General features: G+C 33.1%; 6 protein-coding genes and 1 non-coding gene across 7 annotated transcripts; all 7 read right to left on the bottom strand.

Annotated features, from left to right (window-relative positions):
* Positions 1–11,344: 11,344 nt before the first annotated feature.
* LOC122582792 (APETALA2-like protein 1) lies at positions 11,345–14,276 on the bottom strand. Its single transcript, XM_043755229.1, has 10 exons — positions 13,834–14,276; positions 13,496–13,521; positions 13,319–13,349; positions 13,134–13,221; positions 12,797–12,942; positions 12,673–12,717; positions 12,478–12,569; positions 12,257–12,399; positions 11,789–11,863; positions 11,345–11,703 (listed from the first exon to the last, which is right to left on the bottom strand). Exons 1-10 carry the CDS (start codon positions 14,274–14,276, stop codon positions 11,590–11,592), a joined length of 1,203 nt encoding a protein of 400 aa, XP_043611164.1. The 3' UTR covers positions 11,345–11,589.
* Positions 14,277–22,775: 8,499 nt separating this feature from the next.
* Positions 22,776–22,848, bottom strand: TRNAK-UUU. The gene has a single exon. It is a non-coding gene; the product is annotated as a tRNA-Lys (tRNA).
* Positions 22,849–25,031: 2,183 nt separating this feature from the next.
* Positions 25,032–27,905, bottom strand: LOC122582266 (benzyl alcohol O-benzoyltransferase-like). The gene is made up of 2 exons (XM_043754637.1): positions 27,282–27,905; positions 25,032–26,053 (listed from the first exon to the last, which is right to left on the bottom strand). The coding sequence occupies exons 1-2, from the start codon at positions 27,825–27,827 to the stop codon at positions 25,142–25,144; spliced, it is 1,458 nt and encodes a 485-aa protein (XP_043610572.1). The 5' UTR covers positions 27,828–27,905; the 3' UTR covers positions 25,032–25,141.
* A 1,626-nt stretch (positions 27,906–29,531) lies between these two features.
* On the bottom strand, positions 29,532–34,336 carry LOC122582986 (benzyl alcohol O-benzoyltransferase-like). Its single transcript, XM_043755419.1, has 2 exons — positions 33,839–34,336; positions 29,532–30,624 (listed from the first exon to the last, which is right to left on the bottom strand). The coding sequence occupies exons 1-2, from the start codon at positions 34,286–34,288 to the stop codon at positions 29,671–29,673; spliced, it is 1,404 nt and encodes a 467-aa protein (XP_043611354.1). The 5' UTR covers positions 34,289–34,336; the 3' UTR covers positions 29,532–29,670.
* Positions 34,337–38,327: 3,991 nt separating this feature from the next.
* On the bottom strand, positions 38,328–43,365 carry LOC122581576 (30S ribosomal protein S9, mitochondrial). The gene is made up of 4 exons (XM_043753810.1): positions 42,767–43,365; positions 40,097–40,537; positions 39,835–39,918; positions 38,328–38,748 (listed from the first exon to the last, which is right to left on the bottom strand). The coding sequence occupies exons 1-4, from the start codon at positions 43,296–43,298 to the stop codon at positions 38,657–38,659; spliced, it is 1,149 nt and encodes a 382-aa protein (XP_043609745.1). The 5' UTR covers positions 43,299–43,365; the 3' UTR covers positions 38,328–38,656.
* Positions 43,366–44,317: 952 nt separating this feature from the next.
* Positions 44,318–51,207, bottom strand: LOC122583625 (rab GTPase-activating protein 1-like). The gene is made up of 17 exons (XM_043756010.1): positions 51,163–51,207; positions 50,530–51,102; positions 50,015–50,161; positions 49,819–49,932; positions 49,604–49,662; positions 49,376–49,442; positions 49,162–49,213; positions 48,998–49,090; positions 48,791–48,874; positions 47,862–48,283; positions 47,098–47,159; positions 46,333–46,402; positions 46,128–46,208; positions 45,904–46,005; positions 45,539–45,693; positions 44,731–44,818; positions 44,318–44,622 (listed from the first exon to the last, which is right to left on the bottom strand). The coding sequence occupies exons 1-17, from the start codon at positions 51,205–51,207 to the stop codon at positions 44,563–44,565; spliced, it is 2,274 nt and encodes a 757-aa protein (XP_043611945.1). The 3' UTR covers positions 44,318–44,562.
* A 1,824-nt stretch (positions 51,208–53,031) lies between these two features.
* Positions 53,032–56,452, bottom strand: LOC122582513 (transmembrane protein 18). The gene is made up of 5 exons (XM_043754918.1): positions 56,331–56,452; positions 55,158–55,337; positions 54,707–54,812; positions 53,859–54,007; positions 53,032–53,319 (listed from the first exon to the last, which is right to left on the bottom strand). The coding sequence occupies exons 2-5, from the start codon at positions 55,296–55,298 to the stop codon at positions 53,224–53,226; spliced, it is 492 nt and encodes a 163-aa protein (XP_043610853.1). The 5' UTR covers positions 55,299–55,337; positions 56,331–56,452; the 3' UTR covers positions 53,032–53,223.
* Positions 56,453–61,035: the final 4,583 nt, after the last annotated feature.

Here is a 61,035-nt window from a genome sequence, read left to right as displayed (position 1 = left end):
AAAAACATATGCATCAACAAATATCAAAAGTTTTTGTTTTCAGACGAATATTATATTTGAGAATTTATATCCATTTTTATTTTAATTTATTTATATTAATTATGTATGATAAAGTGTAGATATTTTAAGGTTTTTTTTTTATAGAATTATAAATAACTTGAGTTTATATTAAGTTTAATGTATTGTAGAAAACTTAAGCTAAATACATTAAATTGTATAGCCAATAATGGTTAAAGCAACTGGTCAGAGATAATTTCGGTTTTATTCAAAGTCTTGAGTTTGATTTTCAAGGATGGCAAGTATTGAGGTTATTCCTTTTAAATATTTGTAACGGTACATGATCAACATCTTAATGTCTATGATACATGCAAAACTTAATCATTATACAATAAGGTATTATGTGTGAGTATGTGACTCTCCAAATCCAACTTTAAACAATGTATAGGCAAATGTTAATTTGGCCGCTTTTTCGAAAGAAAAAAAAAAATTCCAAATTTCATGTATAATACAACTAATCAATTTGTTTAGCGACTAGAATTAATGTAAACGGTAAGAGTAGTGCACCTTCTAGATAGTGAGATACCATGAACGCATCAACATGTGGTACATTGTGCTGCATTATATGTAACGTACATCTGGCAAAGTGGACAACTTTACTTAAAGCTAATGTTTTATCAGTCGTAATTTGCTCTTTATTAAAGAGTCAGATACAACTTTGGTGTTCACCTTTACATAAAGATACAACATATTTCTTTTAATAAATTTACATAAAGATACAACATATTTCTTTTAATAAATTTGTAATATTTTTCTATTTAAAAGTTGATTATCAGATTTTCTATGTAACCAATCAAAACCCATTTGTAAAAAAATGTACCATAAAACGAGACATAAAATGTTAAACGAGTGATGAGTAATTGCTAAACAACTAATTTCCAACTACGTATATAAAATTGTGGGTTTTGTGTGTCAGAATGCAACAAATTATGCCCAAAAGGTTATAGTGTGTACAAACTAACTTTTTTTTATTGTATGCATAAACTTAATAAAAAAGTTTATATCATGCAACTTTTTGTGACCGACCAATAAAACCCTTACACGTGCCCTATTCAAAAAAAAAAAAGTTACACGTGGCAGCTCGTATGAGCTGACACGTATACACATTGCATGATTTGAACATTTTTACTAAGTTTATGTATACAATATAAAAAAAATCGTTAGTTCATACACACTATAACCTTTTGGGCATAGTTTGTTGCATTCCGGCGCACTATATCAAAATACAAACAATTTTTCTCCAGGCTCATCTAAGACGTATATATCTTCAAGATCCTCACTGGTATAAGTATGTGTGTTTGTATATGATAGATACAACATGATATTATGTATAGGAAGAGTATGAACTTAAATACCTAATCTACTATTTTTTAAAGAAGAAATATTAGGTAAAACATGCAGTACCTATTTTAGGTAAAGCATGAGGGATTATGTAAAATTCAGGGGTTATGTAAAATTCAGGGGGCTATGTATATTTATCAAATTTAAAAGTTTAATTTATAACTTTTTTTTAAAGTTACATTACATAAGCTTAGGTAAAGTCGGCGGTACGAATCATTTTCCCTTTTTTTAATCTATGAATAAGCTTAAAGGTAAAAGTATTGTTCACTTTTTAGATCGGTCAAATAAGGAAACAGAAAAAGCCACTGTAACGTAAGTTTGTACGATAACTACTCATACCAAATACATACAATTTATGCTGAAATTTTTGTATATCTTTGGAGAGTTAATTTAAGATTGTTAACAGTTTATTTTTGATTATTTTAACTATAATGATTGGGTTATTCACGAGTTTTTTTACTTGTCAGGGCATCTCCAATAAATTCTTTTGTAAAGCTTTTATAAACCTTTTTATTATTTTATAAAGTTTTTGCACAAGTTATCGTTATTAGAGTGAAAAGCTTTTTAGCAATAGCTTGAGAAATTTCAAGATTTTGCAAAAATTTGAATTCTCTCTTTTTATTTCATAATTAGAAAATAGTTAGAAGACTTCCTTTAAGATTTAACCATTTGAGTCATAACTTGATGAAAAAGTTTATAAAAAAATCTTTAATTAATAACTTGACTATTGCAAGTGCTCTTATATAGTCTACTCGGGTTTTTAGTTTAGCTTGTTGTATAGTCTAATCGAGTATTTTTTGGACTTTTAAATCATTTTCTTGACCACTATCAACATGTTATTTATATACATAAAATCTCTGTATATACAAATATAGCATTGTATCTGCGCATTGCGGCGGTGATTCGATGGTTTTGGCGATTGTTGGTGGTAACGGAGGTCGTGGTGGGTGTAACTGTGTAGGTAATTGATGTAAAGGGAGTAGTGAAGATAATTTAGAAGATAAGATATTGTTGATGTAAATTAATTTATTAAGGGTAAAATGGTAATTTTGCATCTAACACTTTTATGAGAGAAAGTTTGATAATAATTATTATAAAATAGTATAGGTATCATCTTAAAGATATTTACAAGCTAAAAGTACGTTCTATCTTTTGACAGTTTTACTTTGAGACATATTAAAATACAACAACAAGACTCAATCTCTGAACAGGATATGGATTGAGACATCTCATAATAATAATAATGGATAGTTTGACTCATTGTCGGCTTCTTATTAATCGGTACCACAACTAACATAGAAAAAAATATATACTCCGTATAATATAACATTATGATTAAAGAAAACATAATTTGAGATTTAAATAACTTTTGTCATTATGTTACACGAGCATGGTACCTGAGCATCGCGATGGATATTATGAACAAGTTTTCTTATGTCACGATCACCTTGTTTTTGACTCTTGATTTTTGGAAAAGTTAGAGAGAGAAAGAGGAGGGTGTTTGTCATAGCTATAGAATATGGAAGGGCAAGGTAAAAAATAATGAGTGTATAGGGGCAAAATAAGTAAAATCATATGTCTTAAAAATTCTAAACATTCAACACAACCCAATAATTTTTATAAGGAATTATAGATAATACTCATCACTAAGTTACCGTAGGGACTTAATATCTCCTATCCTAATAGAAATATATTCATACAAGTAAGAAAGAATCAAACTTTATGATATGGATGGTTAAAAACGTTGTATGGAAAAATACGAAAAATGTACAAAAACTATCCAAACTTCAACAAAGTAGCATTTTATTCAGAAAACGAAATTAAAAGTAGGGTTAGAAATAGTTAACCAAATTATAAATAAAGAGACTTTAGTGATAAGTTTTAACAATGTCAAAAGTGTACACGATACTAAAAAGGTACGAGCATAAACGGGCGAAAAGAGACGTTCATGTACAAAGTGCATCGTCTGTTTGGATTGTAGTTACGGAGAACCATGGTTTCTTTCTTATTAAGAAAACAATAATGCAAATAAATAATTAAATACATGGGCGCATTATCATTATCACTATCTATACGAATAGTAACTCATTCAAGCTATAACCTGTTTTTATTATTATTTTTTTTATCTTAAAATACTTGTCGGCTTGATTTACTCGTAAACTTTTAGAAAAATGATATATCTTTTGCGAATCAATCGATGTGATCATAACATTTAATATGATTAAAGGATGAACTAAGGAATTAATAAGACTTGTGAATAAAATAAGTAGGCTGATATTTTCAAATATATCAACTTATAAAACTTGTACAGCAGTAAATTGCACCAGAATGTATAAACTTGTTCAACTAAACCTTCCAAAATACTTTGTCTTGTCTGTGAATATATATTACAAAGTTATCGCAATAGCTAATGGGGTGCACTTCATCTAGATATAAACTAATATAAATAACCTATGATAATGAGAAAAAAACATGTAGCTAGACTAAATTTCAGTAATTTGAAATATTCAATTGTCTCCATTTTCATCTTGTCTGTGTGATAACTTTCGAAACATAGGTTTCCTTTTTTAGACTATACTTGTGAGTTATGACTAGCTAAGCTATGTAAAAGCCCAGATATAGCTGGTGGATCAGGCCACATCATTTCAGTCCAATAGAAAAAAATAATTGGGTTAATTAATAATTATTTTTCTTTTGGTTTTAGTGCGACGGAATGCAACTAACTATGCCCAAAAAGTTATAGTGTGCACCAACTAACGTTTTTATTTATTGTATGCATAAACTTAGTAAAAATGTTTATATCATGTAACTTTTTGTGACCGACCAATCAAAACCTTACACGTGACTTGTTAAAAAAAATAAAATTACACGTGGCAGGTCATATGGGTTGTCACGTATACACATTACATGATTTAAACTTTTTTACTAAGTTTATGCATACAATAAACAAAAATGTTAGTTCATGCACACTATAACTTTTTAGGCATAGTTTGTTTCATTCCGACGCACTAAACCCTTTTCTTTTTGATATGTAGTTTCTGGCCCAGCAACGTCATTCACTCATCTGATTGATCTCAAGTTCTCAACTCCTAAGCTTTGGCCAACAATCCAACATACAAATGCATATATTTGATTTGATGTGTTAAAGAAATATTTTGATTCACAATTTCACATGCAAGAAATAAATAATAAACCAATATCAATGTGGCTAAGTAGTCAAACGTTCTGATATCTTTGTAAGTGACCCGTATAATGTTCAAAAAAATAAAATTAAGTGACCCGTATTGCATTATCAATTCACGATCCAAAAGCCAACAAATCATATCATATATATCAAAAGAATCCAATAGATTATTCATCAACGAGTAAATCTTTCAGCATATATAGTACAAAGAAATAGAAAACTAGCAAGAAGATCACAACTACATGAAAAGAAACATCGGATCATTGTTTTAAAAACCGTTATGTTAGTTGAACCGGTGTGGCTTAACCGGGTGAGTACCGGTTAAGTCAGTTAATCATACCAATTCAAATGGCTTTTGTGATGTTGCATCAAACCATATACCACACGTTCACACCTCAAACCACATACCACCATGTGTTGGCTACTCGGGATACTTCAGTAAACAGGTATATTTTTTCTCATGCTTCTTTCGACCGACAGGTATGTAACATAATCTCTTTACACCTTTTTCGACTTTTACCTCTTTATGGCCGGACTGCCGGAGGTCCTTATGGAAGCGGTTTCTCTATCTTTGTGTAGAGGTAAGACTGTCTACAACTCACCTCCCCCGTACCCCGCTTGGGGATTGGGTCCTGTTGTTGTTGTTGTTGTATGTGACGACATGACACCACCACTAGCATAAACTACTACAAAACGAACTACGATACAAGGCTAGTGAGAAAACAACGCAACTAAACCCCGATACCAACCTCTCTATAAGAAAGTAAGAAACATTACTTCATGGAGTCAATCGACAGAGGCATAATATTGAATCATCTCTTTGTAAATGTTGGAGGGGACCAAATTTTCACATTTTTGAAACCTTGCATTGTATACTAATTTCAATAATCGGAATAATTTCATGGTCTCCATTTCATTTTGTTCGTGTGATACAATACAAGTAATAACTTTCGAACCATACCTTTCTTTTTCTAGACTACTTATGAGTTATGAGTTTTATGAATGTATTAGCTGTGCAAAGGCCCGGAATGTAGTAGTTGACCAAGTGCATCAATTCAGCCCATTAAAACCTTATACTTCTTAATGATATATAGTTTTTAGCCCAGTAACGTCATTTGATCTCAAGTCCTTCATTCTCACGCCAGCATATACAAATGTATTATATAATTTGGTATGTTAGTTAAAGAAATAAATAATAAATCAACATCACGGTGGCTAGGTAGGTCACACGTTTTGATATCCTCGTAGAGAAAAAAGTGCAGAAACAAATCAACAATCACATGGATATCAGTTACGTACATTTGAGTTAAAAATCCGTAGTCATGATAAATTGAAAAGTAAAAATCTTTAATGTTTATATGAAAATAATATAAAGGGATAAAGACATGGGAATGTACCCAACTATGACAAAAATGCTATGTAATATACCCTACTACACGACTTGCTATTCAGTGTAACCAACTACGTTTTATGGGTTATTCAACGCAAGCAACCTGCTACACAATAAGTAGCCGGTTACCACTTGCATTTTTTATTTCCTTTTTATTAAAAAACTGTGCTCCTTATTCCCAACGTCAATGTTCTCCTTGCCAGATCCATTATGTTGATTGAAAGATCGATTTTCTCAAAAGAATTATGGTGGAGACAATTTGAATAAACCCTATCTTGCTCATTACTTTTAATTAGAAGTTTAGAACACAAGATTAACACCAAAATACTCTAAATCAAATTCTGAACAAATCCTTGCCAGGAAAACTTTCAAACACCTTCGCCGGAAAAAATGGTAATCTCGCCGGAAAACGAAAACGATTTGAATAAACCCTATCTTGCTCATTACTTTGAATTAGAACACAAGATTCACACCAAAATACTCTAAATCAAATTCCGAACAAATCCTTTCCAGGAAAACTTTCAAACACCTTCGCCGGAAAAAATGGTAATCTCGTCGGAAAACTTTAAAAATGCGATTATTTTGTTGTTCCTTTGAGTTACGACTTGAAACCAACACCAAAACACTCAGAAGATAACTCCGCAAAAACCCTAGCCAACAAACTTTCGAGTACGAGATTGCCGGAAAATTCAAAGTGTCACCGGAAAACGTAACCGTCACCAAACTCAACTAATCGGAAAACTGAAAGAACGAAGATGATCAGAATTTGATCGCGATTAAAACCTTATGATTTTCCAGGTCGAATCGATGATGAACAAGATTGATTAGAAGAGAGAAGTGATACAAAATTTGTTGTTTCTTTTTCTTCCTTTTCTACGTGTTTTTCCTTTTTTCTATATAAATAAAATAAATAAAAGGATGAATTACCTTGTATAGCATGTTGCTTGTGTGGAATAACCTAAAAACGGTAGTTGGTTACACTGAATAGCAAGTCGTGTAGTAGGGTACATTACGTAGCCTTTTTGCCATAGTTGGGTATATTCCCATGCCTTTATCCCTAATATAAATATAGATGAATAATATTAACCCTTGATTGGAAATCAATGGACAAGATTAAAAGACGATCTTTGAATCTTGGCCTTTGATTTTTAATCAAAGGTCAAGATTCATGTTAGGATAACTTGAAGGAATTTTTTTTTATGTGGAAAAGTATATATGGCCATATGGGCCTTATTTGCCACGCGGCCACGCCCAAGCCCAACCATTACATTTTTGTTGTTTCCTCATGGCTCATTCTAAGTTACAGAATTTTACAATGTAAATAGTACTCGTATACATTGGCTTTATAAGGTTGTCGACAAAATGAGGGATCTCACACCAAAAATGCTAACTATGAAGCATGTGTTTTTTGATGGTAATGAGTTGGTCAGAGAGATATTTGAATGCAAAAAGGGATAAAGTTTAACTAATCTTACATTCATATACATAATTAACTCTCTGGAATTCGGCATTGATTATTCATAATATAGATAACTACCTTGATTATGTTATAAAATTTCGGTTTAAGTGTCATCGGTGGAGAAAAAACAACCCATGAGTCCTAGATCAAACGATTGTTTATGGAGAAATGAAAATAATGGTTCCCGTATTGGTTAGGATGAACCACCACCAATGTGTCATATTAGTTGGTGTCACCATAAGCGTTCTTATATTCGAACGTTACCAAGTAAACATTTTGACGGTAAAAAAAAGTTTCAAAAACAGTCACAAATATATATATCAACAAGAGGTCCTAGATTTCCTTTGGTCAAAAGCTCAAGTTCTCTGAATAACATGGATATAAAATATCTCATTCGGGTGACCTTTTACCAATATTATCTAGCATGGATGGTCACAATACAACCACCTAAAAGACTTTTGTCAAAAATTTATAATAAAGAGATGCTAAACTATTTTGACATTTTATTTTTCTCGTTGAAGGGCCCTAATCATTTTTTGCCTTTTGGGTATCAAAGTAAATTTGCGATATGGTTTCTTGTTAGTTAGATATTCAACATACTAATATTCAGACTATACAAAAGTTTTAAATATATATGTTGTTTATTTGCTATTCAGAAGTCGCTTAAAAACTACTCTAAAAAGGAAACATTCAGAAAACGCAAACTTCTTTTAAGCTGTAAAAACGAGCTTCTATATATAGACCTATACAACGACAACAGTATCCAATACCTGCAAGTTATTTAGCGTATAGACATATACGCGGATAACAAAAAACGTGGCTTTATAAAATCAAGAGTAGTTTAAAACCATAACTTCTACTACAACTTTATAATTGAAACACCCTCATTCCCGTTGCAAGTTATTTAGTGTTTTGTCAAGAATTAGAGTATAAAGATACGAGTGAAAAACGAATAGGAGATTGATTGAATCATTTATCATGAATTGAATTGACAGTGGCACAGTTAAAAAGAGGAAAGGGGAAAAGAACATGAAAGAAACCAAAGAGAATCTGACGATAATCTGTCACTAAAACAGGCCAACCAAAAGTTGTACTTGTGAATTAACAAAGACAGACATACAGACACACCTTTTTAACTGATTAGATTGAGGAAGCCCTTCCTAAAAACCTAGTACCATTTCCCAGTTCCCCCCCTATATATGATTATTGTTACTATTACATGACCCAACTTTTACTGGCCTGCCTGTTCACTTTCATTTCCTTTGGATATATATATCTTGGAGTATCATTTATATAGCCCCTCTTCTCCTAGGTTTCGTATTTATATATGTTTTGTTGTTTTTTTTTTGTACTGTCACTTTCTTTTAATAAAAACAAACAAAATAATTGTACTCGGTAATTGAAGCTTTTAATGGGATTCACTATTTAAACGTGTTCTTTGGTATGTAGCTACATAGACAGATATACATATATAATTATGATTTTTGAGTATGGAAATTAGGATTAAATAGTGAAATCAAATGTGAATAAGCATGTCTAGTACACTAGTTTACCATGACTAGATCCGGAGTGGAGCCAGTTTTGGACGACCGTTTAAAGCATTACAAATACTAGACTACCAATGAGACACTACTGAACTCACAATTATTTATAAACTGATGTGAGAATTCATCTATGGTTTTATTCATATGTCTTTGGATTCGACTCTCCAGAATGAAAAAATTGTGATGTTTTTTCCCCATAATTTCCTCCGATCACATGCTACTCGAGTTGCTTGGGGTCTAATTAATGTGAAAAATTATATAATACTAATTTAAGTGATTCAATACTTTGAATTGTAAATGATAACTAGTCCAACTGGTTAGAGGCATCCCAGGTTTTACCCAGCAAGGTCTTGAGTTCGATCCTTAAGGATAACAAGTCTTGGGATTTTTCATCTGAATACTTGTAACGACCCATAGTTAACATCTCGTTGTATAGGATATGTGCAAAGCTTTACCATTATAGGGTGAGGTTACTCTAATGTCGTATCCCGACTGAATGTTCGAAAAAAATTACTTTGAATTAATTGCAGCCTAATTAGTTACATGCATGTTTTTTATAACATCTTGGACTATATACATCATTGTTCGACTACTGTTCGAGTATATTTTTAAGCCGCAAACCATTGGACAAGCATACTACACCCATCGATCACCCCTATGATATTGGGCTAAAAATAACCCAAGCAACCCATTAAATTTTTAACAGTTACGTACCCTTAATTACTTACACTCCTGGAATTTTGGGTAGAAAGTGCCTCTAAAAAACCATAAAAGAAAGAAGTGGATTTGTTTTACCATCTTTGATGTCACATTTTTTTATATGTACACTAGATTATACCGTAAGTTGTACGAGGTTAAGTGAAAACGTAAATAAAAACTAATTGATAATTAAAGTAATGTTTATAAGAACGAAATGCATTTTTGGTCTCTGTGTTATCACACCAATTGCAATCTTGGTCCAAACATTTGCTAAGTGGCGATTTTGGTGCCACAATTGGAAAAGTTTCATACTTTTGGTCCATTTTTAACTTTCTGTTTATTTTGCTCCATTAGGCACTCCATGTGCTAGGCACGTGATGGGTAATATTATTTTACATGTGAATAAAAAAATTATTTTGAAGGTTTTTAAAAAGATTTCTTCTAAAAAATATTTTTTTTACATTATTTTACATGTGAATAAAAAAAACATGTGATCCAATATATAATTTGAAAGTTCTCATGATTTTTTTAAAAAATGTTTATCAAAATAAGAAAAGTCATCTAGTATGTATATATATATATATTATCAATGATGAGTTTGTGGAGTGGTTTGGAGCTCCCCTGTTGACTTATAGGTCCTAGGTTCGAATCTTCATTCCACCAACTTTGAGATATAGGTAGTCATTCTATGAGGGCTTGGCTTGGGTATACCCAGTTTCAAATCTGAGGGGGTAGGGTTTACGCCTATTAATCGTCGTGTCTTCGGACGAATTTGCAGGAGTTTTTCCCCCAATTGCCTATTTGAAATAGGCATTTCTACTTCAAGAGAGCTCTCTAGCGCGAACCCGGTTAAGACAACATATGTTAGAGCTCTCGCTGTCGAATCGCGATATGAAGTTTCAATCGAAATTCATTGTTCAAAAAAAAATAATAAAAAAAAAATACGAGTATATACTAATATATTGAAAGTAAGCATTTTGTTTAAAAAAAGAAATGGCGAGTGATTTACGCTTTCTTAGTTTTTAGGTCTATTTGGTAAGGGGATTTTAGGGGCTAAGTCCCTAGCTTTTAAAACTAAGCTCCGAAAATTATAACCCTGTTTGGTAATACATAAGAAATCAAAAGCCCCAGCCCCAAAAAACTCCTAAAAGCCCCAAAAGGTCTTTAAAATAAAAGCTCGTAGGAAAAGAGTTGAAAAAAAAGCCCAACCTCAAGCTCCACCTCAGCTACAAACTTTTGTACCAAACATACCCTTATGTAAAAATTAATGAAGTAAAATACTAAAGTGGGGGGCATTGGGAAAGTAAAAGGCCGGCCGGGATGCCGGATGGCATTGGGTAATTTTAGTTTTATTTGTGATTTGACAAATCATGGGTTTTGTGAAAATATGAAGAGTGGTATAGAAATCTGAGGGGACTTATTACTGTGACCACTATCAAATCTTATTGTCCACTCTACCAACGGTTACTATCCGTCTATTAGTTCTATCCAGTAGAATTTTGAGTGATACTCCCAATGCATTTGTTGAAATTTGAAATTTTACTGTAGTAAAATCATGTTTGCTCTGTAGTATTCAAGTAAATCTACAATCATGGATTGGTAATAATTTAAGGTTTGGGTTCACATGCAAATATAAGTAAAGAAATGTCTTCCAGGCTAAAGAAAAGAGATACTAGTAACATATCAGAATTATATTAACTTCCATAACACAAAGTAAACAAAGAAACAACAACATACATTTTCATTGGACCACATACATCCTTGAAAACTAAAAGGGGTGTATAAGTTTTAGCCCATGTTCATAAATCATAATCTGATCAAAAACTATTGAAATCACAGTTTCGTTAAGGCGGTATGCATGTGACATTGTATTGATTGCGAGGAAAATGAGCAGCACGCAACTGCTGATGATGAACTACAGAATCCTGTATGCTGCAGCGGATAAAAATGACGCTGCTGGTGTAGCTATTCCCCATGCTGCTTCATACGGAGAATACCTATCACCCATATTCTTGTCTATTGATGTGCCCTGAGAATCGATAAAATGAACATTAACTTCATACATTTGGCCCGTTAGGTGCACGAGCAAAGATTCAATGTTGATAGAAAGTTACCTCATAGAAGGGGAGAAAACTGGAAGGCATGGTACCATAGTGGGGACCTAATGTCATCATAGGCTGGTGCTCATTCTGAATTAATTGAACAAAAATGAAAGCTTAAAATGTATGTCATGATAAATCCTTCCTGTGAAATGTGAATACTACTCCATTTCTCTTTTAAGTAGCTATAATGGTTTTGGATCCAATTTTCACTACCAAATATTTTGAGGAGATGAAAATCATTCTCCTAAAGCAATTAGTAGTTGGTGTTGTGCATATTGATCATCCATGATGATGATCAGTGACGGATCATAAGAATAAAAATCACGTGTGTCTAATTTAGTTGGAGCATATACATTTTATTTTAAAAACATCATTGATGATTGATGGCCATCTACTTTTTAAATATATATCTATAAATTGACTAATAGCTATGCATTTCTTCTAAACAATATGACTAAAAAAGTTCATAAAGCTAATTACCCAAGTCCTTGGAGCATGAGAGGACATGTCACCTAAGACATAGTTGATCTCATGCAAGTTCCCTAAGCTGTCATTGTCTCTAATACTTCCTGTTAATGAAGGGGGAGCAATGCCCAAGTTCAAATCCATAGATAGGCTGTTTTCTGTAGAAACATACAAACCATGATTAGCAAAACAAATGAAACTTAACAAATAATTTTCAAAAAATGGGACATTTTTACCTTCACTGCTTAGCTCTCCTTCATACAAACTCGCCTCAAAGTTGGTTATTGCTTCTCTACCATTGCATTTTATAGCAGCCTTGTCATAAGCCCTGATGATTTTTAGAGAAGTTGTACACAATTGTTATGTTGGAAAATTGAAATTGGGGATTCGGAAAGTCGGAAAGTGTTCAGCAAATTTTCGGAAATATGGACCTTGCAGCGTCGATTTCACTATCAAACAATCCAAGATAAATGTACCTGTAGAGTTTATGATATTAATTGGAAGTACCAATTTTTTTCCAATATATGATTACAGTTTCAATTCATGGAAACTCACTTCTTCCCTAGAAATTGCCCCATTCGAGCTTCCCAACGACCACATTTGTGCAAAGTAACGCCTCTATACTTGGAGCTTCCTCTCGAGAATCCAGTGCTTTGACGACGAAGAATATGCACACACTCTTCCTTTGTCAAGTTATTCATCTACATATTTACATATTGGTATTTCAATGTTTTATACAACTTGCAATTAGTCTCTTTACTTTTGGATAGAGACAAGATTGTCTACATTTTACCTCTTCATACCCCACTTTGTCAGGGATTGTGTATTGTTGTTATACGACTTGTAATTGTGGGCTATATGTTTTATGTTGATTTTCACATTATTAACAAACCTGTTTAAAGTCGTCTTCATAATCGCTTAAATTGAAGTTAATATCAGCACCAACACCACGAAATTTTATAGCAGCGCGATCATATGCCCTGTAGAAAAGATCAAATGCTTATATAACTTTAGAAATTATTCAAAGGATAAAACTAATGTCACAAAAAAATGAAACAAGAATCAGACAATATTTACCTAGCAGCAGCATGTGCAGTATCAAATCCACCTGCAAAATCAAGTAGTACATATAGTATTCAAACAAATATAACCATGTCAAGTACAGTAAGTATAAAAGATTCCTATTTCATTCCTAAACTTAATTAAAAAAATAAAATAATCCAACACGTTAATTAATTACTTATAATTTCTCACCTAAGTAGACTTGTTTCCCAGAATCCCTACAAAAATCATAAAGAAAAAACATAACATAAGTAACAAAAATATAAATAAGGACATGTTATAAAGTACTTTTAAGTGGTCCATTATACATATAACCAATATAGGTTTTTTGTCCCCTTTATTCTAACCAAATGTTTTGCAATGGGCTATTATTGTAGATTTGTGATAAAAGAAATAGGCACAATATGTTTTGATGCATCAATCAATTTATTTAATTTAATTGGTATCTTTCCAAAGACTTTATTGATCACTTTGTAAAGTACATTGTTATCATATGTCATATATATAATATGAAGTATGCATCAACTTACCAAATATGTGACTCCCATCTTCCGGTTCTCCGGTAAAACGTAACGCCACGATACTGAGAACTACGAGACCTAGGTCCTCTCCTACTCTTAAGCTTCACTTGTTGCATAAGTTGATGCTGTTGTTGTCTTTGTTGTTCTGGTTGTAGTTGTTGTCTCCATAAGAAAACTCTATCATCCACCCCATCATCTTCACCAGCACTCAGAAAAGGCCGCTTTGTTGCGATCGTACTACGTCTATCGTCTCGAGAACCTTCTAGATTATTATTATTATTATCATTCCCTTGGAGTATATCAAAGTTATAAGCCAGATTATTAGAGGAATACAAGTGTTCCTTAACACTAGCATTTTTACTTATTGTCTCCATATCGAAAATAGAAGAATTTGAAGTCATGGATTCCGAAATAAACTCATTGTCATCAATACTTAGATTAAGGTCTAACATCATGTCAATTAATTTTAAACCTGTGACACAAAAAAAAGTTAAACAAACTAGATTAATTACATAAGAATAATATAGTTAGCAAAAAAACTTAATTATATATATGTATAAAATAAAATAAAATACATTAATTATCCATAGAATTGGATCATACTAGGCCAAAAGAAAAATATGTAGATAACAAGAAAGATATAAAAGGGAATCAATGTCGGTAGTTGTGGTTGTCTCCTTCCATTTTTAGAGAGAAAAGGCAAGGTGTTAGCTATATAGGCAGATTTATTAAGGATCATTGTATAGTCGTGGCTTGATGGAAATGACCATTGGGCAAAACCTTATAAATATGGTGGCATTTTTTGATTGATTGAGTTTTGATATGATAGATTATTTTATTTATTCATGGCCTGTCTCATTATTAAAACAATAAAAAATTATCAGTTTTTTTTCCCCACAAAATAGAATCGAACTTTAGTTCAATTCTAAAACTAAAAATTTAACTATGACACTAAAATCAACTTTCGATATAGGTTTCCTAAGTTTTTTTGCACAATGTGTTTTTCTCTTGAAGGTTTCAGGTTCGAATCCTGTCATATATAAATGTAGAATGTAAATATAATGAGGGGTCTTAACAATATTATATTCATCTAACACATGGGCAATAAATCCTTTAAGGTGTTAAGTTAAACCGGTGTTGGCGCATCCACATGAAGGTATTAGCCATATATCCACTACTTTTAAAAAAAATTAAATCATTTACACAAAATTCATTTCAAATTCGACACCCAATGATCATCCTTTTCACCAAAATGAAAACTATGCAACATGTCGACGAGCTCCACCCTTTTACTTAGATCTCCCCAGCGCCTCCTCTAACCTCTCTACGCCAATCAGTGATATAGATTTTTCACGTTCCTTCCTGCATGAACAATTAATATATTATTACACACATGAAACTGCAAATTTTTTTTTCCACATATATAAGTGCGAAAAAATTATAATTTTTAATAATTTTTACATTTTAAATGTGAACTTCTTTCACACAATTTTAAGGTGGAAAATTTAGTAACTTTTTTCTTACCTTTTAAATATATATATGAAAAAAATGATATTTTTATTGTGTCGATAATTCTATTATTTAAAAAAGAAAATGAACTCTTAACATGTCAATTCATATTATATACTTGTTGGTTGTTTTTTCTATTTGCATAATATGATATGAACTCCACTTTTAACTCCCGAATAAATTTTTTCAAATTATGAACTTCTTCAATACTAATCAATTTCCTTAATTTTTTTTTGAATATAATATCCTTAATCACATCCAATAAAAAAGAATTGTTAGGCTCGCCAACCTAACTAGTTTTAAATGAGAACTAGACTAAATCAAACATTTGAACCACAACATGTTCCCAAATAGGCGGTTAATTTCTATTGGTTTCAACCCAATGAATACCTACATGGAGTTGAATACTATTAAAAATAAGTACTAAAATAACCATGCTTTAGAGTTTGTCAAATTTGATTTGATTGATGGAAAATTTTTGTGTTTAGTTTATTTTGGGAGTTCATCAATTATGTTGGTTTTTTGGTGTGACCCATAAAGGAGCAACAAAAGCATACTTTGGGTAGGATCTAATGGACGGAAGTAGCAATTAATTAGAAAAACAATGGGTATTGTACGTCTTTTTTGATTTACATTTATATCCACAAGAACAAGGGCGTTTTTGGTAATACACTAGAATGTCGCGTGTCAACTTCACTTTTCATTTAGAAACTGCAATTTATGTACTTCTTTTTCTTCAATAACCATTACATATTCTAATAATGTTCAAAAAATTAAAAAAATAAATAAATACATATTCTAATAAGTGTACGTCCTTTTCAAAGATAATGTTTTGACATGTGTTTGGGTTGCGACTTGCGAAGAAAGTACTCAAACAGGAGACAAATAAAGAGAAATAAAATTTGTATAAAATTTCTGGATAGCCCATTGTATATAGAATTAACATTTGGCTTGGCCCAATTCTACATAATGTATAAGAAATATAGTATGCTTTAATTAACACTAAGAGTGAACAAAAATGTACAAAAAAGTAGTGACTGGGGGCTCGCCCTTTGTATTATTGATGGGTTTTTTGTGTAATAAGTGGATTTCCAAAAGTTTATGTGCTAGGTGTGTGACTATCACCATACCATGAAAATTATTAGATTTGAATGAGAGAAATGTGATGATGTTGTGATGTATGTTAGACAACCAACATGTTAGTAATATGGGGTTAGTTCATTCGGTAGAAGTTTTTGTCTCAACAAAGTCTACGTAATTTAAGATTATTTGTGGTAGTTTAGGACCCGAATAAAATTGCCGCTCATAAATAATATGATAATTGACGTTCAAATTTGCTTAATGATCATCACAATCTATTCTTCTTAGTTCTTTCTTATCCTTGTTGCAATACCCTTTTCATCCAAATATACTGTAATTATCTATTTGATAAAAATACATGATTTATGCCGTTGAAAAATAAAAATACATGATTTATGAAAAGTTTAATCTTTATAGGACGGATACTTAGCAGCAAACACTTAAGTGAGACACAAGAAATTTAATAAGACAAACACTACTAGAACAAAGGGAGTATTTTTTGAAACAGTTTTTTTTCCAACAATGTCGTTATGGGTTTTGCTAGAGGTGCATCAAATAGTTGTACACTTACCATATAATTCAGGGGTGCATCAAATAATTGTACAATTACCACAAAATTTAAAAATGTACAATTTTTTTATGCACGTATCTCTAGGGTTTATTTATCATTTTTCCTATTGTTGTTAAATTCAAATGAATTTGCAATTGTATGCAAATCTGCAAATGGGTGAGAAATTGGGCCCTAGCTCGTGGGCCGTAACAGAAAGCGGACTGATTAAAATCCGAATTTCAAAGTTGGATTTCGTGTTTGCACGTAAATCACTAGCAATAGTATCAGTATGTCAAAAACTGAATTAATTATCCGAAATGGTGATGTATCATTATTTTTCGGCAACAGGATATCTTTCAAAGCACAAGACTTTATTAACATATTTTTTTTTATGCTTTTTATCTGATAATCATAATTTCAAGTTGGTGTTTGTTTGTTTGATCTATAAATGTAAGCTTGTATTTAAATAGTTTTTTCTTGAACTCGTCTTTTCTGTTGATTTGAAGATTTGGAAAAAAGCATTTGTCTACTACCTTATATAGTTAATTATTATTATTATTAATGTAACTTTAGTTGAAAAATGCTTTAGTTAAAATGTATTAGAAAGTGACTAATATTGACTCTCTTTATAGATAGAACAAATATATTTTATTAGCTTTCTAATTAAAGTTTTTTCTAATCTAATATAATATTTATATGTTTTGGATTATTATTTTTATACGTCATCATTAATTTGAAGAAATTTATAAACACTTTATACAATTAAAATTATTTAGAAAAAAAACGTCTGCTTAAATAAATTGGTGTATTTTTTAAACTTATATTGCCAATCCGGGTGTCATAATGTACATTCATATGGTAAGTTCCAAATTTGTTCCTCAAGGACCATAACTATTTGAATGTCGAATTCTGATTCTGAAAAGTAAGTAAGTTTGACTCGGTCAATTTAGAGGTGACTTTTTTCCGTCTATTCGATTCTCTTGTACAAAATGTATGAATGGTTCTTTTCAAACTATTTATGTATCCATTTTTGGTCTCGCGTACCGTGTTTCCCGGAATATACCAAATAGGCAAATATTAGCTTATTTGTAGATTGTCGAGCGGTCCCAATTAAATCGCTTTCTAAAGGAACAACATTGTTGGGTGGTAGACCATTTAAAGTCTCTTTCAAAGGGAAATCATATATATCTTTGCCATTCTTTGGCATTCTTCTTATAATTTCGCGTTAGAAAATGCCATTTGGGTTAGCTAGATCTGGGCCTCGATCTGGGCCCATTTGGATATCAAAGTGACTAAATAATAATTTGTTCACTTCTTTTTGTAGACAATTTCAAGTGACTTGACTTTGGCTTTGTTTGTTGTCTTCGTGTTTTTAATCATCAAAATCTGTGTGTCGTTAGATACATAGAATTTGTTATCACATGCGACCATCAAATCTTTCACTTTTTGCATACAATTTCGAGTGACTTGACTTGACTTAGACTTCGGCTTTGTTTTATTGTCTTCGTGTTTTTAGTCATCACGTGTGGATGATTGACGTCCTAATAAAGTACACATTAAGTACTACGAGTATTCTTTTGGATTTATATTTTGGTTCTATTAGTGAAAGGATACATAATCTAGTAGTTGATTTAGCTGAGTAAATTTAAGCTTAATAGCTTAATAATAAACTTTTTTTGAAGTAGAGTTATCATACGGATAGCACATCCAATTAACATGGAAGTTATAAAAATGAAATGAAAAATCGTCAAGTGTTTTCACCCTTATTGAGAAAATATAGGTTGTTTGAATATTTGATAGAAAAAGATAACATATATATATAGTATGAAAAGATAATTTACTATTATAAGTTAACTACGTACGAGTACATTTAAATTTAAATCAAAATATATAAACATAGAATATTTGTTTAATAGTTACTTTCCACATAAATCTTTGTTAAAACTTGAGATCACATATATAAACATCGAATATTTGTTTAATAGTTTTTTTTGTATCAAACTCGAAGTTCAGCCACTACGAGTTCATCTACGTTTGATTCATTAAGAAACAATGAATATCAACCAGAATGATTCATTAAGAAACAATGAATATCAACCAGAAGTCAACGAGATTTTCTAACGAGTTTTGGGAAATAATAAGAATACATTTTCAATGTAATATTTTATGTTAGTTGTTGCGATAAATGTAATTCATTAAATATGGAAAAATGTAAAAGGTAAGAAATAAAAACAAACAGTTTTATTGAATGAAAATATATATTGTTAAACTTTTAAGGTTCAAAATGAGTTTTCGTAAATTTTAAAAATTTTACAATTTTTTGAATCCAGAGTCAAGAACATCAATATCACACGGGAGGAATTTGGAAAATTTAACTTTGATTGTTATTGAGATATCATTGGTTAGATACTTAGATGAGTCTTTGTATTAAAAGGTTTATGGATAGAAATGTCTTTTAATAGATTTAATATAGTCAACAGGCTACATGATAATGTAGCTAATATATTGTCATTTTCATAATAATCCACGAAAAGTTGGTGTAAAACACACCCCTCAAGTAAGCAATTAAAAAATACTTTCTTTTTTCTTGTGTTCATACTATACACTTAATTAAACCGTATCTTGTAAGTTGTACTTGTAAAGCAAAAGCTTAATTGGGGTCAAAATCAAATAAACACTTGTTTGTTAGCACATGTGCTTTTTATATAAAACTATAAAAGCAACACCATGCACTCTCTTCTCTTCAACTCACAAAAAACATACTATTTTGTTTCGATCCACTTCAAACACAAGATAAATATAACTTTCTATCAATGGCACCCAAAAGGGGTCAGATAAAGATCAAGATTTTTAAAGTAATTGCTAAAACACTAAAAGATTTAGCATTTGGGCTTGCCCGATGGCCCGGTGGTGAAAAGAAACCTTCTGAAAAAGAACTAGGCATGCCAGGAGGGATCATATCAACTAAGATGTCGAAAATGGGAACGAGACACGAGCTAGTGGCGGTGGCCGTATTTCGAAGGCCAGGAAATGATCAAAAAAAGTTGTAAAAATGCTTTGTTTCGGGCGAGATGTTGAAAAAGCAGAGGTGTTCCGGTGGCATTACTTATGGGCTAGTATAAAGTTTTTGTTCTTAATTGTAATGTAATGATATATATTGGATAATATTATTGGAGTATTAGTAGTATAAGAAATTTGGGAAAGGTAATTAATTATTAGCCGACATAATATTTTGGTCAGGTGGATGTGGCCAAAAACATCATGGATTTGTAAGAGTAGCAACTTATTATGTCTATGAGGATTTGTATTTAAAATAAAATAATTTCATCTATATATGTGAATTTGATCGACTATGGATAAATCTTGCTTTTAAAAATGTGTGTTGAACTCCACATGCACTATCATCTAAAAGTTATCGTATACTGTGTTTGATTATATATTGATATATGTACATGCTTCCATGATTGTTTTCAACTATATAATGAGAGTATACTATGTTTGAGAGAAGAGGACTTGCCAACAATGTGAGTCAATTTATATTGATTTCGGTTCGATTGTATATATAGTTCTACTTGTGTTACAAATACAATGAGGGTAGATACAGAATTGATCATATCATTAATATTCATCCTTGACAACCTTTAAACAACTTATGTTTTGAAATCTAAAGTCCTATTGGATTCTACTTGTTGGATATATTAATGGATTGGATTAAAGTATTAAACCAATTATTGCTCAGCTCTTAGAAGAACTTTCAATAATACTATAATAAAAAAACTAGAAAATACATGAAAAGGTATGCAACAAATGTGGAAAGCTATTTTCACTTATCGTCTCTTACACTAAAAAAAAATAGTTTGCTGATCACATCTTTAATTAGAACTATGGTTAACTCGTCACAAATTATTGAGCGTAATGGTTGAAAGTTATTCTTGGCAGGTGAAAACTTTTATATATATTGCATGGGGTTTTAATTATTTAAAAATTAATTTTTTTGTAAAAACTAGAATATTGTCTAAAACACACTTTGATATAAATTTAACACAATGTGTTTTTAATGTGTTTTAGAAAACACATTGTGTTAAGTTCATATCACAGTGTGTTTGAACAATTTTTTGATTTTTTACGCGCTATCAAAAACATACTGTGATTTAAAACTTAACACACTGTGTTTATAGATTACACAAGAAAAACACAATGTGTTTTTATAAAACATGTACAATGTGCTAAATTCAAATCACAACGTGTTCTGACCAGTTTTTTAATTTTCACAAAAATTTTAGTTTTAACATTTACATGTTAAACATATAACTAAATTAGTTAGCAAAACCTATAAAAGTAAATTTGGAAAATGGTAAACGACTAAACGGAATGAACAAAAGTTCAAAACCCAGATGTTGGGCCGGGCCCATTAACATTCATGTCCTTATGGATTTATTATCAAGGATTCAAGATTCAAATGTGTATATTTTTTTCTTTGAAAAGCAAATGTATTAGTTTTATCTATTTTGAATAGCAACCTTTATAAAAAATTAAAATAAATAAATTCTTGAATAGAAAACTATATATTGTATTATATTTGTATTAATTACCCCAAAACTCAAAAGATGTCAGTCCAACTGATTATGAATTCATGTTTTTATTCATAGGTTATGAATTCATGTTGTATTTCGCTATTGGCCGGTGAAAATGATACCAATTAATAAGTGATGAACAGTTGTGCTGGATATGACAAGTTACGAAGGCACATCCACTTTAAACGACAAAAGCATATGCATGATGATTGGCCTAAAATGCCACATTCATTCATGAAGATAATCTCAACGTACATAATGATTTGCATTTGTTAGGCAAAAGTGAGTTCAAAGTTACTATTCATATTTTTTCAATTTAAACATCATCATATTTTCTTCATAGTGAATACTGAATAATGAATAATATCAAGCTCATTGTAACATATATACTATATACCTTTGTAATGAAAATATGTTAGTAATCAACTAATCATTACAAGACATCATGATTTGTCTATAAACAAAAACATACAAGTCAAAAAAGAAAACAAGTTAGTGGTTTAATATGAACTGGACTAGTGGAGTAATATATATATATATATATATATATATATATAACGATGAGATAATGATGTATTAATGGTGTATAATTAATTGTATAACCTACTACAATCAAAGATACTTGCGTTATGAGTTAAAAATGGGATAAGATCATGAGAGTTGCTAACTAGTGCCCCTAGTGTAGTAGTTAAGATGCATTTAATGAAGTATTTGTTGAAGTCTAACTTTCCTAAAATATAAAAATATGTATTAATTATTAATTTAAAAATAGAAATTGTTAGGTTGAATTAATACACATTAAATATAATCTTTGTTTAATAAGAAAATGACAAGTTTATTAAATGTTTCTTAACTATTACACTAGAGGCACTAGTTAACAAATCTCTAAGATCATACAAAAGTTCATTGGAAAAAATTGACTAATTAATATTAGTATATTACGTACGACTTCCAATAATAAAATCAGTTTAATTATAGATGTATATACTAAATTAAAACCTCCCATATAATTGGTATACATGATCAGTAACACCAAACTAGTATACAAGGAAACCAATTACTAGTGCGACAGTATGAAAACTCATATATATGATCATTCTTTTTCTAACAATGTAGGTAATGTATCTTGGATTGTCCAACTTATTGAATGAAACTAAAGTTTATTCTTATTTTATGAGACAAAACTATGAATCAGAAGATTGTAAAAAGTTGTGTTATAAAATTGAACATCATGTAAACGCCATCCGTGGGACTCGAACCCACGACCACGTGGTTAAAAGCCACGCGCTCTACCAACTGAGCTAGAACGGCTCATGTTCAAGTGCCGTATTAAATTTTTATATACTTCAAAAAGCGTAATATCGTTTACAAAGAAATAAAGGATGTCACACCAATAAATATTCATATTGTATGTGATGATTTTCTTTTTGTAACAAAAACGTAAGCTTTTAAACTGCTAGAGTCGTTAGCATATATACATTGTCCGGAGTGCAAGTTTTTCTAAACATTTTGCTAAATATAATTTTAAGGATTATTTTCAATGTATAAATGTAAACACCCATTTATTTTCATTTGTGTCTGGACTTACGAAACATCAGAATATAAAACACTTCAATTATAAATTATAATGCATGACAATTTCCTATAGATCCTCAAGAGTCAAGACTTTATTTTTATTTTTTTTGAACTTCGCTCAAGAGTCAAGATTAGTAAGTAACTAAGAAATCCTAGAATTCTAGAAAGGAAAATTAAGCTAGTCGTATTTAGTTCAACGACTTTAATCTGACCCGACAAATAACACAAAGCCCACAACATATATGCTTCCATGAGAGCAGGAGTACAAGACGATAAAATAAAAGTTTTACACACATAGTCACATATATATAACTTACATGAAGGACATATATGTTGGTACAATATGGTGAGTTAATTTAGAGACATCTTAACTTAAATATATGTAAGTTGTAAATTACACATGTGTAAGTTGTGGTGGTGGTCGCTGTCGCCGGAGGATCATGGTGGTGGCCGGGGATGATGGTGATGGTGGTGGTGGTGGTGGTGGTATAACTTACACATATGTGTAAGTCATGGTGGCAGTGATCGAAAATGATGGTGGTGGTAGTGGTCAGAGATGGTAAAAAATGAATGATTGAGAAGTGTCGCTGATGTCCCTAAATTAAAAAGATCCTTAAATTAACTTTTCTCGGGTACAATATATATTTTGAACTTACTAGGATTATTAATTGGCCCGTCTCCCTGCACAAATATGGCTAGCTAATTACGCAGCTTGTTTTTTTGCTCATGATGTGCGATCAAGTTTAATTATTTCATGAACTAACTTTCATGCAAAGTATCTTTGTAAAATCATAATCCGTAGCTACAGTGGATAGAATAGAAATTATCTAAAGCAGATTTTCTCTAGATTTTCAACATTGAATTTGAAATTTTCAATATTGATTTTAAGTACTTTCTCAAAATGTCCCTCCTATCTATTCTATATTTATCTAAAATAACTATAATACCCTTTCTCTCTCCTTAAATCTCAACCAAACATCTTTTTAATCTCTCCTCTATAAATCATTTATTCCTCCAATTCATTCAAAATCTTTTATCTCAATAACCATACATCGATAAATTATAAAAATTGTATGAGTGTTCTTAAAAATTCATGCTCTTTCATTAAAGATGTCATTCGATATACTTTCGACAAATTTTTAAACCCGAGAGCGGAGCCCGTACGGCTAAGACATTTGACTATCATACTCTATGACATATCAACTCCTATAACCTATCATACTCTATGACCTAGGTATCACCCACTATCTCACCGTCGCAACACGCGGGTACTTGCTCTCGTACTTTTAAACATAAGGTCGTTCCTTATAGACTTCCAATCCTTGCATCTAACTGCATCCGACGCGAGCAAACCCGAAGAAGCTAGTAGCAGGGATTGCGTCCAAGCCGGCGTCCAGAGGTTTGTGCCAACATTAGACGTGCATTTTGTGAAGGAAAGTGGGGCCCGAAAAGATGATGTCAGTGGAAAAATAGGAGAATAAGAGGAAGGGGTGTTCTTTGAGTGTTATAAGAGAGTAAAAACATGATGAATATTAGAAAAATATGAGAAAACGCGACTTCTTATAAGTAGAGGGCTAATGAAATACACGAGTATAATTTAATTTCAATATGTAGATTTCACATTGTATTCCACTTTACTTTCAAATCAGAGAAATGTTTTTTTAAATTCTCAACGGTGATCGGTTTATTACGAAGTTTTAAAAAATTTAATCAGACCGGTCATATAGTATAAACAAAATCATAGAGTTGTATAAAACGACTTATTTGTAAACATAAAGCATCGATCATTACATATATTATAAAAATGAATGATAATCTGTACACCACCTATTTTTTAACGTACACCACTAAATGTGCTTTAGAGTATTGTATTGTACAATACCGAGGATCACGTTTGATGGTGTATGACTAAAAGTTGGTGGTATATAAATCACTACCCAGTATTATATATAAAGGCCCTCTCTAAAACAAGTCGTATATTCTTTGTAGTTTTGAAAGTGAGAGCAGCTCGTGTTCTTAAAGAACTCGATCATTGCTTGTTGTCACAAGACAACATGTTATTTAGCTCTTTGACAAATTTCTCCATGGCAACGGTTGGCAAACATATGGGTACTAAGATTCCGGATTCACCCATAGAATTTACGGAAGATATATAGAAACTAGCCACGTACGGAAGATCACCTATTCCTCCTGTGGAAGGCCCTGCAAAGGTCGGCTTCCCCCACCCGAAATCAACTTCACTAAATCCAGCATGGGTTACATCTGATACGATATAGCTTTGAGCAATATTTGTGAAATGTGGGCGGCCTTTGAGTACCATGAGGTCAGCAACAGATCTCATGTACTCCTCAGTGACCTCGGCTTTGGCCTTCATCACAAGCTCCAACGCGTAACTTAATGGTTTGTTACATAGATCTCGCGCTGTGGAAATTGCAGCGGGGTAGCTAAAAGCATTCCCATAGTATCCTAAAGGGAGCGCGGGGTTGAACTTCTTACGTGCATTGACTATGCACATCATACGCATCTTGTCTTCAGGACCAGGCTCAAGAGCAATGGTACGACAACGCCAAATGGAAGCTGTTAGCACCTCAAATTTAGAACACCCTTTGAGGTGTAGAGGAAGAAGCCTACGTAAGGCTGATACCTCGGCTGAACCAAAGAAAAACGACCTTTGTGTCATGTGATTGTTTTCTTGTAGGGTGATTGTTAATTTGGTGTCCGCCTCGGCCTCTTGTTCATATTCGTGATGAGTACATGTCACATGTGGTGGTTGTCTTGCCAAAAGCAACTCCCGTTGCCATACGGGCATCGTTGTTGGTGTTGGTTTACCGTGTGCCATTTCACCCAATGCCGTTAAAAATTGTACGAGTCCTTGTGCATCACTCATAGTATGATTGAGTCGTAGTGCAAAGATGAAACCCCCACATAAAAGTCGTGTCACCTGTCAACGACATTAATGGCTTGAAAGTTAGTGGTCAAAGATCTAAGTATTTAACCATATATATATAACGTTGTTAGAGGGGTGGGAGTGGTTGCGGGGAAGTGTGCGGGGAACCCCGGCACCGCGCGGGCACACCGCCGCCGGTAGCTCGGGGTGGGGTGAAAGGGATGAATTTTGGGGTAGTCTCACCGAGGAAAGAGAAACGCGAGTGTGGGCCTGCAACGGTGATTTCCTTCTCTTTTTACTATTCTTTTAAAATTTTTATTAATATATATAGACTAGTTTGCAGTTTCATACATATATATACATGATATATGTATATGTATATACATATGTAGGAGACAGTGGGCAAGGGATAGGGGCACACCACTTCCAATATTTTTAAATTTTTTATAATTATTTATTTATATATTTAGCCCTTATAGTTTTGACCTTATAGTTTTGACATATGAAAACTTATTACATGTATTTATTATTGTTTACGGTTTAGTCCTTCCCTCCTTTTTTTAGTTTTTCTTTCAACAATATATATGTATGTTTTTATTTATTAATATATTTTTTAATTTTATATAGTTTGTGATTTTATTGTGGAGTAAAAATAAATGAAAATAAAAAAGATGATGTGGAAATTAGGGTTGGGGTGAGTGGCGCCACCATTTTGGGGTGAATTGGTAAAGTTTGAGGTGGAAATTTTTTATTGGAAGATGATGATGTGGAAATTTGGGGAAGATTGGGTTTAGGGGGTAACCACTCCCACCCCCCTTAGATCCTAAAAAAGGTCAAAAAAGAACAACAGAAAATTCTTTCCCTAATCCCAATTAGAGGTGGAGCTATGTAGTGGTCAAAGGTGTCTATGGTAACCCCACAATTTCTATACAACCCTATTTTTCAGGTACTATTTTCATGTATTTTTTTAGTTTAAAGACAATTGACAATCCCAGTCTGTTATAATTCAATTTTGTAGTTTAATTTTACATTTGTTAGTATCATGAAAACTGTTTGGCGACCCCAGGTTGAAGATCCTGCTCCGTCACTGATCCCAATTGATGTTTGATCTATAACAAGCAAGTACATCTTAAAGATATACATATACATTTCGTAGGGCTTAATTGATTCTAAAGGATTGTTTAATTTCTTCATGACCAAAAAGAAATGAAAGACTCTTTCTTCATGTGAGTTCCACGTACAACCACTTATATATATACATACAATCCAATATATATGTTACCTGAATGAGTAACAATGGTGAGCCAAGAACATTGCTAGAACCAGGAACATCATAAAGGAGATCTTCCATAAAAGGAAATGGAGGCTGAAGTGCACCTCCAAATTGCTTTAATGTAACATCGGCCTCCGCTTCAATAAACAACACTCCCTGGCTGGTGCAATCCACCATCAGCTTCCTCGCTGGGCCTTCTTTAAGACGTCCAGCAAACGGATAGTAAAACACCAACACCTTAGCCAAGGCCTCTCTAATCACACTTGCTGGATTCTTTGTACGCATTTTTGGATGCCCACGATAAAAATGTATAATCGGAACTTGAAACTTAAGGCTTTCTTGATCGTCAATATCAGATAGAGGTTTTAGTTCTCGAGGCGTGGGTTTAGCTGGAATGATCAGCTCTGGTGTAAGTCTCTGAACAGTGAAAGTCAAGGGAGTGTTGAGTTGTGCTGTACTTGGTTTACGAGGAGTGATTTTGGTACCATCACATTTGATATACTTACCACTTATATGTCTTACTGACTTGTACAATATATTATAAAAGTTATTCATTGTGATAAACTAACCAAACATACTCTAGCTTTATGACTTCTCTTAGTTTTTAAGGTTTGTGTTGATGCATGGATTTGATACAAGGCGCGGCCAGGAGGTGAAATTTATAGGGTACAATATTTATACTACCAATTAATAATGAACGTTTGAATGAATGTGAGCTTCTTTACGTTTTCTTTTCTGGTTATTATACATGTGAAAAAGGTGTCCTTCAACATTTATAGCCACATAAAAAGGCAAAATTTCCTTTTCAGTCATATAACCAATGTGCAAAAAATGTACAACTCACAAGTCTATCCAAAATTAGGATGTGAAACACGAAATGAAAACGTCATAATAAAATTTAGAAAACGTAAAAGTTAGAGGTAAAATTAAAAGTAGGTGTTGAAAAGTAATTCTTTCTAATCCTAAATGAGATCACAAATCAACGACAACATTGAGAGAAAAAAACCCAAAGAAAATGGACTTGAATATTGGGCTAATATCTACACATGGGTTGAAGCAATTATTGAACATTTCAACATAAAGTATCATTATCATTCAGGGAAAGGATTAATCCTCCTAACTAAATAACATACTAATCCTTTTAATAATTATGAGATGATAACATGTGGAAAAATCAGAGGGCAAGATTATGAAAGAGAATTATTGGATACCACATGTCATCTTCTGAATGTTGTAGGAAGATTATTAGGTTGTTTAGTTAGAAGGATTTATCATTTTCCATTCATTATGGTTATGTTTGGCACAAGCTTTTCGAAAGCTTTTCATGAGTTTTAGCTTTTTATTTTAAACTAAAAGCTCCTAAAATAATAAAAGCTTTGTTTGGATGTAACTAGCTTTATCTTTTATTTGAAAGAAAAAACTCCAAAATGAAATGCCACTTGAGGTAGTGTTTCATAAGCTTTAGCTTTTCGAATGAGATTTTAATCTTTAAAACTACAACAAATACCTCTTGAAATTGCAGCTACAGCTATCATACCAAATATTTTTAGAAAATAAAAGCTACAACTTACCGCTCTAATATCAAATGTGGCTGATGGAAAATTCAAAGTCAATAGTTGATGAGTCTCATCATGAACAAAGGTAGAAATGTAGAATAGAAGAAAAACCATTCTATTGGAAAAAGGAAGTAGTACGTGGGTAGTGGGTTCAAACTCTCATCCTATAATAAAAGAAGTGTAACAGGCCAATAACACCAACTGATCTACCATTACTATTGTTCATATGGTCCCCCATATTTATATATAAACGTTATATTAAAAGTGACACCTAATAATACTACAATGCTATGGATACTTTAAGGAATTGTATTTTACTTTTAACATCAAATTACTTTAAATAGGTTATAATATATGAATTACAGTCCCAATTAGAAGATGATATCTTAGTATTTCTCGTTATAGCTCAGTGGTTGAGCACCAACTTTTCATGCTGGAGGTATCGAGTTCGAGAGATGAGAAAAACATTTGAATGAATTTTACAATAAAGTCCTCAAGTGAAGCAGGTTTGAGTCTTGCAGAGGAGGCGGGGTTTTATCTCAATTACACGTCGTGCCTTCGGGCGGTTTAGTTGAGAGTTTCTCCTCTTACTAGGTATTGAGGGTGAGGATGCACTCTAGCGCGAACCCGGTTAAAACAACGTAAGCTGGATCCTCTGTTGCGAGCAAAGGATACACGCCCTTTCAAAAAAGAAGATGATATCTTACATATATAAAGCCACTCCATAAATTTAACATAAAAGTAGCGTACAACCTTTTATTTTATATATGCTAAAGACAGACTATCAATAGCAAAACCGTTAAAATATTATGTAAAGGGCACTCTTTAAAACAAATCATGCATTATAGTTTTGAAAGAGAGATCAGCTTGTATTCTTGAAGAACTTGATCAGTAGTGATGTCTCGCGTAAACATGTTATTTAGCTCTTTGGAAAATTTCTCCATGGCAACGCTCGGCAAACATATAGGAACCACCACTCCAGAATCACCCATCGAGTTTACGAAAGATACGTAGAAACTAACCACGTGCGGCAGATCACCCATTCCTCCCTTGGTAGGCCCTGCAAAGGTCGGCTTCCCCCACCCGAAATCAACTTCACTAAATCCAGCTTTGGTTACATCTGACACGATATAGCTTTGAGCAATATTTGTGAAATGTGGGCGGCCTTTGAGTACCATGAGGTCAGCAACAGATCTCATGTACTCCTCAGTGACCTCGGCTTTGGCCTTCATCACAAGCTCCAACGCGTAACTTAATGGTTTGTTACATAGATCTCGCGCTGTGGAAATTGCAGCGGGGTAGCTAAAAGCATTCCCATAGTATCCTAAAGGGAGCGCGGGGTTGAACTTCTTACGTGCATTGACTATGCACATCATACGCATCTTGTCTTCAGGACCAGGCTCAAGAGCAATGGTACGACAACGCCAAATGGAAGCTGTTAGCACCTCAAATTTAGAACACCCTTTGAGGTGTAGAGGAAGAAGCCTACGTAAGGCTGATACCTCGGCTGAACCAAAGAAAAAGGACCTTTGTGTCATTTGATCATTCTCTTGTGGGGTGATTGTGAATTTAGTATCCGCGTCCTCTTGTTCATATTCGTGATGGGTACATGTCACACGTGGTGGTTCTCTTGCGAAAAGCAACTCCCGTTGCCATACGGGCATCGTTGTTGGTGTTGGTTTACCGTGTGCCATTTCACCCAATGCCGTTAAGAATTGTACGAGTCCTTGTGCATCACTCATAGTATGATTGAGTCGTATTGCAAAGATGAAACCCCCACATAAAAGTCGTGTCACCTGTCAACGACATTAATGGCTTGAAAGTTAGTGGTCAAAATAATCCGTCTGAACTATATATATATAGCGTTAGACCCTTAAATAGAGGTCCAAAAGGAACAACACAAAATTCATTGCCAAATAATTATTGATGTTTAATTGATCTACCAATATATATATATATAACAAGATATATATAACAAGGTTTTAAATTCATTTATAAACAAACAAAAATCTTTGGATGGATTCCATCTTTGATTTAGAACCATTAGATCAAATTTAATTATTTCATCTTTATTAAATGACAATATTAATACTTATACTTTTTATAACTATACAAAAAAATCCCTCTTTATATTTAATTTACACTTTTTGATTTTTCATCACAAATTTACACTGTTTACCCAATAATTTTAATATAAAATATTCAATAGATTAATAGCTAATATATATCCTAATAATAGAATAATACTATCTATCTTAGATTTTATCCAATATAATAATAGTTAATATCATATGAAAAAAATAAAACATATTTTAATTTGAAATATTTAATATATGTTTCATATAAAACATATAAATCAATTCTTTATTAATAAAAATAATAAGCTATATTTTACACAATAATAAAATAAAATTGAATATTAATAATGTCGTAACAATCTATATCTACAATATATATATATAATGTCGGGTTTAGAAATTATCAACGACAGTGTTGAGAAGGCCGAGTTTAGCTTAGGTGAGTGACAACTTTGGGAATGTCAACCTTTAACATTGATCTGCAATTTTTGGAGCATGTGGTGACGGAAAAGTTGCGCTCTATTAAACAAGATAAAATAAATTATCGAAATTAATGATATATAATTTAGCTTCTAAATATGCATGACTATTGTGATTACTATTATAAAAGAATTTGAAAAAAATATAACGTTTTTACATACAATTATATTATCAATGTAGTGTACATTTACCCAAACAAACAAGAAAAAAAACCTTTTCCAACCTTTTTTTTTCTATTTTATTAAAAATAAAAACAACTTAAAATTTTTACTCTACCAATAGAGGGATTTATCTCAAACATAATGTTTCCAACAAAGTGATGTACTTTCAAATAAGAGGCCTATGACAACAAAGTCAATGATTGTATGTATTCTTTATTTATTAATACTTTGTAGGAACAAATTATAAAAATACCCTTAAAAAAGTTTACATTGTACCAAAATTGGAGTGGGGACTCCATCCATGGTTATACTTCATAAATTTTGCAAAGTTATTATATAATAAAATCTAAACTCAATACCAATGCGTTGTTTATGATGAATTCTAACTCGGCAATTCAAAGTATTTAGGATATATTATTTTTCTCTATTTCGATTGATAAAGATCACAACTTCAATTTTTTTTTTTTTGTAGAAGGGGTAAGGGAGGAGGGGGGTCGAACTCGGAAAATGAAATGTAATAGATCTATTGGAAGGCGATTGTCAGGTAAAAAAGTGGGTGGTTTAGGTTTTGGTGGTTTAGATACTCTTAATTTAGCATTAATATGTACAAATGGATATGACATGTGGTTCAAAACCTGAATTACGTTAGGTTTAAAATCATCAATGTGATTCATGGTTCTGAGTTTGCGTTCTCGTGTAAAACAAATAGTAATAATATGTAGGCAGATATATGTTCCTCATTCTCGGAGACACACTCGATTGCTAGCCCCCTTAAGATATTAAAGAACAGTTGGGAGTGAAAATAAGACAATATCCATGGTTATATTTCATAAATTTTGCAAAGTTATTACAGAATAAAATCTAAACTCAATACTAATGCGTTGTCTATGATAGATTCTAACTTGGTAATTCAAAGTATTTAGGATATGTTATTTTTCCTCTAGTTCGAATGATAAAGATCACAACTTCATTTTTTTGTGGAAGGGGTAAGGGAAGAGGAGGGGGGGTCGAACTCGGAAAATGAAATGTAATGGATCTATTAGAAGGCAATTGTCAAGTAAAAAAATGGGTGGTTTAGGTTTTCGTGGTCTAGATACTCTTAATTTAGCATGGATATTGTACAAATGGATATGACATGTGGTTCAAAATCTGAATTATGTTAGGTTTAAAATCATCGATGTGATTCATGGTTCTGAGTCTGTGTTTTTGTGTAAACAAATGTTAATAATATATGGAACCTCATTTTCTGAGGCACACTCAATTGCTAGCCCCCTTAAGATGTTATTAAAGAACAGTTGGGAGTGAAAATAAGATAAGATTCACCAAATTGGAGTGGGGACTTCATCCATGGTTATATTTAATAAATTTTGTAAAGTTATTTTAGAATAAAATCTAATCTCAATACTAATGCATTGTTTATGATGGATTCTAACTCCGCAATTCAAAGTATTTAGGATATATTATTTTTCTCTATTTCGATCGATTGATAAAGATCACAACTTCATTTTTTTGGTGGAAGGGGGTAAGGGAGGAGAAGGGGAGGGGGGTCGAACTCGGAAAATGAAATGTAGTGGATCTACTAGAAGACAATTGATATGTACAAATGAAAATGACATGTGGTTCAAAATCTGAATTACATTAGGTTTAAAATCATCAATGTGATTCGTGGTTCTGAGTCTGTGTTCCTGTGTAAAACAAATGGTAATAATATATAGGCAAATATATGTTTCTCATTCTTTGAGACACACTCAATTGCTAGCCTCATTAAGATATTATTAAAGAACAGTTGGGAGTGAAATAAGACAAGATTTTGGAATAAACATTGGCTTGATGGTGGCAAGCTCGCAACTCGGTTTAGAAGGTTGTATGCCTTGGCACCATCTAAAGAATGTGTCATGATTGATATTTTTATGATATGACATGAAAATCTGAATGACAACGAGATATTCATGATGACATGGATAAACAATAACTTTTAGCATTGAAAATTTTATTTAATCAGTAAGACTTAATGAGCAACACAACAAATGTTGTGAAATTATCAAGGTCAAAAAAACAAATGTTAATAAAATGGAATTGAATATTTTAATTTGTTAAGTATTAATTAAGAAAATAGTATTTTAGATATATATATATATATATAAGTATAAAAATATATTTACCCGCGTAATACGCGGGACAATAATCTAGTTGTTATATATTAATGAATGAAATAACAAAAAATCATATAGTTGTTCTTAATTGTATCATTTACTACACCATAGAACTATACATACATATATTTTACGTACCTGAATGAGTAACAATGGTGAGGCAAGAACGTCGCTAGAACCAGGAACATCGTAAAGGAGCTCTTCCATAAAAGGAAACGGAGGCTGAAGAGCATCTCCAAATTGCTTAAGCGTAACATCCGCCTCGGCCTCAATAAACAACACTCCCTGGCCATTGCAATCCACCATCAGCTTCCTTGCTGGGCCTTCCTTTAGACGTCCAGCAAACGGATAGTAAAACACCAACACCTTAGCCAAAGCCTCCCTAATCACGCTTGCTGGATTCTTATTTTCCATTTTTGGGTCCCCACGATAAAAATGTATAATAGGAATTTGAAACCTAAGGCTTTCTTGATCGTCAATGTCCGAGAGAGGTTTTAGCTCACGAGGCGTGGGTTTAGCAGGAACGATGAGCTCGGGTGCATGTCTCCGAACTGTGAAGGTCAAGGAATCTGAGCTGAGTTGTGCCATATTTGGTTTAATTAAGTCCTTTTTTTTGTGTTAGTTATTGGTGGCTTAATTGGTGATATTTATAATAGGATGGTCGATCGAGCACAATTTTTTTACTGCCAATCAATGAATGAATGAATGATTGAATGTGAACGTGTTTTCGTTGTCTTTTTTGGTAATTGTTAACAGGGAAATAATATATATAGCCCTTAACGTGTATAAAACAACTTGTATTTTTCATATTAAAAGTACACCCCTTGATTTTTATGGTAAATGTATAAATAATTTATGCACGTTAAATACAACCCTTAAGACTGTATTTAGCAAACCTTTATTAATATTGGCACATGTCTATCAAAAACATTAAAACGCAACATTTGTAGTTAATTACTCGTATTTTTTCTTTTTTAAAAAAAACTTGTACTTCAACATTTGTAGCCAAAAAAGAAAAGGCAACATGTGATTTGTTTGTTGTAACAAACTGACAATATACACCTGACAAGTGGACGTGAAATTATAGGATGTGAAACACGTACGGGATGACAATTACATCTCATAAATACTCAAATTATAGAAAACGAGGAAATTGAGGTAAACACTAAACACTAACCTAAAACTAGGCGTATGAAAAAATTGACTGAATTTTTTTTTCTTCTTCACAATTTAAGATTGTACACTAGTGGATTTTATTATTTATGAAATTTTTTTTATATTTTATTGTTATTATTATTGTGCGGGTCTAGGTGGTGGACAAAGTGGACGACGGACCGGAGGGCCGGATTTTTAAGGGACCTGATTTATTTTATATTTTTTATATATATAGAAAATATATATGTAATTAATTAACTAAGCTTATTACAAATCATAACAATTAACCAAACAGTACTAAACCATATAATTTAACTTATATAAAAAAAGTTCACTTACACATCTCTTTACGGGTGATAAAAGTTATATATAGATATATATTTCAACCTTGGAATGTAGTCACAAGTTATACTAATGTTAACTATAATTTGTAGATCTATACTAATGTCTTTATAGATCTAGACTACTCTTCAATAAAATAACAATATAAAATACTATTATATCTTTTAATTTAATGTATACAGTGTATAAGTGTATCCAAGTTATATGTATCAATGTATTCAATTGTAATAATTTTTTGTTCCGTTAACTATAATTTGTAAAATGATATTTATTTTTAAAGATTATCTTAATAATCCTCATAAAACTACATAGTGATGATATATGGATTCTACTAAATCTTTTTTTTTTTTTTAATTTTATTTCTTAATTTTTTCACATGTCATTGAAAATAACTTTTGTTATGTTAATTAATATATTTTTTTTCGTCATTTTATAAAAATAGTTTATGTACAATAAAACTTCTATAAATTTATACTTGATAACTTAATAACTTCAATAAAATTAGTAATGTGAATCGTTGCGTCTAATTTAGGGGTCTTTTTTCTGGCTCGGCCGAGGTCTATACTCAGAGACGACTGTTATAGATTTAGAAAAAATTGGGATTTTTTTTTTACATCATGATTCGAAAAAAGTTTACGTCGAAATGGGTTTAATTATTTTATTTTAATGATTCGAAATATCCTTTTACACCTAAACTCCTTTTACACCTAAACACGGTCAACAATTTTATTTTTTTTAGGGGTGCCTGGTTAGAGGTTTTTAAGGGTAAGAAATGACAAAGGTAATGACATGCTTGGTTCTACAAAGGAAAGGTAATCAATGTTTAAAAATGAGTAATGAAGCATTACCCAATAAATTGTGGGGTAAGATATTTATTCCTCACCTATCACCTTCTTCTCCTTTCTCTGACAACCAACAACCACCACCATCTGAGATCACCACCGGCAACCATCTCGACATCACCTCCAACAACCACCATCTGACATTACCACCGACACAACATCACCCATCCTCATTGTATACTGCTGGTCAAAGACGATGTTGATATATGCTATATGATATTATATATATATATATATATATGTAAATTATGATATATATATATAATACGATATCAAAGAACAAAAGTGGATCGGAGTATACTGTTGGTCAAAGATTTGGAATATAATATTGATATATGATTAAAGAAGAAACAAAGGAAAACAAAAGTGGAGTAGATTTCGGTGGACAGTGATATTAGAGAGAGATAGAGAATTGATTGTAGGTTGAGAACTAAGCACCAAGAATATAATGATAATATAGTGTATAAAGTATTCCATTATATTTCCTTACCCTTGTCATTTCCCTTTCCTTTTCCCCAATACTAACCAGGCACCCCCTTAGTTTACTAGAATTTGATAAAATTGTCTTGGAATTTATTTATCAGTTCAATATTTTTTTTGGGTAAGTAATACATTATTTACTAAGTCAATGATATTGTTATCAAACTATTTTAGTTCTGATGGAAATCAAATGTTCAGTAAAAAGACCAGACTCTAAGTTTTCTTAATTATAAAACTCACACTCAAAAAATTTATAGTAATTCATTAACCTACAGCTCAATTATGATGGAAAAGTAGCTGTCGTTTTATGGTTTCCATATTGTCTAACTTTGTGGTTACTTTAATATGTTTTAAATAATAACATGTACTTTTATACGTTCATATTTTAGTGTGGTTGCTATGATATTGTTCACCTAGGATTGGATGTCTGTAATGTTTCTGTAATTAACGTAACTTTTATAATTATTTTATTACTGCATGTAGAATAATAGCGAATACTTTTATACATTGTTATTTTGCTATGATTCATATGTTATGGTTCGTGCTAAATAGTATAAGATATTTGTAAATAAAATTTTTGATTACTTTAATATCTTGTACTAAATAATCTTTTTTAACAGTATCTTGTATTAAATAATAACATATGTTTTTATACGATGTTACTTACTTACAAGTGTTGAAATATTATTCGTTTGGCAATATTATCCAGTGTGCTTCTGTAATTAACGTTATTTTTGTGGTTACTTTAACCACATGTTAGATAGCATATACTTTTATACGTTGTTAATTTATTGTAGATTTGTAGTTGATATGTTATAGTTCGTTCTAAATAATATGACATATTTATATGACGGTTTTTGTAATCATGTTTTCTTTAATTAAACAAAAACTTATAGTTTGTCAAAAACTAATATACGTAAATATCTTATTATATATTCCAACATAATAATAACAAAGAAATTGTTATTGGTGGTGCAAGTTACTTTAAGACCAATTTTAGGACATGTGTTTTTTGTAACTTACACGCCACAATGATTATCTCCGACCACCACCATGATTTTTCAGCCACCGCGTCGCCGAAAAATTATGTGTAAGTTAACTTACACATGATTTTCCGATGGGCCCGTCGCCGGAAAGTCTTAGTGTTTTTACAAAAAAGTCTTGTATATCGTAGTAGATGATGATGGTGGTAGGTAAGTTACAAAAAACACATGTCCTAATTGGTCCTAAAATAAGAGGTGGTTTTAAAATAACCCACTCCTGTTATTGGTTACTTATATTTGATAAGCTATATTCAGATCATATGTTGAATAAATTGTTTTAAATATTTTTTATGTATGGGGTAAACTATTAACGATATTTAAACATCCGCAACGAAGTGCGGGTAATTTTACTAGTTTAGATAAATATTCATTTTTTACTATTAAACTACCTACAACAATAACCACAAAAAATCATGTTATCAGTAAAAAAAACTTAACTTGATGCATCACATGAACCCTATACATATTCAAACATTGTATCTAAAAAGTTAACGTCATTTTCAATTTTGTGATTCATGTGCAACAATATGCACCTCACGTGTATATGAATATGACAACTAGTATGTGTTTTACCACATCTTTTCGAGTTTTTTTTTTTTTTTGGACATATTCAATGCTTTTGTTGACGTAAATTGATAAATCAAGCTGTGCATATTAGTTGTTGGTTAGTTCCATACTTCCATGTCCAACTGTCTTCTTTATCAAGCATTGTAATCTCAGTTCAAATCACTGGTCAGAGCTGCTCATATTTTGTTATAAAAGCACTAACCGAATAGTTCTACCATACAAGAAAATAGTAACCAATTTGTAAAGTGTGTCTCTGCTTGCAACTGAACGATAATCCAATAACAAAATTATTACTTTTGTGGTTCTTGCAATGGAACCTAAAAACTGCTAGAAACCAGTAACTACTTCAACCAAACTCTAAGTTACTAGAGACAACAAACAAAGTTTACCAACTTCAAAAAGGTGATTATATGATAATGTTGTAAGCTGGGATCTTGTAATCATGAAGCAATATGTGTATGCTTTTAGCTTACATCGTGCATCTGAGTTGTTTGCGATATTAGAAGTGCAGATAACATAAAAACCGATCAACGCTTGACCCACTGGAAGCTCTTTCTTGCTTTGGCCTTACCAGGTTTCTTCCTTTCCACAATTCTCGAGTCTCTGGTCAAGAAACCAGCTGCCAAACAGCACATATCACAAGTTACAACATAACTTAATGTATCAATGAACCATGTAGACTAGAGCAATACTACCATAGTTTCAACCAACAACCATTTACTTGAAAGTGGGTCGATTTGGGTTAGGTTCTCCAACTTTTCAATTAGCCAAACTGAAAGTTCAGCTAAGTAGCCCATTCATATCGAAAGCCACCAAAATTGTTATTCAAATGTTTTCAAACTCCTAATTTGGTTTATTCGGACAAATCATACATTTTTTATTGTTGTTGCTGTTGCTCTAATATATGATTTGTGTGTTTAATTTACAAAAAGGGGGATCACAGCTAAATCGTTTTAACTCACCATCCATCCGCCCAACACATCTATTTTGCCACCTCTAGGTGATACAATTCACATGAAGGAGTAAGTTTACATATGGGACAGAGGTGCTGAAGACACATGAACTGTGAACTTTATACCTAAAATGATCTAGCATGACAAATTGATCAAAAGTCATAGAAACCGATAATCCTCTCACACAAAAAGTTCGCTCAGATATGTGTTATAAAGCATATTGTATTGGATTGTACCTAGATGTCAAAAACATGTACAAATGTCGCTAAATTTCTCTATAAAGTACCATGCATTAACTTTTTAGTAATTGACATTGCAACATGAGGCACATGCTTTTTGAGACATGTTTATATATATATATAAAAGATCTTACGAGCTAAAACTCGTAACCACCTTCTGACCTTCATAACACTGATATTCATTCAAAAATTTTTTGTAAATTATTGGTCCTTAATAACATGCATATTTAACATTTGATTGTGCCAAAAAAGTTATCAGGCTGCATGCCAAACAATTTGTAAGCTATATGCTAAACCACATTGTTGCACTTTTAATGGGACAAAGGAACTACGATAACAATCAATATATGAGATTCTAATGCATTTTTCCAAGAAACTTAGCTATCATCTAAAACATAGTTGATCAAATAACTACAGATAACCAAAAGATACGAGCATTAATTCCTTAGATATAACAAGCTCCAAAACTAACATGCATAAAATGTTCAAGTATACACAAAACAACAATAATACCTTCTTTCAAAGGAGGACGGAACTGATCCGGTGCCCAGTTCTGCAATGCCCTACTCATGCCAAGACGGATTGCGCCAATTTGACCTGTTTCATGCACTTATGAGATTTAGACTCAAGCCTCCAAGTACACGGAAGTACATAAATCATGTCCATTGTAATTAACAAAATTAGAAATGTCCATTTTAAACCCGTTCAAGTTGCAACCTTTCATGTGCAGTAGCACAACTGAACAAAACATATTTTATGTACATAATATGCTCACCTGACATACCACCACCTTTCACAGTACAACTAATATCCAGAAGACCCAACGTTTTTGTCTCTGAGAGAGGACGAAGAAGAGCAGCTCGTTGATCAAGCATCGGAAAATAGGCATCAAACTGTTTGTCATTGATGACAAATTTACCATCACCTGGCTCAATCCAGACACGCGCAATGCTACATTTCCTTTTCCCTGTCCCATAAGCCCTACCCTCACTATCCACTTGCCTAACTCGTGACTTGGCAATTTCCTCTTGCTTTTGTCGTTCTATGTCAGCTCTAGTAGACTTGTTGGTGTTCTTTTGATAACGCATATCCTCAATTGTGCTAAGTGGGGGCAATCCAGGGACATCATCTAGGTCCTTGAGGGCCATTAAACTGTCTAGCATGTCATCTGTGATTCCCGATGCAGCAATTAAATCACCAAATGCATGATTTGGACCTGCGGTCAAGAAATTTACGGTTACAAAAAGTGTAAACAGAGTATGCAACAAGCATAGACAATAGATATTTAAAGTATAATTCAAAACCCATGTACTACTTTTGGGGCATTTTTACAGTTGGATACCACATATTACTTTGTCTTTGGAATTCTAGTTTCCAAATTCAAATTTAGAAGGAATACTTTTGCAATTGAAGTAAGTACTTTTCAAAAGCTAATTGTGAACCCGTGTAGCTATGAAGATACGATGGCTGACCAATTGTCCAAGGCAGTTGTCCATATAGCAGGCAGAGAATTAGAGTGAGTGTGGTGGAAGGGAGTAGATTGATAAAGAAAGGGATGGGGGGAATAAATCTACTTAATAATGAAGGGTGGAAACTTTTTAGAAATGAATGATGGAGATTGGCTTGGTCAACTTCTTAACAATAAATCAACCTCTTAAAAATTGGCAGGGCATACAACTTATATGGTTTAATAACTGTATAGATATGCTGGTCGAGGTTTACAGGCTGAGATATAAATGAATACAGTTAATTCTCATGAGTCGTGATCTGTAAAAACACATAAGTTAACACAAAAACTATATAAAAACGACTTTATGAAATACAATATACATCATGAGAAGGCTATAAGCGGCCCTCAACTCCAATGTAAATTGTGAACAAATTTAGCAACCTTTGCATTGGTCACATCATAACACTGTACAGATATGTACACATATCATCCCATTTGACCTTCCTATTTCATCACTAGTTTTCTGCTTGGCACTTGGTCAACCCCAAATCAGCTTTGTCTACAGAAAGGGGAATTATAAATATGAATCCCATGGAGTGTTCAAACTTCCATGTTGGATTTCCAATTATCATCTGCATCCTTTACACTTTATTTTATTACACAACGATTTTTATTAATTAGTAATCACAACTGGATTAAGGAAGTTTGACTGTGGTACGAATGTGTAAGAAGAAAGAGAGGAAGCAAGGGCAGGGGACACGCCTTTTCTCAAGCAAGATACCCATAGAAAATAAAACTCGTGAAAGTTTTGAAGCATGATTAATATGTACAGGATAGGTAAAAAAGCGTCCATGTATTCTTTATCATTTGGTTTTTAATATTATTTAATATAAATTCATTGTTTCCATTGTATCTATAATCAAACCATAAATCATACATATAGTCATATATATATATATATAGGAAGGATACCTACTTTTTACACTTTAATGCATCTCATGCTGAGTCAATTACTTCGAATCAAAGAGTAAAGTCAGGGGCACCATTCTTCCTACCTTAACCATACAAACATGTATGTATGTACAGTGGCAGAGGCAATGTACATAGATACAGTGGCAGAGGGAACACCAGACCTTAATCACTACTTAGCACAACCCAGAATTGCAGAATATTTTTCTGATTTCAAAAGTAAGCCTTATAAATCAACCCAGTCCAACACATTATGCCCCCCTGTCCCTTGCTTCCGATCGATGGCTTTCTAACCAACCTTAAGACTATTACTTGAGAAAGTGAAATACCGGCCAACCCCAAGTAAACACCCGAACCTGCTAAAGTTTTTTTTTTTCCCTACAGAATGTGACATCTCCTAAGTGAACATAACGCCCAAATTTCTTGTGTTCACAAGTCACCTTTGCGACTTAAGCCTCCAAAAACTCATACGAAATTGTTTTTCCTAAGCTGTTGTTTTGAAGCAGTTTCCCAATTGTTTTTGATGCTTTTGCATAAGTTACTATTAACTTAACCCTAAATAAATATATATGCCCCCTAGCTCAAATTCATAGATCCACCACTGGATATGTTATGTATTTATGTATCTATAGATATATAAAGCCGGGTTCTGTTGCAAAAGGGGTATTAATATCGTAAATATAAAAACCATCATAATGCTTTCTCATGTCCTCCCGGTCTTGTCCACCCAAAAGAGTACATTGATACCCCGACTTCATCTGTTATTTTTACTCTTAGACACACTTTACTAGTGCATCAAAGTAAAAGAGGCAAGTGTTTCAAATTGTAATAATCGAGTTCGTCCTACTTCCTACCTAGTCTTTCGCATTTACGACTTATTCTACGCACAAAATACAAACACACAAACACATATGTATGCATATAAACTATACATAGCAATGTAAGATATGTTAAACAACCTGTCTAATATAACATATAGATACAGATATACACATAATAGGAAAAAACAAAGGCATCAATGTATACCTTCGAGTACTTGTTTTAACGCGTTCTCCTCGATTTCGAGTAACTTATCTTCCTCTTTACTAACCTTCTCATCATTATCACCACTTTCTTCAACTTTCCCATCAAACCCGACAAATTCGGAAACCCCATTACCCAAATCAACACCACCATTAACATCATTCCCAATATCAAAAATCTCATCTTTAACATCATTTTCATTTCCACCCTCCACAAATTTCCAAACAACATCTTTCACCCCTTCTTCTTTTCCTTTATTACCAATATCAAAATTCTCACCACCCATTATTTCTTTTTCAGATTTTTTCTCCTCAGTTTCTTTAAATATATCGTTTTCTTCATTTGATGGTGATATGATTTTCCAGATATCATCATTAGACCCATTATTATTTGTAGAAAAAAATCTTGAAATAAAAGGAGGAGGATTTCTTAAGGGTTTGTTTTGAATCAAATGATGATGTTTTGAAGATGAGATTAAAGATGGGTTTTTTAAGAAAGGAAGGGTTTTTGAGATTATTAATCGACGACAAAGCATTTGGCCGGATTTTGTCTTTCTGGGGAGCTTTTTACTCTGTTTCTGGTTTGGTTGGGTTTTGGGTTTGGGTTTGGGTTTGACTGACCTACAAACTACAAGTGAAGTGAGTGAATGTGAGGGTAATTCCGTAATTGCATCGTGTCTAGGGGTTTATTGACTTAAAAGTTTTTTTTTTTTCTAAATTTTTTATAAGTTTTATTTTTTCTCTCTCTTTTTTTTTTTAAGTTAATCATCATAAATCGATAATTTGTTTCAATTAATTTTTCTTTAAAGTGTGAATACTATTAAATATCGATAACTATAGCATACTTTGTGTTAATTGGGTTTGTATTAAAGGGTCATACGCAAAATGATCACTGATTTGTTTTAATTAAATCATCTTATTATCAAATCCTTTTTTATTTGTGATTCTTATGTAAATATAAATAGTTTTTGCACGATAAATAGTTTTTGCACGTCTGTAAATGATTAACATAGTTAAGTTTTAGTATAAATCATTTCATAAATGTCTATTAGTATATGCAGCTAAGGGTAATGATAAAAAACGATCACAATTTGGTTATCAAACATAACATAATTCACTGTATTGTAAAAGCAAAAATAAATAATGTAGATTATTTTCAATTTTATATGCATTGTATTGAGACAACAAAAGTATGTGGCATGTTATTTCATATTTAAAAATTGGTTAAATTTTTTAAATAGTAAGACACAAATTACCAACTCAAAATACAAAAAGAATATAAGATACGATGAGACTACACAATTTACTAAGGAAATTAAGTGAACGTATTTGAATCCTTCACGGACCACCTCAAGATGTTTAGCTAAAAAGGTTATTGGGACTTCTTGTGAGGATATCAAGATGTGTGGCGACCATGGTTTGGCGAGGTCACTTGGTTGATGGTTTGACTAGGAACTAATATCAAAACAACAAACTGCGACTACGTTCTAGCCAAGTAGATAGTTATGTCGTAAGTGTAGAATGCATTATCATTAGTCCTTGTGATAATGATAACTATATAAATAAAGGACTTTTGGGAATAACTGTAGTACAATATACATATCTGATCTTGACTCTTGAAGTGAAACAAATATGAAATATCCCACTGCAAAATTAGTGGGAGAAATAATGAATAAATAATGCACCAAAAAAGAAAGTAAAAATAAAGACTGTAGGTTGATCATGGTTATGAATTCATATGGCTTTTACGAAAGGGTACAACTTTCGAAGCAAATGTAGGTTTCTTGATCCCTTTGATGTCTACTTTTCTGTATCTAGGTGATCATTGGATGCACCCGATGCCTCATTTGTGCCTTTACCCTACAACATGATAAAACCGCAACTTTTAAACCAGCATGAAGCATGTTGTCTCTTTGGATATTTTAAGAAACAGATGAGTGAAGTATAGAGGTAGTCAAGAACACTAACCTTGTTCTTGTCACGCCATCCTAGTCCGAATGAAAGTAAGCCTGGCTTTTTTGTGTTGTTGTCTCTTGCAGACTCGGCACGGATGTTCCTATGTAGCATAATCACTCAAGTCAGTCGCCATATATGCAAATGCATATATGCATACACAAACACACCTGACCCCGGTCCATTTCATTATTGGTTAGTCAACTGAAATCAAGCCATTCATAGATAACAGGGTCGAAATTTTCAGCCTTGAATAAATCTGATTGTTAGACACACATAATAATATATAACAATAAACTTCAACTAGTAACGCCATTTGTGACAGCAACGGCTTCTTCCATCGTATTTTTCTTTTTCTGTAGATTTGTGTAGTTATATTTAGGGGTGGCCAATTTATATTTGGGTGATGTTCAATTTATAACAGGCCAAACAGGGTAAGCTAAAGCATTTAAGTTCAAAAGAAATGGTTAAAATGTTAAATAGCCCAACTGGGCCTCCTATATCGCTTTAGTTAAAAAAATAGATTAGATTTGTATAGCATGTAATATAGTATTTGTACTCATATTGAACACACTTTTACAAAAATCTAAGATATGAATTAAACTAGTGTTTGTAGTTTGGGTCAATGTAATTGACCCGTGCAGACCGGCACTAAGATTACCCATTTCAACGAGTTACCCAACCCGCCTGACCCATCCATTTCGACACTTCTAGCAAACTGATCAGAACCTTTATAGATAACCATACGTTGCATTGTAAATACCATTAAATTTGATAAATCAATAATGCTTTAAGTTCAAGAAATAAGTAACAAAACATATACCCTGATGTTGGTGCTGGTATTGATGTTAATGGTGCTTTTTCCTGCGCCTTAACTTGGCCAGAGTCGTATTGCAATGTCGCCTCTACCATAGATTCTGCCATTAAAGCCCTCTTTTCCCATTGAATAACTGAAGTCATAGCTTGCTCATACTTTTCCTGCATAGAACAAATACCAAACTGTGAGGTGTAACGGTAAATTGAACCAGATAAAAGCTTATTCATCTCATATAACGCTTCTTCGTAATGGTTATTTGTTTTAAAAACTCAACATATGTGACCAACTTCCACCACATCACAGCAAAATTTCAGATACAGTGTGGAATTGACAAATTCAAAGCCATAGTAGAAGTCCAGATGAGAAGTTACCTCAAGTACACTCACTAAATACCTCTGAGCAGCTGCATCTCGCTCAGCAGATCGACGAGCATCTTCTGTGATCTTTTGTTCTTGTTCAACTCGCATTAGCACCTACATCAATATCCATAGCTATATAGATATGCAATGTTTTTGACATGGAAAACTGCAGTTCTATCTAATTGATTAAAATGTATTAATAGAAATCACAGTAATATAAATGCAAATATTTGAACCTCAAGCATAGCTTTTTCCTGTTCTTTCTTATCGGCAAGAAGTTGATGCATCTCAGATACCTCTTGTTCCATATACTCAAGCTTTATGACAAGTTAAGAAACCAGAAATCAATTTTTATTATTTTTCATATTATTTGGTGCCTAACATAAAGGGGGACATATTAACATAAAGAAGAAATGCTTAAAATAGTTGCTAAGGGAATACCCTTGCGCTCAATTCCCGCCGATTATCTTGTTGGGCCATCTCCATGAGGGCTGTCTCCAATTCCTCAGCTCTGGCAAGGCACAAGACCTTTGTTAAGAGTCCATTGATACTTTCATGTATATCAGTATAGATAATGGGGCATAATCTATGCCGAGTACGAAATATACATTTGTAGAGGTGGCAAGATGGGTGGGTTAGGTAAGGCACCAGTGCGCCACAATGGGTCACTTTTAGTACATGCGAAAACTGGCCAACCAGTTTAGGTTGACCCTAAAACACTTTTTGTCCCTTTTTTTTATTAAGCACTTAATGCCTTAATCATGACAACCATAACAATATTATGACAACAATAATCTTTATATACTACGGACGACTTTCAACCACTTTCCCCCTTTTAGTTGCAACTTTTTGATTGACCTCCAATTGGCCCATTTGAAAATAGAAACAACCCAATTCGACTCATTTATATGTAAATCTGTTAACATTGCCACCTCTATGTTTCAGAAGATCTACAAACAAAGCTTGCTTGTGAACAAGCACAACTAGATATGTTGCAGACTCTCGTTCTATTGTAGATAGCTTATGAACTCGAAAAGACAAACATGTATCTAATTATGTTTAAAAAAAAAAAAAAACATTTTTGCTTGTGAGATCATTTCATCAGATTAAAACTACTTCTCCAGTCAAATTTAAAACTACTTCTCCATTATCTGCATAAAGAATTTTGAATGGTCCTTGAAAGATATAATACTTCTTGAAACTGACCTGATTGTAGCAGATCTCTTATCCTCCAACATTGAGCACAACTGAGCCTTCAACCAGATAACCTGTACAAATATGGTAACATATAACCACTAGTAGAGTAGTAGTAGTAGTAGTAGTAGTAGTAAACCAATAACTTGTTAATTAGTAATGTCTGTTTTACTTTTTGGTGAAAATAGACAAATTTCATTTAATATGTATAGAAGAATGATCTAGAACATTCTAATGTTGGACCAATATTGCTAATGAGGCTATCAATGGAAGAGGTGAAATATGCATAACAAAACAGTCCTTAAGGTGTTCATCAACTAGCATTAAGAACATTCATGTAGTTTTGGGAAGCAGATATCTGTGGTACTACTAACTACATAGTTCTATAGAATCATCGACAGATGAACGAACTTGAGTAAATATTCGGATGAATTCAAACTATTCATATGCTCACAAACATACCTATCTAAACATGATGCTTTGATTGACGGTTCTTGGTTTTTCTATGTATTATCTTACTAAAATGTTAAAACAGATACCCAAAAGCTTCTTGTGATTTATGCCACTATTTATTCAGCTAAATAAACATGTAAGAGTGTGGTAATGATGTAGCATGTATGTTATTGGTGACATAAGATTAAAGCACTATCAAAAACTTAAAGGACAACAAAAGGGTTCTGACTGCAGTAAGATGCATACACAATACACAGTAATTACTTGGTATAATAGGTCCATGTGTTGAGGTTGAAAGAATATATGTGTCATAACGCTCTTACCTGATCTTGAATATCTGGAAGAGAGTCTACTTCAGCAGCGAAGGGGTCAAATTTAAGAGATTCGTCAGGTTTAAGAGGAGACATCAAGTCTAAAGCATCTTTATCTAAATTTTTATCACCAAATCCTCTCTTTATACTGACTTCGCGTACTGGTGGGTCACGTTCTTTTTTGAAACTGTAAAGCTTGGTAGCTAGCCCTTTAGAACTTCTCCTTACATGCTCCCCTTTAGTTCTTTCTTTAACTGCGGCTATGACATCTGGTCTATATTTTTCTCTAAGATTTTGCAATATATCTTCTGTTACGTATGAGAAACTTACGGAAGCATTTACAACAAGGTTGCTGCTATCAAACGTTGAACCAACAAGTGACTGCAGTAAAGTAATGGCATCACCAGCATCAATGGCTGTTCCTAGATCAGGGCCTACATGAAGTTGTTACCTCATCATTAATAATTCACCCATGATAACCTCATACTACATAAAATCATTAAAACTGGAGATTGCAAGATGGGTGGGTCAGATAACAGGTCAAAATGAATTTGGATTGAGATGCAATGGGCCCGTGTTGGGTTGATTGAAGTGATACTCTAATAGTACAGATAACCAATAAAATCAGAGATGGAAAAAAAAAATAACGGGAGGGGGGGGGGGTTGAAATTACAAAATGGGCCATGTCGGGTTGACTTGACCTGCTAACACTTATAGTTCATTCTTAATTCCTCTGTAAATAACTAATGCTTTAGCTATGAAACATAAATAATAATATTATTAATACAATGATATAAACTTTTTGACAAAAAGATTTGGGAAATGGTATGGCTAAGTTCTTTCTTTGGACTATTTGTGTTATAGCACAACCCAAATCTACCGCTTTCACTAAATGGGTCAAAATTGCCACATTTAGATAACACGTAAAGAAGCATGAATACCATATAGCTCCATTAAAGCCAATGCAGTTCGCAATAACATTGCACGGTTTCCTTCAAATAACATCACATCCCAAACCCGAAGAACTGAAAAAGGAGAACTAATCATTATTGCTAAAGGAGCCACTTTATAAGAGGAGTAGATGAAGAATAAATGCTTGGAATTTAATATTGAATCTGATCTGTTTTCTTATAACACAAGAGGCTCACCGCTTTCCCATGGGATCATATTGACAAAAATGGAAAGAAACCACGGTCCACAAATCCATCCCATCTCCACTCCCAAGTAATCAAAATGATTGACTATAGAAAAAAGTATCACAAGGATGAGAAAGTAGAATCAATTAATAAATATAATAATCATGCAGACAAACCTAGTTTTGGATATCGTTCACGCATTAAATCTTCAAAAACAAGTTGATCCACCTGAACCAAAAAGAGTAATTCATTCAGCAAGTGAAACACATAGTATAGAGATGATAATTTCCCCGGTAGTGGAGAAATAATTCTTAATAAAATTTCTACATATAGCTGGAAAATGCAGGAATAATAAGCTTCATAAAATCCAAAGATACTCGAGACACATACCTGAGATTCTATCATGTCTGTATTAAAGTATCCATCAAAGTAATCATCCATCATGCCCACCAAAGTCCTAAAGAGATTCCAGTTGAAGTAATATGTCAGTTTGTCAAAGGGTTCCTTTGGGCGGTTGTTATTTTTAACAAAATATTAACCATATATGTATTAATCGTCGATTTGCAGTTTTGGAGAGACTAAATAATCAACATCAATAGTTTTCAAGTGAATACATACCAAAAAGCATTTTCTTCAGGCATCATTAGTAGCAACATTGCAGCAAAAAAGTTCATTGCCTACACAGTTTATTTTGAAAAGAAAACGCACACATAAGATAAAGTTACAGATAAGAAAATAGAAACGGTGCTTAATCTATAACCCAGATGACATTCTACTTCATTCTGTGGCTAAAATGCTAGTTTGTAGTTTGGTATAACAAGGGACTAGATTACCTGGCAATATCCGACATCAGGGTTATGCTGAGCATACGCTAAAAGTAACCTCCTCAAGGAGTTCCTACCCTCCTCGTTTAGTGCAGGATGACCAGGAAATGTTCTCGGTAAATCCTGCGTTAAAAGAGATTAGTCCACATGACACTAAACAATCCATGGAAAGAATAATATAAACTCCAGGACACATAGTAATGACCTTTTCAATCTGTTTTCTACATTTTTCTGGTACAACAGCTCCTTCTCTCGTCTCCCCTGAGTTTCCATCAGCATCAACAACATCTAACAAATTCTGGTAATAACTTTCCACACGACGTGCTTTCACACCAACAAAGGCTTGCCATGCCTGACGCATAAGCAACTTTCATATTATTATAATAAAGGTAGAGGTGGCAAAAGTGCAAGTCTGGGGTGGGTTGGGTAGCGGGTCAAAATTTAAAACAGGTCTAATCGGGTTGCCGACAAATCTGTTATATTGTTTTTCAATTAATTTTATCGAATATGATTAGATAACTATCTGTCTTATATGAAAAAAGGTTAAGCATCTGAATACACTATAGGGACCCATTCAACCCTATTCCTTTATAGCTAATTTTAAATGTTTGACTCCTTTTTGATGAATCCCAGCCCAAATGACCTGTTTCCATACAAGGGGCTTAACAATGGCCGCCATACTAAAAGATAAAATACAGTCGATAAGCTATTAGACGGCACCTCCCCTCTGAGGTCTCTTGGCACACCCCCAAGAACAAGTGACTCAAGTTCTTTCCAGGGAAAAGAATACTCTGCAATGACTTCATCACAAGCCTCTTCAGTGGAATTTGGCTGCTCGTTTTCTGCTGACTCCTCTTTAGAGTCGTCAGTGGAGGCTTCTACTTCTTGAATAGGTTCAAGATGTTTTTGATGACTGTTTATAGACTCATTTTTCTTGTTTGCTTTACTCTTGACACGTTGACACATGACATTCTCAATCGCATTGAGAGACGATCTAACATCCGCCCAATTTCGTACTGCAGGCTTTTTAGGTCTTGGTGTCTCTGGGACCACATTTTCAGGAATGCTCTCTGTCTGATTATTGCTCTCTGTCTGATAATCATGTGTTGTTGGCTTCTCATCGCCTAAAACATTACCTTCTCCACTTGATTCCTGAACAGAATCAATTTTATTATCTGTAACTTCAGCCTCAGGGTCATCGATACTGTCCTTTTCAAAAGAGTTCTTTCTTGCAAGCTCCTCATGCTGCTCAAGAAAGATCTCCCACTTTGTCGACCTTTCTTCTTCCTCATTCTGAAATACGATATGAGAAAATCACATCCTTTCTTCTTTCCTCCAATGTCATGGTTATACATATCTTAATACAAACAAGCCTATCCTATGGCTATATCCATGCATATCCGAGGTAATATTTCACCGTAAAATTAGTAAGATGGGACAACAGCTATAAATCATAATTTAAGTCCTAGGAGTACTGAATTGTTTGTTTACGCTTATAGAATATGCTATTGCAGAACAAAGGATGAATGACTGTGTGGGTATAAACCACTAAACGTATATGCATCATTTTCATCAATGTGAAATCCTTATCTTATGCGTCTAATGGATCCCAGTTTGTGTATCTACAAACATTTTATAAATCGTTCTCTACAACAAGTATTCACACAGCCATAAAATAAACACCCACACATATATTACCTTATAGATTGACTCAAACTCCTTGAAAGTCTCAAGGTACTGAGGTCTTACAGTAAATCCATATGCATCCCTGTCCAAAGTAATTCATACATTAATAAAAAGTCACTAAATTCATTTCTGCAACAAGTAACATAATCATAACAATCAGTGCTCGTGTAATCGGTGCGGGTGTGGTCATACTGATGTAACTTCTGCGCCTGATTGACTATACTATTATATAAAACATTTATCATGTTGCACCCTCCCAAATTTTAAGGCAGAGGTCTTAATAGTAAGGGGACCGGCCGGCGGGCCGGGTTTCATCCCCTGGACCATCCGATAGTCTAAGTGAAAAAAAAGAAGTTAAATGGAGGGAACCCTGGCCCGATAGCACATTTGGATACCCACTGATTTACAGTTGGTCCATAATACAACACCCATCGGTTCTCTTGGTCAAATTTGAGTCATCTATTCCATATCCTGGTAACCAAATAGATACAACTCATACTACAAAGTACAAACATATGACCTATTATACCTGTAAACAAATAAATAGATAAAGAAAACAGCTTATTATACCTGAAATCGGCACGCAGGGTTCTCTTACTCAACAAGGATAATAACATCCTTCGTAAAGACTAACAATCCTACTTCCCATATCGTTGTTGTTTTCGCATCAATACATGAATGTAAACTTCACATTTCATACCACCATTCTAATATGATTTGCAATGAAAACTTAAATCTATTATTCCCACTCTATTCACAAAATCAATAAATCATCTACCAAACTAACCATATTATTCCAACTAATTATATAACAAAATTAATCACCAAAATTAAATAACTCATACCCTATTAAAAAACAATATCTTAATTCATCCTTTAACCTTATGATACCATGATATTATATATGTATACATATATAAATACTATCATCCAAATTCGTAAAAAAAAACACCATATAATCAAAGGAATGAAGCCGATTTCCGAAATTATAAAACAAAAATAACCCTAATATTATGGATTGATGAAATGTTGATAGATCCCCTTGATGGTAATTGTTAATGTCTGAAACAACTTTCCTAGAATTTCTGATATATATTGTCCTGAAAATATGTAAGATTAATTGTATATGTATTTTACTTTATCAATTACAAATTAAGGAAATTAGTACGCGTGTTAAGTTATATATAACCATGCATGCAAAATATTAATAGATATTAACGAAGTGCTCATGCATATGCATATAATTTTTACAAAAAAAATATGTACAAGTGTTACTTAAAAAGGAACAAAAACTAAAAAAAAATGCCATTTGGTGGTGAACACCCAACAAGATTCAAGACATCAGGGCATATATCGCAAGATTATCTAGCTTCTTGGCCCAACAAGATCAGGCTCGTTCCAGCTCTCGCGACTATTTTAATTGGTCAAGCCAACAAGCAGCTTATCGGGTCTACAAACCCAGCAAAGGTATGTGCTTCCAGGGAGAAAAGACACATTATTCTTAAAGCTAGTGTTAATAACTTGCAAAAAACAATATTAGAGAAAGAGGTTAATTTAATTGTATCAGACACCCAAAATTTCATACAAGCTGTAACGATACACTAAAAGAATTATCAGTATATTGATACTGTGTAATCTATGTCATTAACAAACTACCCCTAGATACATCTCAGAACAAAGATGAGTCTCATACAATCAGGTTCACGTTGTACTACAGAATATCATAGGTCAATCCTGTTTGGTGCTGGAAAGTCTAGCACGGTGCTTAAGTTCAGCTCGTTTCCACTTCACAATAAGATGGCATAAAGAGAATAGTGTGTTGACCTGCAATAAAAAGGTAATGAAAACAGTGTCACTTTGTGATTCTTGTATTTGTAACTTGGCTTCATTTAGTCTTAACTACTTGGTATTTTATATAAAATTTAGATATATTATATATATTAATAGATAATAAGCATCTTTTGACATAGAGACCAGAACATACTAGATCAACCGTAAGAGGAGGACAAGGTGACAACAACTACCAATACAAAAGATTTCATTCACACAGCTGCTAATAGGTTTTGGCTTAAGATTTGCATCAAATAATAAGTTTTGGACCAATCAATTCCATCCAAACTTCCAAAGTTCTACAACCTAAGTACAATCGTAGATAAAATGTACACGGTCCTAAGGACAAAGGGTGGGTAGTGGTAGGTCGGTCTCAAAGGGTCAAACAGCTACTAAGTTCGAAACATATCATAAAAAGCTAATGTGTCCAAGTGCGATTGACAATTTTAATAATGAAACAATAATCCAGATCTATGGATAACATTATTTAACTTGTATGCATTAATAAAATAAATCGAACGACATTCAATTACCAGGATTATAGTGGCAAAAACAAGAAGGGGACCAGACCAGAGCACCGAGAGGAATACTCCATGGCGATCAAAATAATTCTGACCAGCAAAGCTTTTCCAGTTGTCACTTAATACAGAGTTCAGTCGTTCAGCAAGATACACACCAGCCACTGCAACAAGTTCATCACTTGGAATGATCAGTACAAACATACAATACAACCATCATCAATGATTACATAATATTACAAAGTCAGAGTATGTGTAATGCAATTGAGTAATTGACGCAAACTGAGATCCATTAAAAACTGCTTCTTGGGTCCTACTAATTTCACTGTCCGTTAGGTGGTATATTTTAAGCTTACAAATGTTGATAGTGCAGGTTATAAACTCCAGATTATAGGGAAATTTAGACTTTAGACATTGGACCAAAGACCAATAATCAGATTCCTCAACCTATATGTCTAGATAAATGTTGAAGTTTTTACAGGAAAGGAAGTGACAAATAGAAAAAAACATGCCTAACTTTTGAAATCTTTACTAGATGACAGAATGAAACAAGACAAAAGAGAGTATCTCAACTTACATCCCTAGCCGAATAGGTGTTTAAATCAGACTGGAGAGACTAAAAAGTATAAGAGTTTATTAAAGGTGAAAATGTGAAACCTTTTTGATGATCAATTTCGACTTACTTATTAATGGGTCAATTCAGCTAATGACCTGGTTTTAATGGACCAAATACTGCTAATGACCTGCTACCAAACCCACTTATTTTGCCACTCTAGATGTTGTTCACGCATGAAAGTCTTGACACTTTGACAGCAACTGTTAATATAAACATACAATGTTTGCTCAAGGGATTGTAGACCTACATGACAGAAGAAATAGATACATCTGAAAGTTGATATTCTTCCTTGAAGCGATAATAGTTATTAGCACCATAAAGTGGAACACCATCAAACCCACCAACCAAGGTTCCTGACAAATACAAAAGACAGTAAACGAAACATCAGGGATCTAAACAGATATTAATAATCATCAATGACATAGTACGCCGGAACTTTGAGTAATATGGAATGCCTTTGGTTAGATAATCTATCCACGATTTTAAACAACTTGAATTGTCTGTTTAACCAGAAGAAAAGCTATGTAAGTAGAAATCTTACAAAACAGCAGTCCTATCTTTTAAATGAAAACCAGAAGGGCTGACATAACAATTAATGACTCATAAAGTTTTCTTACGTTAGACTGGTATCAAAAAATAATCGTAGTAGATGGTATTAATTTCTAAAACTCGGCATGGAATCATGTTAAAAGGCATACCTTCCAATCAATGGCATGAAAGAAGCCAACAAAGTTGTCCACAGCTGGCTGCATTCCAACTCGAAGCTCCGAAGAAATTTTCTCAATAATTTCTTGCATTTGATCCAAGTGGTCATTCATCGCCGTCTTCAGCTCATCCATTGTTTCAACTTTTTTACTGCACAAAACTTTGAATGTTCCCTGCACCAGTAATGATAATAGCCTGAATTAAAATCAGAATAGGTAATACCCACTCCCTATGATCATTAAGAAATGCCAAAGGCTGGACCTCGGTGATAACTACATTCTTTCTGGAAAGCAAAAGGTAGAAAAACATTCATAATTATACGAGAGTACACTCCATATTTACTTAAGAACAAAAAAGTAAAGACTTTGCCCTTGATTTTGTATAAACGAAAGAAAGCATATGGCGTCAAATTAGTCGCTAATTCTTACATCCAAGAAACATAACTAACGCCTATTTCAAACCTATTCTCAAAATTGGTCCCTTCCGTTTAAGTAAACATATGAAATCAACAATCCCGGTGAACAATAAACTAACATGTAATCGTAACTCAACTTACTATCATGCAATAGCGAAAACATACTAATAATCTCTACATTTTCAAAGTTAAGCAAATACTCTACAAAGTTTGACATGACTATGTTTGATAACAGCATTTAACCACCAATAAACACCTAAAGAATGACAAAAAAAAAAAAAAAAAAACAGAGAACTCCAAGACTAAACCGAAGAGCGAAATCGATATAATCAAAGAACTCAATATCCTTTTTCACATCAAAGTTGCAAATGTGCAGTTAAAATTACTTGTAATTCTTAAATTGCTATCGATATGATGATTTCGCATATTTTTCAAAACAAAATGATGTATATTTTTTGTTCCTATAAATATGTGATTCGTATATTATCATTTATTCAATAATTAACTTAAGAAAAAGTGACATTAAATATATAACTTTTTAAATGGATATAACCTAAGTAAATTTATTACTGGAAAATAAAATCTATGGATGTGTATGAGTGTGTGTGTGTGTGTATAGATCCACTGTAAAAGTTACTTAAATTAGAGGGACAGTATTACAAGATACATTTTTATAATTATTATATTAGCTGAGAATATGAGCGTTTGAATGGAAAATTCTAATTAAACTAAAGAAGAGATAGAAATTTACAATATGCGGGTGACGACGGCGACGGTGAGAAGTAGGAGATCGCCGAAAGAGTGTGTGCCGGTAATGATGTGAGATTTGAAAGCTGGAACTTTTGTTCTAGAGATTGATAGAGGGTTTTTCTTTATTTTATACTTTAACTATTATTTATTATTTTACGTATTTTATACCGGATTTCTAGAGATTTAATTGTTGTATACAGGATTATTATTTTTATAATAGATTGGTGTTTGCGCAATGCAGCAACGATAATAGCGACGGTGATGGTGTGGTTATTAACGTAAAAGTAATTTCATTGCGGTCGGATATGTGATGATCAATTGTTGCAGTGGATATGAATAGCGGGAGGAAGAGGGAGAATTTGAGTTGGGGTTTTCGCTTTGTGTTTCTGCGTGAGGGAAAGATAGAGGTTGAATTTGGGTAACTTATTATTAATATACAAAGCTTGGAAGAATTTAAGAAGAATTTATGATGGATTGTGGTGGTGGTTGAAGAGGAGAAGAGAAGAGTAATGAGGGAGAGAGGGGATAAGAAAAAGGTAAAAGAGAAATGAATGTGATGAGGGGGAGGGGGAAGGGGCCGGCCTAGGGAGTCCATTTTTGGGCTCCCGCTCCGCTAAATTCGACAAATAGATATACGATAACTATTTAAATGCTAAAACGACACCGATAACACAATTAGACTTCACGTTACGTTACTATACGACAAAACGCTCGATAATCCATATAAGCAGACAAATTCATTCATCTTTCAATTTCATTAAATTACAAGTCAACTAAGTCAAAAATCACGAATGTTGCATTATGCTTATGTGGACAATTATTAGCCGGTTACACCCTTAAAATTAAAAATAACATTACACATTCTCTGCCACATAGATTGGTCCCAAAATACAAGAATATGACAAAACGTGTTATTTCACTATCTTCTTTTCCTTTTTTTTGTTCTTCCCTTTTTCTTCTTTTTTCTTTTCCCCAAAAAATTAGGGTAAAACCTTAATAAATATTGTACACAGATCAATAATGTTTTTGCCTCTTAAATAAAAACAAATAAAAAGCATTATTAGAAATGAAAGACAAGCTCATCTTTGTTATCAGAGAAATAATGGATAATGTATGGAGTTGCCCAGATTGCAACGACCCATGACCTAAATAACGCAACATGGATACGTGATATGTCATATTTTATGCTCATTTCCCATAGCTTAAAGTGGTTGTTTAGTGAGGTTTACGAGTCGTTTTCGTATACAGTTGGTGCGTTTATGGTATTTGTCAGTGTTTCATGTGGAAAACAGGTACCTAAGCGATAACTTGAAGAAAACGAGGTTTTTGGAGCTTAAACGATTGCTAACGGATGAACTCTGGAACGTTTAGATGAAAAAATAAGGAAGTCAACAAAAGTCAATAGTCATTGCGCCGCAGAAAATCTAGTTGCCCCGCAATGAAACCTCATTGCGCCGCAACGCCTCAAGTCTTCAGCAAGTACACAGTCAATGAAAGTCAGAACAACATGGAAGTCAAACCTCATTGCGCCGCAACTAGCTGTTTCGCCGCAATGAGTGTCGAATCTGCAAATTTTTGGAAACATATATAAAGCATTTTTCATTATTCTAAAACCCTATCTTTCACTTTCCAGACGGTTTGAGGAGCTTTTTTCTAGGGTTTTTCTTATTTTTCATCAATTTGAAGGATCAAAGACTCGTTCGGAATCATTTCGTTATTCGTTTTTCAATCCTTTGTAATCGGTAACAATGAATTCTTTCGTTTTGATTTGTTATTTCATATTTAATATGAGTGGCTAATCGCCTTTTCATCCATCTTGATGGAGTAGGACATTATGTAGGGATTGCACAATATTTATTAATTCAAGTGATTTGATTTAACGTTTTGTCGTGATCTTAATCTATTAATTCTTTGTCATTCAATTATTGATTGCGGATAATTTGTATTCATTGCTTAGTGATGACTAGGATTTGGGTATAAGTTATTTTGATTGCTTACTTACAAGCAATTGGTTCTATGACGGGTACGGTAGAGGGTAATCAATATTTGATAAGAATTAACGGGTTGACGATTGGGTACAATCAATAGGCAAAATTGTTATCTGAAATGACCAAAACCATTGTTTAACTAGGGAAGTTATAAAAAGGCGTCTCGGGGTACCGGTCTTAATAATGAAACTAGTTTATACAAGAGAGTCGAATAAGTTGTTAACTTGACGGGTACGGGGTTGGCGATTAATTTGAGTCTCGGTCATTCAATCACTAAATTGAATTTGAACTTCATCAAACGTGCAATCCTAACATTCTGTTGAGCGAAATCAAGATGGGTGACTTAAAAATAATTGTTTTTCAACAACAACTTCTCTTTCGATTAATCCTTTGGGATTACTAACTTTTCAAACTAACTACTTGCAACGTGGCAACTCGGCCACAAATCCCCCACTTTTACTTGAATCATTTAATGTTTACAATTGCTTGTTCAAGTCCTTGCGAACGATCTCCGCTTACCAGTTTTCACTATACTTCATGCGATCAGGTACACTGCCTGTGAGTGTGTAGTAATCAGTATTTTCGGTAAATCGTGTTTATAAATTTAAAGCTAGATTTCGCACATCAATACGAAAGCAACCTCTCTATCTGGTTTTCACATTAACATCCCTGGAAACATATAAAGACTTGCAACATACACTTATATTCTTCTCTCTCTTCTGATTCCGACCATTTCCGCCGTCGGACCGCCGCCCCACCCTCCCGAGAAAACGGAATAACTATCAAGATGCTACATTGATCGATTTTTTTGTTCCTTTTCTCTTTCATCTTTATCCATGATAATCTATTGATAAGTAAAAGTCGTTTCAGATGGTGGTTGTTGGTGGGCAACATGATAAACAGCCGGATCTTGGTGGTGCGGGTGGTGACCGGAGCCGTGCATCCATTTTCTTCATCATCATCATGGTGCTTGTGTGTGTGCATATGTTTCTGAATTTAGAAGAACCGAAACCGATTAAAATGAAAATCCATTTGGCCGATAAATCTGAAATTAGACCAATGGGAATTCTAGAAGATGTGTTAGTTAAGGTGGGCGGTTTGGTTTTTCCTGTCGATTTTGTGATTATTGAAGCAGATGAAGCATTAGATGTGCCTCTTATCTTAGGGAGACCATTCCTTGCCACGGCCGATGCTAAACTTGAGGTCGGTCGTGGAAAACTTACTTTGAGAGCAGGAAATGAGTCGGTGACATTTACAAACACCTATTCTGTATCTTTTCCTAATGTTGCTAACTCAGTTGAAACTATTTGTGTTAGTTCATTGGATTCGCAGGTTGATGAATGGCTAGATAAGAAGCTTGAGAAACAGGAGGGTGAGTTGAAGAAGGCAACAGTGCCAGTTTCGAACTTAATGGATGGCCCGTGTTCTAAGATCCGTAAACTTTATAGCCGTTTGAAGTCTGCTATCTCTCATGGGAATGTTAAGTTGTCTGAAGAGTTGTGCTCGAATTTATCAACAAGTGAGAAAGAGGAGCTGATGATGGTTGTTGATATTTCTGGTCGAGCAAATGATTGGATTTCTGAAAAGGTGAAAGGTAACTGTTTCTCTCCTTTCAAGGGTCGACCTCCCAACACTTTAAGTGTGGGGGTGTCGGAATCCCAACCTTGGTAATTCTGCGAGGATCGAGTCTAGCTAACGACTCGTTAATAAATTAAGCGCTTCTCGGGAGGCAACCCGTGTTTTGTATTTTATTTATTTTTTCCCATTTCTGTTTAAATAAGTAGGAAGAATGGTATGCATGTTTTATTTTATAATGTTGCTCGTTAATCGTGTGTTCGTGTTGATAGCAAGTTGAATGTCATATGAATATGCTGGCAGTAAGTTCAGCGCAATATTCTTGTTGGCATCATTCAAGCATGGAACACCCGTCATACCCGGCAAGTTTTTCTTATTCTTTATTTTGCCTTTTGTTTACTTTCCCCTATTTCCCATAGTTTGCCTTAGTTTCTTGGACATTGACGGCATTGTCCAACTTAAGTGTGTGGGGGAGGTAAATAGGAAAAAGTCGGGTATATTTGAAGATTTTGCATGCTTGTCCTTGTAGTTAATTGCTTTTGTCACCTAATTATACATATAATGAAGCAATTTAACTACATCCTTGGTACAAACTTTTAATATGAGGAATGTGTTTTGACTGATTGATGTGGCATCCCTTCTGGATTAATAACATTGCTAGCATGCTTATAGCACCAAAACACCAAAATTGTGAGATTATTGATTCATTTCTAGATATGATAGGTGTGCGGTTTTGGAAATATTAGCCTTGTAAATTTGTCCCTCTCTTAGGCTTTTGGATTTATCCGGAAGTAAGGGTCTCTTTTAGAGCTCTGAACTATGATGTGCAAGTTTGAGGTTGATTTTCCATCTCCGAGTTATTTCATTTGCTATGAGTATGCCGGTGATAGCGTTGATTCTAGAACTTGTCCTGGTTGATCGTTCCGTGGTTTTCTAGATGAGGAAGAGGCAAATTTAGGATAAAACCTTTGTTCTTTGTATGTTTCACCCTTTGTTTCGTAAAAATATGTTATGTGCATGTTTTGTAATGTGCTTAGTAGCTAACTACATTGGTTAGCGAACCACCCGTTTAAAACCCTTATGTTGCACTCACTTTTAGTGCAAGAAATAATAGAAAACATGTTGTCATTAGCCCGTTCTTTG

This window comes from Erigeron canadensis, chromosome 9, assembly GCF_010389155.1.
Source record: "Erigeron canadensis isolate Cc75 chromosome 9, C_canadensis_v1, whole genome shotgun sequence".
Taxonomy (NCBI): Eukaryota; Viridiplantae; Streptophyta; class Magnoliopsida; order Asterales; family Asteraceae; genus Erigeron; species Erigeron canadensis.
Note: the sequence above shows the minus strand (reverse complement) of the source record. Positions and strands in the feature narration are given on the sequence as shown.

Bases quoted from the DNA above. Each gene is read 5' to 3' on its own strand.
- LOC122582792 (XM_043755229.1), bottom strand. From the start codon at position 14,276: ATGTTAGACCTTAATCTAAGTATTGATGACAATGAGTTTATTTCGGAA. The intron at 13,222-13,318 runs GTAAATATTGTC...TCTTTTCTACAG, and splicing joins ACTGCACATGCTGCTGCTAG to GGCATATGATCGCGCTGCTA. The intron at 11,704-11,788 runs GTAACTTTCTAT...ATCGATTCTCAG, and splicing joins GTTTTCTCCCCTTCTATGAG to GGCACATCAATAGACAAGAA.
- LOC122582266 (XM_043754637.1), bottom strand. From the start codon at position 27,827: ATGAATAACTTTTATAATATATTGTACAAGTCAGTAAGACATATAAGT. The intron at 26,054-27,281 runs GTAACATATATA...TGTCGTTGACAG, and splicing joins CACCATTGTTACTCATTCAG to GTGACACGACTTTTATGTGG.
- LOC122582986 (XM_043755419.1), bottom strand. From the start codon at position 34,288: ATGGCACAACTCAGCTCAGATTCCTTGACCTTCACAGTTCGGAGACAT. The intron at 30,625-33,838 runs GTACGTAAAATA...TGTCGTTGACAG, and splicing joins CACCATTGTTACTCATTCAG to GTGACACGACTTTTATGTGG.
- LOC122581576 (XM_043753810.1), bottom strand. From the start codon at position 43,298: ATGCTTTGTCGTCGATTAATAATCTCAAAAACCCTTCCTTTCTTAAAA. The intron at 39,919-40,096 runs GTGAGCATATTA...TGCATGAAACAG, and splicing joins GAAAGGTGGTGGTATGTCAG to GTCAAATTGGCGCAATCCGT. The intron at 38,749-39,834 runs GTATTATTGTTG...GCTGTTTGGCAG, and splicing joins CCGTCCTCCTTTGAAAGAAG to CTGGTTTCTTGACCAGAGAC.
- LOC122583625 (XM_043756010.1), bottom strand. From the start codon at position 51,207: ATGCATGGATATAGCCATAGGATAGGCTTGTTTGTATTAAGATAT. The intron at 46,209-46,332 runs GTATTCCCTTAG...CTTGTCATAAAG, and splicing joins GGCGGGAATTGAGCGCAAGG to CTTGAGTATATGGAACAAGA. The intron at 44,623-44,730 runs GTTAGTGTTCTT...ATCATGTTGTAG, and splicing joins GATGGCGTGACAAGAACAAG to GGTAAAGGCACAAATGAGGC.
- LOC122582513 (XM_043754918.1), bottom strand. From the start codon at position 55,298: ATGGATGAGCTGAAGACGGCGATGAATGACCACTTGGATCAAATGCAA. The intron at 54,813-55,157 runs GTATGCCTTTTA...TGTATTTGTCAG, and splicing joins TTCATGCCATTGATTGGAAG to GAACCTTGGTTGGTGGGTTT. The intron at 53,320-53,858 runs GTAATTGAATGT...TTTTTATTGCAG, and splicing joins TTTTTGCCACTATAATCCTG to GTCAACACACTATTCTCTTT.